The 70,015-nt window shown below is 46.9% G+C and overlaps 2 protein-coding genes and 1 non-coding gene across 11 annotated transcripts in view; all 3 read right to left on the bottom strand.

The window, feature by feature from the left end:
* Positions 1 to 16,141: 16,141 nt before the first annotated feature.
* LOC105234629 (zinc finger protein 3) lies at positions 16,142 to 44,539 on the bottom strand. 7 transcript variants are annotated; one of them, XM_019793209.2, is made up of 6 exons: positions 25,133 to 25,286; positions 23,809 to 23,929; positions 21,608 to 21,723; positions 20,482 to 20,573; positions 20,085 to 20,211; positions 16,142 to 18,430 (listed from the first exon to the last, which is right to left on the bottom strand). In XM_019793209.2, exons 3-6 carry the CDS (start codon positions 21,660 to 21,662, stop codon positions 17,361 to 17,363), a joined length of 1,344 nt encoding a protein of 447 aa, XP_019648768.1. In that variant the 5' UTR covers positions 21,663 to 21,723; positions 23,809 to 23,929; positions 25,133 to 25,286; the 3' UTR covers positions 16,142 to 17,360. The 7 variants fall into 7 exon arrangements, with proteins under 7 accessions (XP_019648768.1, XP_034525759.1, XP_034525760.1 ...); XM_034669868.1 differs by lacking the exon at positions 25,133 to 25,286 and adding an exon at positions 24,167 to 24,186; XM_034669869.1 differs by lacking the exons at positions 20,085 to 20,211; positions 20,482 to 20,573; positions 21,608 to 21,723; positions 23,809 to 23,929; positions 25,133 to 25,286 and adding exons at positions 31,515 to 32,323; positions 34,101 to 34,290; positions 34,920 to 35,348; positions 43,746 to 44,422 and having other exon boundaries at positions 16,142 to 18,194.
* Positions 44,540 to 53,956: 9,417 nt separating this feature from the next.
* Positions 53,957 to 70,015, bottom strand: part of ZKSCAN1 (zinc finger with KRAB and SCAN domains 1) — a 32,570-nt gene continuing 16,511 nt past the window's right edge. For 2 of the 3 annotated variants that reach the window (XM_034669866.1, XM_019793204.2), the window contains 5 exons: positions 65,882 to 66,397; positions 65,484 to 65,637; positions 63,406 to 63,497; positions 62,998 to 63,124; positions 53,957 to 60,860 (listed from right to left, as the gene is read on the bottom strand). In XM_034669866.1, the coding sequence (XP_034525757.1) occupies positions 59,968 to 60,860; positions 62,998 to 63,124; positions 63,406 to 63,497; positions 65,484 to 65,637; positions 65,882 to 66,307 (1,692 nt within the window). In that variant the 5' untranslated portion in view covers positions 66,308 to 66,397 and the 3' untranslated portion in view covers positions 53,957 to 59,967. The remainder of the gene's footprint in view (positions 60,861 to 62,997; positions 63,125 to 63,405; positions 63,498 to 65,483; positions 65,638 to 65,881; positions 66,398 to 70,015) is intronic. The other variant, XM_019793205.2, reaches the window with a different exon arrangement.
* Positions 69,310 to 69,416, bottom strand: LOC117804307. Its single transcript, XR_004628646.1, has one exon. It is a non-coding gene; the product is annotated as a U6 spliceosomal RNA (small nuclear RNA).

Here is a 70,015-nt window from a genome sequence, read left to right as displayed (position 1 = left end):
ATTTATTTATTTTAGAGACCAAGCAAGTGGGGGGGGGTGGGGGGGGCAGAGGGAGAGAGAGAATCTTAAGGAGGCACCATGCTGGTCTCAATCCACTACCCTGAGATCGTGACCTGAGTCAATAATCAAGAGTTGGCCGCTTAACCGATGGAGCCACCCAGGCGCCCCAAATTTTTCACCTTTGGATAAACAGTTACAGCCATGAGGGCTCTGCGCTGGAGCCCAGAGCCTCACTGCTTCTTTTTGGTGGAGGGAGTTGCCCTCCTTCTCCCACAGGTCGTCTCCCCGCAGCCATACCTGGCCCTGCCCCGGGCACTTGTCATCTCCCCAGGCCTGCCTGCAGCTGACTGGCCCCTGCAAGGTGTCCCCTGCAACCACAGGTAAGTTTCCTCCTCTACGACTGCAGATCAGGAGATGAGAGGGACATGCGTCCCTTGTGGGTTAGGTCAGAGGTCAGGAAGTTGAGGTAAATCAGATCAGAGAGCTTTGATTCTCTGTGAAGCAGCAGGCCCGGCGAGGGTCAGGGTCAGGGTTGGGGAGAACAGGCTTCTGGTCTCGGCACCCAAGGGCCTAGCGGGCTCCGCGGCTGCAAGGGAGAGGGGTGAGCAGTGGGAGCAGGAGGTTGGCATGGAGATCTCGCAGAGGTAGAAGCAAGAGCGCCCGGCAAGCGATGCAGTGCCCAGGACGAGGGGCACGGAGGATCCGAAGAGAGAATGATTTTTTGACTCTCAGGGCACTGGGATCGGCTCGGTCTGCTAGTTCCTGCAACGCCCGGACACTGCTCGCTCTCATGTTCTAGACTCTAATTCCTGGGGGGAGGCTCACAGAGCCTTAATCAGGTAGAAAATTAATGATAGCTACTTTATAGATTGTCCTCTTCTGACCACCTCTTGGCCTAAATGAAGAGGTAACACCTAATCCTCTCTCAGCCCATCCTCCCAGACGGTGAGCAGGGGTGTGTGTGTGTGTGTGTGTGTGTGTGTGTGTATGGGTTAGTGGTATTGGGGTATGCGTGTGTGATGGTGGTTGTGATGGTCTGGGTGGAGAATTTGTAATACCTACAAGACGGGGACTGCCCACGGATGACTAGGTTGTGTGTTATAGAAATAGACGGGAGGCCGGTGCCTGAGACAGGGCTTCGGCGACCTGCAGCTGACCTGACGGGGGCACTGCCGAAAGGTGGCCTGTCCGGTTCCAGCCGAGCAACAAGACCACTCATTTCCATTACTATGGGCCTGGAGGGGGCCGTCACAGACGGTGGCCGTAGGACAGACATTGCTCCTTTATGCCAGGCAGGGTGTCCAGACAGTCGCCTTTGGCCAGTGCCGCACAAGCCAGTGGCCTGAGTGTCCCCTCGGCTGCACTCAGCACCCAGCTGCAGCACCTGGTTCCTGCTCTGCCCCAGTGTGGCTGGCAGTGAGGGTGGGGAGCTGGGCACGGGGGTGGCCCAGCTGCCAGGGACCGCAAGGTGAAATGCAGCAACACGCAATTCAATGAATACACATAATAAAGTTGGGGAAACTGCAGAAACCAAAAATTAGTTTTTAGATTAAATGGATTTTCCTAATTAAACATGAGAGGGACACCTGGGTGACTTAGTCGTTAAGTGCTTGCCTTAGGCTTAGGTCGTGAACCCAGGGGTCTGGGGAGCCTGCTTCTCCCTCTGCCTGCCGCTCCCCCTGCTTGTGCTCACTTTCTCTCTCTGGCAAATAAGTGAAATCTTTTAAAAAATATGAGAATTGAGTTAAAAAAAATACTTCCTTTAAAGGTTTTTGAGGAATGTCAATACTATATGATGATGTCTCACACGGCTTGATCCAAGAGCAGGTCTCATCTTTTATTCGGAGTCCGTTTCAGTGGCAGGTGCGTGACCCATAGTAGCAGGGTTTGCCTCCTGGCCAGGCTGGCACCGCGCAGGGAAGCATGTGCTGTGAAGAGGGTTTGCTTGTGCTAAAGAGCCTCATTTAAGAGCCGAGAAGAACGTGACTCAGGTCTCGTTCCTCTTCAGAAGGCAATTCATTGGAAATTAACCAATTTTTCTGCAAACCTTAGTGGATTACCTTGATTTGTCTGAAGAATCACTTACAAATGTCAACAGGCCTAAGAGCTACTTCTGTGCTCTGTGGAATCCAGCAGAAGGTATTAAAGTACAAAGAGCAGACGCCAGAGCCTCGTTTTGCACATCAAAGGGCCACCTGCGTTGCGAGCTTTCATCCCCCTCACATCCCAGCAGCATCGTCCTCCCGCCAACCAGAATGTTAGTCTTGGGTAGATCCTCAGTCTTTACTGGACGCCCTTCCTGGTAAAGACTTTGTAATACTGAGGGGCGCCTGGGGGGCTCAGGGTCCTGGGATCGAGCCTGACGTCATCCGGCTCGCTGCTCAGCGGGAAGCCTGCTTCTCCCTCTCCCACTCCCCCTGCTTGTGCTCCCTCTCTCGCTGTGTCTCTGTCAAATAAATAAAAATCTTTAAAAAGAGGAATTTATAATACCTAAAAAACTGAGGGTTCTTTTTAGTTCTTTGATTTCTGTTCTTAGGGTGAAATAGAGACACGTGAGAGAGGTTCGGTGATTGGAGACGTCTGTCCCCGCTGAGCTCCTTCCAGTCACCGGGGATTCTCCTCCCGAGCTGACATGGCCAACAGTCCTCTGGGCCTTCATTTCTTCTATGAATATCTTCCTAGTTCGTGGGACAGAGAAGCGACACCTCAACGGGATCAAGCACAGGAGCTCTGGGTTCACTTTCCCCACAGCTAAAAACAGAAGGCTGATCTCATCTCAGATTCCTTAACTTAAGTAGCTCTATAAAGATCCTTCTTCCAAATAAAATGACATTTACAAGTTCCAGGGATTAGGGCTTGACACCTTTTGGTGGCCGTGTGTAACCTACTATGGGAGTACCTTGAGTAATGGCAGGATCTATTTTTGAGGTAGGAGATGAAGCTTACTCTCCAATTCTTCTTCCTCATCTATCAAATTGGGCCCTTCTCCACTTCTCCAAATGGTGACTGCTTCCAACGTGCTGATGGCATCCCTCTGTCACCCAGAGACCACAGGTAGTGACAAAACATGGTTTACCAGTTGGCTCTGGGGGCAGGGGTAAGTAAGACAGGCCATGGTTGGAGGTGAAATATCTTCCTGGGGGAGATGCCGCTGGCAGAGGATGGAAGCATGAAGAACATGGCAGTGACCCTGATTATGAGTGCGGGACCCAGGGCCATTCTTCTTAAACTCTCCTCTTCCTCTTCTTGGCAGCTGCCAGGAACCCACACTGACCTCTGTGTGAAGGAGAAGGTCCTTAGCAAGTGCTTCTTGTTGTTGTTGTTGTTATTTATTTATTTTTAAGTAATATCTCCACCCAACCGGAGCTCGAACTCACAACCCTGGGATCAAGAGTCGCCCACTCCACCGACTGAACCCGCCAGGCGCCCCATCCCAACGAGTGCTTCTGGGAGACGACACCAGCTACTGTTCACTGAATTAATACGGCGACTTAGGATGTCAGGTGCAGTGCTTGAGACTTTCACATACATTCTGTACCCAGAAGAATCTGTGAACTAGGGCGTCGTGTATATCCATATTTCCCACGTGAGGAAACAGATTCGGGGCCTCCGAGAAATTCAGTGGTGGAGCTAGAATTCTCCCTGAGGCTCTGTCTGCCTCCAGTGCCCAGGCTGCCTGCCCATTTATCTCAGAGTCGTGTAAACCATTCTAGACTTTTGGTGGAATGTTTCTTTCCTTTACCACAGAGATTAATGGCATCTGCCTTTTCTACTTCCTGTTATCTTAGACCAAAAACTGACAACCAGGAATCAGCTGAGTCCTCGGGAGGGGGTGACCGTGAAGCAGCAGATACGCACGGAAGACTTGGTAAGTAGTCTAAATCTCCGGGCTGTTTAGAAACAGCAGCAAAACTCCACGAGAGAGAGAGAGAGAGAGAGAGAGAGAGAGAGAGAGAAAAGTATCCCTTCCCCCAGGTCGTCTTCAAGCAGAGGGAGAGTCTGTCTCTCTCACCGAGCACGCACACACGCTCTCTCTGTAAAATAAATAAATCTTAAAAAGAAAAAAAGAAAAGACGGACCTTGCCAAGCACCTGAGAGTTCACCTAGGGCAATGCCTGAGAGAGCCTCCAGGCGCAGGGCGGATTCCCTCTCACACCCAGTGTAGCTGTCATACGAGTTAGGAGCCCTGCGCCAGGGCAGGCTGCAGCTGTCCAGAAACGGGAGGCGTGGTCAGTCACCTGAACTCGTACTTCAGGAAACCCGGCGAGTTTGGTGTGCCAAAAAGACTCCAACACCGTGAGTGTACTTCAGGACACTGAACTGTACACATAAAAATAGTAAAATTTATGTGAAGTATATTTTACCACAATTTTTAAAATTGCCCCAGGGGCGCCTGGGTGGCTCAGTCAGTTAACCTTCTGCCTACGACTCAGATCATGATCCCAGGTGCTTAACTGACTGAGCCACTCAGGTGCCCCAGATCCTTTTTTTTTTTCTTACAAAAAAGGGCTCACAGATGTTTGACATATTCTGCAACGGCAGAACCTACCTTTGGAGGAAATTTAGAGTGTGTTAAAGACAGACGATGCCTTATGGTGGCTCAAAAGTATCAAAACTGGGGATTCCTCTTCTAACAGCCTGAGATTAATCAGAAAGAGTCTATAAATGCTCTTTAAAAATGACGTGAGGCATGTCCGTTCTGTCTAGAAAGACACCACAGGACCTGTCTGGGGTCTCTCTAAGCCGTGAATTGCTCCTGGTAGAAGCTTCTATTGATATGAGTGGTTAGTAATGTGTCCTGAGCACGCACTCCCGGCAGCCTCTAGGCAAGCTCTTGGCCGCATGCTGGCTTGTAAGCCTCACAAAACTCTTATCAAATTACTCCTGTTCACAGAAGTGACAACTGAGGCTTAGAGAAGGTGAGTCAGCCAATGGGTCACTCACAGCAAGTCAAGGGACACAGCTAAGAATATCTGACTCTTGAACCCATTGTGTTGGCTCAATGCAGACACGGACCATCTCCGAACAACGAGTCTCTGTGGTGGTGAAGCTGCCCGTCAAAGAATCTGTCTAGGTTTGTGGTAAGATAGCATCTCAAGAACAGTCTGTGAAGCCAAGACAAGTAGGAAATGGCTTGATGGGCAATGGCCATGAGGTCAAGGATCTGATTGGATAAAAGTCTGTGTCAGTTCCAGGGTGCCTGGCTGGCTTGGTGGGTAGAGCATGTGACCCTTGATCTCAGGGTTGTGAGTTTGAGCCCCATGTTGGGTGTGGAGCTTACTTTAAAAAAAAAAAATGGTCTCAGTTCCACCAGGACTTGATCACATTTTGAGTTCATTATGCTATTCACTCAAAATAAATAACTCAATAAATATACCAAGTCTGTGTTGCCTTTCCAGTCACAACTAAGTAACAAAGGAACAGCTCCTGTTTAGGACACATCAATTTCATTCCTAATCCTGACTTTTCTTTGCTGCTCTCCACCACGACTCCTTGGCATCAGAGGGAGCCCTTGTCAATGGAGGTCAGACCACAGACCATGGCCACCCTGCTGAAGCCCTCCTGTGGCTCAGGTTCCCTCAGGGACCAGGTCGAACCCCCGACGGTGGCTGCCAGTGGGTACATGACACCCCCCCATGTCAGTCAGAGGAGAGACACAGCAAGAGCTTTCCTGCGATGGAGTGGCTCAGTGATCGCAGGGGGCTGGCTGGGCAAGTCTGAAATCCACACAGCAGGCCGTCAGGAAGGGCAGGCCCAACTCCGGCAAGCTAAAACCACTGCCCACAGGCGCAATTTCTTCTGGGAGAAGAGCTCTGCTCTGAGCCTTTCAATGGATTCATCAGTCCCACCCAGATCACCAAGGATGATCGCACTGAGAGCTCTGATCACAGGGACAAACTATACGTTGTGGCTACACCTCCATTAGTGTGACTGAATGTCTGGGGACTGTCATCTGGCCAGGCTGACACAGGAAGCCACCACATCCCCTAACCTCTTTAACCTGACTTTCTTCTGCTTCAGCCCCTGCTCTTTGCTGACCTGCTATTTCTGGCCCCATTTGAACAGAGGCTCCAGGACTGTTGGGTTCCCTGCTGCCCCGGGCAGGTGCTCAGTAAATATTAACTGAAATAATGAATGTGCAACCTTTCATGTGAGGCTTCAGCCTCTGTCTGAACATTCCTGCCCCTGGGGCTGGCAGCTCCCTCTCTGGTCAGGCCTTTACCTCCCGACAACCTGACCACAGGCCCAAACCTGTCCCTCAGCAGCCTCCCCTCCTGGCCGCTGACCCCATCCCTTCCCTGGCATAGCCCTTCCCCGTTTTCCATGCGCACCTGCCCGCCTCCGCTGCCTCCCAGCCCCCATGCCCTCCGAGTGTGTCGGCCAAACCAAGTGTGATTCTCCCCACTTGTCCCTCCTGGGGTGGAAGGGGGCTCCCACCTCCCACACTGCACCCGCACAGACTCACACCCCAGTGGCTTTGCTGTCGGGCCCGTTGCATGTTGGTGCTCAGTGACAGCCAAGCCCTCGTGCTTTTCACAAAATCAACTTGCTTATAAGCCTCCTTTGACTTCCTGCTACCCTGGGGGAAAGTGAGCCAGTCCTCAGCTTGCCATGAAAGGCCCTTCCCGATCTGACCCAAACCAGGGTCTCCTGGCATTCTCCTGGGGACGCCCTCTCCTCGGCCACCTGCCCTCCTTCCCCCTACACGGCTGGCCCGCAGACCCTCTCCGGGCCGGGGATCAGCACACCCTGCGCTTCTCCACCCTGCAACCTCATCTCCTGGGAGGGGACTCCGCGTTGGCCAGCAGAGCCATTCTTCCTGCTTTGGTGAGTTCACTTCAGTGGTTAGGGGACCGGAAAAACCTGCCGTTCTCCCCAGCGGGCCCGGTCAGCCTCCACCAGCCTCTCTTCTCAGCGGCGGTGAGCCCCCACCTGGCCCAGTGCCGGCACTGAAGCCAGCTTGTCTGGCCATAAGGTGACGGCCTTAGAGAGGGAGTCCCAGTCGGTGGGGGTCAGGAAACCTCTACAAAGGGGTGCATGTTCTAACGTGCCAGCGGCAGGGAAAGGACTGGATTAACAGACTGGGAAAGCGAGCACACTGTGGCTTTCCCACTTCCACAGGGGCATTGAAATCACCCTCGGATGGGGGTGAGGGTGTGTAAGGAACCTGAGCATTACAGGCCCCGCCCCCAACGGCCTGATCCTTCCTGAGCAGGATGGGAGGTGTCCTCAGACCCAGAAACCCGGCTGTGCCCCATGGGGTCGGAGGCACCTAGAGGCACGAGTCCCGCACTGCTAGGACAGGGGTTGCTGGGGAGGACCACACACCCCCACACACCACCCCCACCCCGCCCCATGGGTCTGGAGGCCGGTCTGGCAGGGGAGGGGCTGTCGCGGCTGTCCCTGCGCTCTCCTAGCGTGCAGTAGGTCTAATGGTCCCCGCCAAGCAGGGTTTGGGAGGCCCTCTCTGGGTCGGGCAGGACGCAGGTCCCCGTCACCAGCTCAGTACCCTTCTGATCAGCCCCTCCCAGGGCTTCCCAAGGCATCTTCCCTGCCTGCCAGCCCCCCCTTTCCCATAGGATGTGCTTCCTGTCTCACCAAACCAACCTGCCCGTGAACCTAGGGAGCATACCAAGTGCACTGTCCGCACTGGACATACACGACTTTGTCTACTCAACAATCCATGAGGTAGTTACTTTAAATTTTTAAATGTTTTAAAATGAGGACGCCTGGGTGGCTCAGTTGGTTAAGGGTCTGCCTCCAGCTCAGGTCATGATCCAGGGGCCCTGGGATCCAGGCCCCTGAGGCTCCCTGCTCAGCGGGGAGCCTGCTCTCCCTCTGCATCTGCCTCTCTCTCTCTCTGCCTGTCTCTCATGAATACATAAAATCTTTGAAGAACAAAAAATTTTAATGACTACGCAGTGAGTTTTTCTTCTGTTTTCCAGTTCTATGAATTTTAGCACATGTATAGATTCATGGAAACCCTACAGAGCGGCCAAACTTTCCCAGGATGGCCATACCATTTCCATTCCCAGCAGCAACAGTTCTTCAGATAGGACACCGGGATGGTGAATTTTACGTAGCAATGTGACTGGACTAAAGGATGCCCAGAGAACAGGTGAGACATTGTTTCTGGGTATGTCTGTGAGTGTGGTTACGGAGGGACTGGCATTCGAATAGACTCAGTAAAGAAGATCTGCCCTCACCAATGTGAGCTGGCATCATCTTGACGGCTGAGGGCCTCAACGGAACAAAAAGGCAGAGAACAGGTACATTCTCTCCCTCCCTCTCTCCCCTCACCCCCATCCAGCCTCTGCCCTCTGCCCTCTGCCATCGGGACTGTCCTTGCTTCTCAGGCCTTTAGACTCCGGGAATTACACCAGCTCTTTGGACCCGGACTGAATTATACCGTGAGCTTTCCTGGTTCTAGAGCCTGCAAGTGGAACATCACAGCAGAGCTTGGCCTCCGCAATTGCCTGAGCCAATTCCCATGACAAATCTCCCCTTCTGTATCTCTCTATATCCTATTTCTGGAGAATCCTAACTAATACACCCAGAGCATAAGGAACCGAAAGACAAGTGGACAAACTGGACATCACCAAAATAAAAAACTTCCAGCTTCAAAGGACACCATTAAGAGAGTAAAAGGAGAACCTGTAGAATGGTAGAAAATTGTTGTAAATCAGGCATGTTTGATAAGGCTTATACCTAGAACATATCCTATAACTCAATAATAAAAAGCCAACCAACTGAAAGATAGGCCAAGGGTCTGAATAGACATTTCACCAAAATGAAATACACAAATGGGGCCACCTGGATGGCTCAGTCGGTTAAGCATCTGCCTTTGGCTCAGGTCATGATCTCAGGGCCCTGGGATCGAGCCCCGAGTTGGGCTCCCCGCTAAGCAGGGAGTCTGCTCCTTCCTCTTCCTCTGCCCCTTACTCCCCCCGCTTATGCTTTCTCTTTCAAATAAATAAATAAAATCCTTAGGAAAAAAAAAGATATACAAATGGATGATAAGCAAGTGGAAAGAGGCTCACCATCATAGCCATCAGAGAAATGCAAACCAAACCACAATGAGACTTCGGACCCAGCAGAACTGCTATAATAAAAAGGATTTTGACAAGTGCCGTTGAGGATACAGAGAAATCAGAAGCCTGTAACTTCCTGCTGGTGAGCATGTAAATGGGACAACCACTTGGGAAGACTGTCTGGCATTCCCTCAAAAGGAAGCATTTGACCCAGAAATTCCTATCCTGAGTATATATACCCAAGAGAAATGAAAACATACGTCCGGAGAAAAAGTGGTACACAACGTTCACCGCATATTATTCCTAACAGCCCAAACGTGGCAACAACCCAAATGCCCCCCAACAGATGAAAGACTGAACAGACTGGGGAACGCATACAACGGAGCGCTATTCGGCTATTAAAAAGGATGAAGCACAGATTCAAGCGGCAACATACATGAACGAAGCCTGACGTCATCACGAGAAGTGAAAGAAGCTGGACACAATAGGCCACATACTGTGCCACGGCGATCCCATTCCCGTGAAATGTCCAGAATAGGCAAATCCAGAGACACAGACAGTAGACTGGTAGTTGCCAGGGGCTGAGGGAATTACAGGAGTGACTGCCAAAGGGTATGGGGTCTCTTTTTGGGGGTGACGAAAATGTTCTCAAAGTGATTATGGCGATGCTGCACGACTCTGAAGACTGAAACCCACTGAACTGTGCGCTTCAAATGGGTAAACTGTGTGGTGTATGGACTGTAATACAGTGGTATTTAAAAACACATGCACAGGGGCACCTGGGTGGCTCAGTGGGTTAAGCGGCTGCCTTCAGCTCAGGTCATGATCCCAGCGTCCTGGGATCGAGCCCCGCATCAGGCTCCCTGCTCAGTAGGGTGCCTGCTTCTCCTTCTGCCTGCCATCCCCCCTGCTTGTGCTGTCAAATAAATAATAAATCTTTAAAAAATAATAAAAATAAAAATAAATAAAAACACATGCACAAATAAACCCAAACAAACAAGCAATTAAGGGAGCATAAGGCATACAGAGCCTTTGTCAACGGGAGAGCCTTGGTGGAGCTGTGAGGGATTCATGCTGAGGAGAACCCTGGACCCTGGATGTCCACACAGGCTGCTTTTTTTTTTTTTTAAAACATCGTATTTATTTATCTGAGAGAGTGAGCTCAAGTGGGGGGCAGGGGGGAGGAGAGGGGCAGAGGGAGAGAATCTCAAGCACACTCCACACTGAGTGCAGAGCCCAATGCAGGGCTCGATCTCACGACCCTGAGATCATGAGCTGAGCCGAAGTCAAGAGCTGGTCACTTAAGCAGCTGAGCCACCCAGGTGCCCCACGTGCTGCTTTTTAGTAGAGCCTGCCTGTGGGGGTCAGGTGTGGCTTGACATGCAAAGATTCATACCACCAGTTACCCTTGTGGGTATTAAGGGTAGCCAAATTTTCTATCAGAATTTCAACTGGATTAAGGATCAAGGATTCTGTATGAGAAAACCCCCTCACATCTGATGATCTGACTTTCAGAATGCAGAGCCCTTCCTAGATTGTATTGCCCTCGCTGGTCCTGGAGTGTGACAAGCACATTGCTCTCCAGGAGCCCAGCCCAGCTGCTGTTCCTCCCACTTAGAATGCTTTCCCCCCATATTGACATGCTAGGATTGTAGCAATCAGAGAGGGAAGGAAGGACACTGCAAAAAGAGGGAACGGCATCAGCAAAGGCAGGATGGTGGAGAGTAAGTGACGCGCTCATGAGAGAAGACGCTGCATGGCAGGTCCTGGGGCGCTGGTGAGCTCACAGGCCCTTGATGCCCGCTCATGGGGTAGGTGATGGAAATCCATGACGGGGCACCATGACAGTTCCTGAACAGGTGAGAGGCATGACGAATCACGTGCTGCTGCAGTCAGGTTTTTCTGTGGTGTAATTAGAGCAGTTGAGTATTACTAAGAAATTATATTTTCAATTTCAATTTCAATTCAGGTACAAGACAGGTGATGTAAGTAGCTTGAAAAGCAGTTTTGGGGGGTCATTAGTTACTGTTTATGATCCTGATGGCACATCAGGTTCTCCCCACAGAAGAGATGATCTTAAGCTCCTTTTCACTGTACTTTTCATCCTGGTGTCCACACCGCGATGAAGCCGACAGCAAGGGGAGGGGTGGCAGGGGTCGTGCATGTTTCTGGCTCAACAGTTTTGTCTTCATGATTCCTACCTGCCCACAGTCTTAAGCATCGTACCACACAGAGGAATATGATAGAATCTTGAGGGAAAGAGGTCACATGTTTGGGATGAAAAGAGAAATGGTTCTATTTTACCTGTCCACGATTTCAATTTATTTTATTTTTTTTTAAAAAGATTTTATTTATTTATTTTACAGAGATAGAGACAGCCAGCGAGAGAGGGAACACAAGCAGGGGGAGTGGGAGAGGAAGAAGCAGGCTCACAGCAGAGGAGCCTGACGTGGGGCTCGATCCCACAACGCCGGGATCACGCCCTGAGCCGAAGGCAGACGCCTAACCGCTGTGCCACCCAGGCGCCCCCCACGATTTCAATTTAATGCCATTTCCTCAACGAAGCCTTTTGTGACCGCTATGGGCCTCGCATCTCCCCACGCAGAACACAAGCAAACTTTTTTTTGAGTTCCCCCACTTCACCTGTAGAGACACTGCCATGGTATCATTAAGAGCCCAGGCTCTAGGGCCAGGCTGACTGGGGCCAAATCTCTGCTCCACCACTTATTAACTCTGTGACATCAGGCAAGTTACTTAATCAGGGGGGAGGGGGACGGGCACGATTCCTGGAAAGGCGTCACAGAAAAGGTCCCGCTCACAGGGAGATTTGCAAAGGTGAACAGGAGTTAGGTGGACAAGGAGGGGAGGGCGTTCAGGAAGCAGGAACAGCATATGCAAAGGCACAGAGGCATGAAACAGCATGTGCGCCACATAACCCTAACTGTGGTTTTGTGTGTCTCCAGTGTCAAGTATGTGGGAGAGGCGGCAGTTTGGGGTAAGAGGTGTGCTAGTAGGCAGGGCAGGGAAGGAGAAAGGACTAGGGAATGAGAAGCCCTGCTTCCCCATAAAGAATTTGGTCACTGGCCTAAGGAATGAGAAGGGGCCACTGGAAGGTGGGCGGTGCTGTCACACACTTGGCATTTTAGAGGGAGAGCTCATGCAGAGGTATGAAGAATGAATTGAGGAGCAAGGCTTTGTAAGCAGAGAGACGTCTGTAAGGCTGGGGCCACAGTCCCAAAACGAGTTGAGGACAGCCCAGGCCAACGTGGGAGTCAAGGGTGCGCAAGAGGGGAGGGGCTAGATATTGCCTGACAACTGGAGGCTCGGGGGTGGGGGAGGAAGATGCAGAAAAACAACGCATCCAGAACAATTCCCAGGTTTCTGGGTTGGTTGACTGGGAAGTGGATGATGTCAGCAACCAAAGCAGGAAACACACACACAAAATAGGCTTGTGGAGAAGAAACCACTCCGGTGATGAGACTTATCTTTATGTAAAAAGTAGTCCATGTAATTTTTTTTTTTTAAAGTAAGCTCTACACCCAGGGTGGGGCTTGAACCTGTGACCCTGAGATCAAAAGTCGACTGCTCTACCAACTGAGCCAGCCAGGCACCCCTAGCCCATCTAATTTTTCATTCATTTAAAGATATTCAGTTCTTCATTACGGACGTATTTAAAATAATACACCTGGGGGCGCCTGGGTGGCACAGCGGTTAAGCGTCTGCCTTCGGCTCAGGGCGTGATCCCGGTGTTGTGGGATCGAGCCCCACATCAGGCTCTTCCTCTGTGAGCCTGCTTCTTCCTCTCCCACTCCCCCTGCTTGTGTTCCCTCTCTCGCTGGCTGTCTCTATCTCTGTCAAATAAAGAAATTAAAAAATCTTAAAATAAAAAAATAAAATAAAATAATACACCTGACTGGGGTTTCCTTTTTTTTTTTTTGAAGGAAATAAAAAATTTAAGCTCCATAAACAATTTATTTTTTAAAAAATCCTAGGATTTTCTTCCCCACCACCACTCCATGGTTATACTCCTCTCGGCTGACATGTTCAGGCAAAACCAAGGTTTTCCCTTAGGAAACTTATCACAAAATATGTGTTCTCAGAATTGAGCTGGATGTCAAGAAAGACAGACTCAGAATGCGTGAGGAGTTGGGAACGAAACTGCTTTTGTTACGACAGATAACGTCCTTGGAAGTCTTGCCCGTCCCTCTCATTTCACAGATGAGAGGTGAAACCGGAAGCTACCGGTGGGAGGCCAAGTTCAGCTCCGATGAACTTTCAGGCAGTGAGAACGCTCAACAGGGAACTGCCTGCCTTTCCACAGGGTCCAGCAAGGAGCCTCTCATCCTGAACAGTACAGGAGGACGGACGGACATCCGTGAGGGCCAGCACAGAGCTTCTGCATGGAACAGGAGGCTGCAGACGATTTCTAAGGCCCTCCTGAACTCTGGGTCTTATTGGCTGAGTGTGAGGAGCCCGAGGAGGACGTGGGGACACCAAGTGAACAAACTCGTGGGCATGGACGTAAGGTGTGGATGGACCCCATTATCATCTTGCTACTTGATAGGACAAAGCTTTTTTGTTTGAGCAAACCAAATTCAGGGTCCCGAAACTTCTCCCAGGCCCATCTGTGCATTTGCTCATAGAATCGAGTTTTAGCAAGAACGGTGACAAGTCAGTTTACCGACAGTCCCTCATCCTCCACTGTCACCCCAGGGTGGGATCTGCTCACCGGCCCATCTTCAGCAAGAATCCTGTTAGGTCAGTTTAACCAAAACCCTTCTTAACCCCAATGGTTTGTTTGGTTTTTTTTAAATTTTTTCCTCTTAGAAATTTTCCATCGCCTGACCCTTACCTTGCCCCTCGGCTGTAAATTCCCACTTGACCAGCTGTATTCAGACATGAGCCCAGTTCTACACAGAGGTCTCTTTTCCTCTATTGCAAACATACTGAATGAAATATATTTTTACCACCCTCACTACTGACCAGCACTGGTTTTTCACAAATCTTGTTCCTCTAAGTGTGAAGTGGAGCAGTCGGAGATACGGCTGTGCACATATGCAGAGACCAGCTCGAGGAAAGCCTTGACTATACGACTGACTTCAAATTTTATTCTTGTAAGAAGGGAGAAGCCACTGAAGGAGGGACAAGATGGGTGCAGTGCTTTGGGGAGATTGAGAGAAAATAGAAAGAACAATCCATGAAGAGACTATTCATACAACCCGGGGGAGTAGTAGTAAGGACCTGAACTCTAGGCTTAGCAGCGATGGAAGCAAAGAGGAACGACGAAGTTGTATAATCTAAGGGACAGGGCAAGGCGATCGCCTGGGCGAGGGTCACTCTTGACACATGCCTCCCCACCTCACATGGGAGCCGTCCAGGCCGTGAGGTCCAGCCTCCCACCAAGTAGAGCAACCCAGGGTCTTCCATTCTCTCATCTCATGGTCATGTCTCACCTGGCAAATTCAATGGCGTGGTCTGTCAGACGGGGTTAATACTGACACCCGCCTCACACACAGCTGGCTGTAAGGATTACATGATTTAAGATCTGAAAAACACTTGGAAGAGGGCCAGGCGGAGGACAGGCCATGTGTCAGCTACTATTACCGCCACATGGAAATCCCACCTCCCCCACGACCTCAACTCCAAAACCCTCCCCTCCGACAATAATCTCTCTTCACTCCGCGCCTACTGAACCAGCCCAGGACTTGACGCTGGTCAGATGTAGGATGAGAATTACCGAAGAAAACTCTGAAGGTCTGACCCTGAGTTTACAGAAATTTTGAGAGGCGGCAGTTTATGGGAAAGATGTATCTGGTTTGAAACACCTAACTTGAAACTTTTAGAGGTCCAAGTTCAAATGCCCAGCAGTCTGCCGGAGACCCAAGACTGGAACTTGGGAGAGACTAGTACCACAGGTGCAGATTTAAAACTTACTTGCATAGATACTAGTTGAGACCACAGGAGTAAGTGGTTCCAAGGATAATGGTAAAGAAAGAGACAAACTGGTATCATGACCCAACATTCAGGAATATGCAGGGACTGAGAAAAGAGGAATCATGATGAGAAATAGGAATAATCAGGAAAACCAGATGAATAAGACGCTATGGTAGTTCAAAGATATTTAAAAAATAAATATAACTTTCATGCAATGGTCCAGATCATTCCCAGGTCTCACGGAGATGCTCTGAAGGAGGGAGTCATGAGGTCTTTGTGGGGTGGGGGGAGTTCAGCTGCGGGTAGAGAAGTGGTTGATCCCTCCTGTGTAGTGACTATCCATCACCTACAAGTTTTCCCTGTTCAGGGGTCCTTCCCCAAGCTCCACACCTGACCTCCACATAAGTGGCCATGCTCAGGCCCCCCTCAAACGATCCTGCCTGGAAACTCTTCTCCTCTAAAACATACAATGCTTTACAAGACCTTGCTCATCTCCCTCCAGAAATATTCTCTATTCCATTACTAGTTCTTCCTTGTCAGTGTAAATTTTTAGGCTCTAACCTCAGAAATTATTTGATAGGTCTGATTTGGGGGTTCAGAAACCTGCATTACTAACAAGCAGCCTAGTGATTCTAACATGGATAGTTCATGGCCTACATTTTGAGACACAAAGTCAATCTGTAAGTATGTGGTGAATCTCAAAGAAGAGCCAGAAGAATGAGTTTCATTATAGCTTAAAGAAATCGAAAACATATTAGGTGGTCAATCACAACATATGCTCCGAGATTGTTCAGAGGCCAGTTCCAGACATTTCCCCCATCTTCTCCATGACTGGAACCTCCTCCCACCAAGGGCCCGAACAGGAAACCTCCATATGCCCATTGCGACCCAAAACCCAAGTACACGCTTGTCAGGGGCCCCACACACCCAGGAACACCTTTCTAGTTTGGGTTGCTGGTCTGAAGTATCGTACCACACACGCACGCCGCACATGCACTCCGATGCGTGGGTATGAGTGGGAGCAACCGTGTCCGTGACTGAGAGTTGGTGGCAGTATCTAGAGGACTATGACAGAGTCTTGACAACGAGAGGTCATACACATGTGAAAAAAAAAATAGTTCTCTGTAAAAAAAATCTTAAAGATTAAATTTTAAAGATTCCAGTTATAGTCACAGTTTCCTATTTTAATTGAAAGAAATTTGGCTCCTGCACAGAAACACACGCAATCTCTCCTTCTAAAAAACTACTCTGTTTAATAGTGCACGTCATTTATGCTACAGGAGCAGGGCTGGGAAATGTAACGCAGGACCGTCCCTTCAGCTGGGAAAACTCAGGAGCTCCACCCTAACCCAGCAGGAGCCCGGCGCCCAGGTCAAGCCAGAGACTCCCTTCTCTGGGCTTTGCTCTTTCTCTGCATTCATACTTGGCCGCTGAAGTCAGAGGTGGGGTCACAAGAGGTCTGGCTGCTGGGGCCAGAGATCACAGGTCATAGGTGACAGCAGGGCAAGCTGGCTGAATGGGCTCCTTAAAAGCATTCTATTCTTAGCAACTGGGGGTTTGGATTAAATCACTTTTCAACGCAGGAGTGGGGAGAGAACAGGGAGACAGGATAGGAAGCAGGCCAATGCTCAATGCTTTTGATCCTCTCCCTGTGAGACTTCCTGATTATCAGATGGATTTCCCAATCAGACCTATCACAATAGGGAAGGACAAGTTCTCCAACAAAACTGCCTCGCTGCTCTTGGAAACGGGCTTGCTGCTCCACGAGCCCCCCAAAATACAGTTATCACAGAAAACGTCGTGGGGTCCCCCCCAATAAAATAATAAATCCCTCAGCACCAAATTTCCATAATTAATGAAGTCATGGAACAACAACAACAACAACAAATAGCACATTCCTTATAAAAACTTAAAGCTGGATGAGGAACAGTGGCTTTGAAACACAGCCGCCATGTCCCCTTCTTAGCTAATAGCAGGACTCCCAACATTCCTTCCATTGCCTTCTGCGCGGACTATACCGACTCCAGCTAGAGGAATCCTTGGAATTTTATTCCTACTGTGCTTCCATTCCCCACCTTGGAAAGAAAGGCTCCTCTGGTGTGAGAGAAATGGTCTAGTGCAAACTCCCTTCCAAAATGGAAGGTGACTGGTCCCAGAGCTTCCCTCGTATTCCCAGCACTTAACCTGCCGCCGGCCTCCTGGGTCATTCCTGGGGAAACTGACCGGGTGGCTTGCCACGAGGGTGTGCCAGCATGACTTCCCCAATTTGCCCCGTCCTCTAAAGTGAAGGGTTTAAGTCGGAAGGGACACGGTCTAAGATGTTCGTACTTATACAGTAAGGCAGGAGCGCTTTAGACTCAGAGGAAGCGAGGGAAACAGGCGTGTGGCTCTCCCTCAGGTAGACTCTCTGAGATTTAGTTCAGCAGGGACTCTGAGCGAACTTTTGCTCATTCCCATTACATTCAAAGGCTTCTCTCCAGTGTGAATTCTCTGATGGCGAACAAGAGCTGAGCTATACCTAAAGGCTTTCCCACACTCGCTACATTCATAGGGATTCTCCCCCGTGTGGATTCTTTGATGCTGAATAAGGCCTGAACTGTAGGTAAACTTTCCTCCACATTCCATACATTCATAGGGCTTCTCTCCAGTGTGGATTCTCTGGTGCTGATAGAGGTGGGAGCTCTGGCTGAAGGCCTTCCCACACTCGTTACATTCATAGGGCTTCTCTCCAGTGTGGATTCTCTGGTGATGGATGAGGGTGGAGCTCCTACTGAAGGCCTTCCCACATTCGTTACAAGCATACGGTTTCTCTCCAGTGTGGATTCTCTGGTGATGAGTCAGGGTAGAGCTCCAGCTAAAGGTTTTCCCACATTCGTTACATTCATAGGGCTTCTCCCCGGTGTGGATCCTCCGATGCAGAATGAGGGCAGAGCTGCAGCTGAACGTCTTCCCACAATCGTTACATTCATAAGGTTTCTCTCCAGTGTGGATCCTCTGGTGCTGAATAAGATGGGAGCTCTGGCTGAAGGCCTTCCCACACTCGCTACACTCATAGGGCTTCTCCCCAGTGTGGATTCTCTGATGCTGAATAAGGTCTGAAGTTCGATTAAAGCTCTTGCTACATTCATCACACTTATGGGGTCTGTCTCCCACAGGAAGTCTCTGGTGTGAAATAAGGTTAGAACTCACAGTGAAGCTGTTCCCAAAATCACTGTATTTCTTACTTCTCTCTCGCACAGGGGTTAGCTTTTCCTCATCTGTCACTTGACCAAAATCTTGTATCTTCCCACTCAATCTTTCTCCAGAGGAGTTCCCCAGCTGCCGCTTTAGACCGACTTCTTGTTCATAGGTATCTTCAAATTTAAGACCCTGAGAAATATCCTTTTGGAATCTTCCCAACAGCACCCCATGTGATCCTGTATCTTCGGAAATTTCTTGACCATGCTCAGGTCTGGTCTCACCATCTGGCACAATACAAAATACAAACATCACTTGTTCCTTGTGGAAGAAAGGATCAAAACCAGAGGACAGGATAATTACAAGAAGGTTGTTCACGGGGCTAAAAGCACATGCCTCTCGTCTGCGTGCAGTCCTGCCCGGGCTGGGGGCAGCTGAAGCACGCTGAGGGAGCTGCGTCAAGAAAATAAAGAAGAAGAAAGGCAGGAAGCAAAATCAAAGCGAAAAGAGCTGGAAGTATAGAGAAGGCTGGAGATGAGAGCAGAGGAAGACAGACCGGGCAGGGGTGGGGAACCAAAACCAGGAGAAAGAACATGCTGTTTAATGAAATGACAAAATCCTTACAGAGGTCAGAGACTGGAAATGCAAGTGGGGAGATGGTGGCTTCCAGAAGACAAGGGAGAAAAAACATAAGCAAGCAACCACAGAAGGTGACGGGAACGGTCGCGGAGCAGGAACACGTGATACGGGGAGGCCACAGTGACCGCCACAGCCCCAGGTGAAAAGAACAATCCTACCCATAGGCCACACATGCCAAACCCATGGAAACAGGCAAAAGACGGAGCTCAGTCCGCCTCTGGGCCCGAGTCCTCAAAGGCTGAGCTAAGATGTGAGGATACATAAATCATCTTCTTGTCTGACTTCCTTATTTTCACTGCTTTGGGGTTTTCAAAGGGAGCTTTGGGCAGAGAGGATGAGTGGAAAGGGTCTAGACAGTTAGCATTTTTAGTTTGTCAGTATTTTAAGAAGACAAGGCAATGAGTGTTAGAGACACAAACAGCTGTTTCTCCCTCACCTGAACAGGCACCTCTCAGGAACTTTCTGTTCTCAGGTCCCTTCAAACCCAGGGCCCTCAGCTCTTCCTCTCAATGCAGCCCAAAGATCGCGTCCGAATTCAGAAATGGAAACCGTGCCCATGGGACAAGGTTTATCCTGCTCATACCGAGTGGTCCCAGAGCTCAATTCTGCACCCAGGATTTGCAGGGCCAGCAAGGAGATGTGCAGAGAGTCTCCAGTGGGAGTGAGGGAGCCATCCCTGACTGCCCAGATAATGTTCTCACTGACACTGCATGACAGACAAGGAATTAACAGTCCACAGACTAAAGGTTAAAGACGCCAGTTGCTCCCTGAAACAAGCGGAAATTTCTGTAGGCGCCGCAGCTGCACAAGCCCTGAACAAAACAACAGTTCCCTCAAGGAGGGAGGTGGTACAACAGAGAAGGGAAGGAGGAGTTCCAGAATGCGCACATGGGCACAGAGCAGTTGGAAAAGGCTCTAAATTATACATTAGGAATCACATGGAAAAAAGCAGAAGATCTGGAGCTGAGAGACCAGGGCTCGAGTCTCGCTACTCGCTGGCTGCAGGACCACCCGTGAAGCACCGAAGACCTCTGACTTCTCTTTCCTCACCGAGAACACAAGAAGAATACCAGCGACCTCTATTACTGTGTTACTGGGAGGTTCCCACGAGAGAACGTACAGGAAGGCTCTTTATAAACTGCCAATTACTGCACAAGCAGGAGTTACTATTATTATTGTTGTTAGAATTTTCTGAGACTACGTCAATCCTTAGCTGATCATTTTGTGACTCAAGTGTCACTAGCCAACAAGGAAACAAAGAAACGCCAAGGGAGTTTCACTGAGAAAGCGTTAACTCCTTACCCAGCGAGAACACATTCCCGTAATTCTCCAGCATCACATCCCTATAGAGGTCCCTCTGAGCAGGTTCCAAACGCTTCCACTCCTTCCGGATGAAGTACACAGCCACATCCTCAAACGTCACCAACTCCTGAAACAACACGGTCTTGCATGCAATTTCAGGGTGAGGGATGGGACCGGCAGCACCAAAAGTAATAACTGGGGATGAGGATGAATAAGGAGTATCTAAGAGGTGGGGGGAAAGGAGGTTATGGGGAGGAAGAGAGGGGTCTGCTATTCAGCAGGAAAGGACCACATTCCTGGTGGAGGGAATCATGGCTCGGGGCACTGATGGAAGTCACAGCACAAACGTTTCTGTGAAATGGGAAGCGAGAGAAGGATAAAGGGAACCACAGCTCACCTGGGACTTGGCCTTTAGGAGCGCAGCTGCCAACATCTCATCCCCCAGGCTGTCCTTGTTGGAAAATGCAGGAACTTTCGAGGAAGGAAGAGCTGGAGGACAATAAAAGGGTCCATGAGTGAACCCATCTGCTCTCTGGCCTCCCAACCCACAGAAAACTCACCGGGTCCTGGAACAACCTAGGACCCACTCCCTCTTGAGGTGAGCCGTCCAAAGCCCTGCTGATCCTGCTCTCCACCTGCCCCAGGTCCCTTCCCGTGCAGTCACTGCACTCTCCGGGAACCTGGCTCAGGTCCCTGTTAGTGATCAGCACCTTCTGGTCCTTTCTCCCAAGCTTGGCGAGCAACGCAGACATTCCTGCTCACATCCCTTCCACCCTCTCCACATCTCTGAACTTAAACTCATGCACAAAGGTCTCTTAGACCAGAGGAAACCAGCAGCCTCACCCACCCCCAGCAGAACAACACAATGCCCACTCTTCTCTTCACCCCCGCGTCAAATCTAAACACTAGAAATGATTCCTGTTTCTGTGCTTGATCACATCTCTTCTTCTGTCATTCTTAAGTGAACGTATCTGTCCCTTAGAGACTCTAAATCCCTAGAGACACGAGACTGTGTGCAATCACAGGGACAAAGAGATCTTTAAATGCTCTTTCCTGATAAGCATACCCTTTCAACTGCCACTGGCGTCAAAGTCAGTGGCGCAGTCGATGACAGCAAAATACAAATACTTCAGTGGCTTCTACTCATTTCATCCTTTCGCCTGCGACCTACAAAGTGATTTCCCAAGGGCCTCCCCTAAGTGCACGCTCCTGAAGAACACAAAGTAGCACTATGAGGTCGGCTGCTACCAAGCGCCTGGAATTCTGTGATTGTCGCGGTTTTCTTAATCCTGCACGAGGTCCCAATGGCCCTTCACAGACGCCTCAGCTATAAAGGCTACCAAGCTGTACGTTCATTATTGGCTTCAGTCAGCTTTTCCACTAGGCTGTAAGCCACTGAGTGGGAAGGACTGTGTCTTAGCCACATCTGGATTCCAGTGGTTAGCCTGGTTCCCGGTGAATGAGACATGCAGCACGACTGCTGAATGCCTGAATGAAAGAATAAACGAATTCCTATTTCTTACCACTCTCAAGCAGGGCCTGAGGTTCCTGAGATACGCAATCAGCCTGAGTTTCCATGGGCGGGGCTAGAAGCTCTGGGTCTCTAGTCTACTAGGGCAGACTCAGCAGGGAGCAGGTTCTGAATGAGAATGAGCAAGCACGGCAGAAACAAAGTTCAAGGTTCAATGATTTATTAAAAAAACAACAACAGCAAAACACACACAAAAAACCCAACCCCCTGAGAGGAGCATTTTCAGTTAGTAACCAGGACAGGTCTTCTAGATCCTGTTAAACACGTACCCTGTGATGAGATTCCATGAGCACCACAGAAAGGGCCCCTGTTCCTAGACAATATCCCCCCTTTGGCTCCCACAACAGACTGAGTGATATTTATAACAACAAAAGACATGGAACACTGGTGCCAAATAATGATACTACCAGAATGAAATACTAAGCAACAACTGAAAGTAAAATTCAATAAAACGAAAAAGCGTCTACACACAGATTTGCAAAATGTGTATGTATTTTATCAACTTTTAAGAATGCTTGGAATAGTGCATAAAGCTGTTTACAGATTTTTTATTTACTTATTTACGTCAAAGTAGGCTCCATGCTGGGCTCCAATATGGGGCGTGAACTCACAACCCTTAGATCAAGACCTGAGCTGAGACTGAGAGTCAGAAGCTTAACTGACTGAGTCGCCCAGGTGCTCCTGTTTACAGGTCTTCTTTTAAAAAGCCTCATGAACATCAGAACTAGTAAAAGAAAAAAAATTTACTTTATTAGGTTTCTAGCTGCTATATTTAATTTAGGTGCTATCCTTTAAGGAAAAGAGGTCACAAAACAGCACCCAACAGCAGAGATCAAGAGAAACTTTCCATGAGTTCTCAGTCTCTCATTTAAAAAACCCTGGGGAAATAAGAGCTGACACCCAGAACTAGGGCAAATAGCTCAGACCTAGTAATTAAATTAGATAAATCCTCCCTCCCCTTTCTAAGACAACTGTCTGCTTCCAGGCTCAGCCAAAAGCAGGATGTTACGGAGGGACGGGGGCCCCTTCCGTGGTCCTCGTTCAGTGTCACCGCAGGGCGTGGGTGAATGGCCTCACCAGATCTAGAGGCGTGGCCCGTCACTGAGAAGGTAGCAGCCAGCCTTCTTTCTACTTCCCTTTTCTCCTAATACATTTCCTTGGATCAGAATATAAGTCCCTGACGCAGGGACCAACATTTTTTTTTAAAAACGTAAGATTACGTATTACTCCATTTTTATCCCTACTGATATCCCCATTCCCCAGTTGCTGTGACAATCCAGAGAGGTCTGTTCTCTGTGGGTCTAGTGAAAAAAACAGAACGTGAGTATCTAGACTAAGGTTTGGATTTCAAGTAGAAGTTTCTACTTCACACTTGCACGCTGTGACAGGGATCAACAGACCAAGAACAGACGAAGCAGCCGCCAGAGCTTTCTTACACTTAGGCAAGAGCAAAGAAAAAAACCCCTGGACTTTGTCTACCCCCTCTTTATTTATTTGCTCATGTGACAAACTGTTGAGTGTCACTACATTGCAAGGCACTACTGAAAAGAACGTGAAAGATATTTAAGTTCATCATTATAGACCGTTGCATTCACATAAAGCATAAAAAGGGGAGGGGCCCTGAGAGTCAGAGTTCACAGAACTCTAGTGTTTGGCCAACAAGGGGGTACAGAAGGCCCACCACCAATGCCTTTACACAGAGAAAGGCACTGCATGAGGCGTGAGCCAGGCCCAGTGGCAATCAAGGTGACACACCCTATTGCCACCAGTGCCCTCCTCGCTGGGTCCCTCCAACTCTGTCTCAGAGCCAACCATCCTTTGTTCCTATCAACCAATGTGACGATTCCAGAACTGTTTAGAAGCAGACACCGCCAACAAATCAGCTCTTGGTCCAAACTCTCTTTGGAAAGGAAACTCAGAGGTTCTGACTCCAGAGGAGAAAAAGCAAGCCTCCCTCCTCACAGCTGGGTTAACCGAAGCTAGAACTCAAAGGCATATTGTTGAGAACAAGTCCCCAGTGTCTGCATCAGTACACAATGTTTCTCATAGAAAGAAAAATCTCCATTGTGCCCCCACAGCTTCAGGTCCAGGCAGGGCCCTTCCCTGCTCCCCTGACAACGCCTCTCCCTGAAGCTGCTCCCGGGGACTGACAAGGATGACCTGGCAGTGAGAACGGGTCAGGGAAAGCTTTACCTGCCAGAATCTTTCCTTCCTTCTTTGGAGTGAGGTCCTAGAAGACCAGAGTAGCAATTATCAGGAATTTGGAAGCCTCTGTGCAAGTTCCTGGGAATTCTAACTTAAGGTGCTGCCAGCGCTGTATGATTAAGGAGGGAAAAAAAAGGAATTAAAAATATTCACGTCAACTTCATTTCTACTCAGATAGAGATAAGGGGAAAAAAAGAAAACATACACTAATCAACACAATTAAGACACAACTGGTATCTGTGTTGCACCCCTGGAGAGCTGAAAGGCAACTGAAGGTTCTCCGGGTCAACCTCCCACCCATGTGGAAGAAATGCCTTCTCAAGTTCCCAGCAGTCTGACAGCTCACTTGCAAGAAACTCTCAACTTCAGCATGGAGACGGTCTGTTGCTGCAGATCTTCACCATCAGAGGTCTTCGGTTGCTAAGGCAAAAATTTTTCTATCTATCCCCTTGGACCTTCACCTTACAGAGGCCTCGCGCCCTGCCCTATGGAGCTTCAAGAATAGAATCTTCCCCTTCCACACAATTGTTCCTCAAACACTTGTAAACCAAATGACGCCCACTGTTCACAAACTTCTCTTCTTGAGGATAAATACCTCTAGCTCCTCTCATTATTTCATATATTTCGGGTTCATCAGCCCGCTTATCCTCTCCTGGAGTTTACGAATGCCATTTAGCCCGTAAACATCCATCTGCGTTCAATCCCACTTCAAAAGCGGATCAAATCAGGGATCTAACACAATTGAAAGCGGGAGCCGACACAGCTGTACCATTCCCCGTAAGAGACTCGATTTACTGAGCGCCAGCAGGCTTATTCCCGGGATCTAAGTTTGCGCACACCCCCCACCCCCGACCTAGTTCTAACTGCGAACACTTCGTTGAACTCCCCCTCCTCAGATCTCAGGCCCGGCAAAGTACAAAGAGACCTCTCCGGCCACTGGCGCGAATAACTGTGTTAACACCAAATAAAAGCGTCTGGGAGAATTACGAAGTTAGGGGAGCTGTCATCAGCTGTTCTAAAGAGAGGGACCCGTTTACAGCCATATTGGAACTTTTAAGTGCTCGAGCTGGGCCAAGTCACAAGCCCAGAACCGGAGCCCCTTCCTCCCCTCCTGGCAGGGCCCCATTTGGAAGAGGAAGGTCCCGGGGAAGCGGAGTCGGGGACCGGCTTCGGGGGAGGGAGCGGCGCCTCCCAGCACCCTGCTCCGGGCGGGCCTGGGGACCCCGCGGGCCGCAGCGGCGCGGACACCACCCCTTTCCCCGGCGGCCATAGCCTCCGTCTCACCGCGAGCCCCGGGGACGGCCGGACTCACCCTAGGGGCAGGGACGGGAGACTTGGGGGGCCGGACACGGACCAGGCCCCGTTGGACCCTGTCACAGACCCACACACCCGGACAGAACAAAGAACGGAAGTCCTCTCCATTTCGCTTCCGGGTCGGTCCTTTTCACTACCCCGTCCATCCCCGTAGCCCCCACGCCCACTTGTTCTCTCTAGGAACATTGGAGGTTTTCACCTCTCGGTGATTCGCTGACTCGGGGCCTAGGCCGCGCGGCTCCCGCGTCAACGCCAACGCCGGCCCTGGCGCTCCCGCCCGCCGCCGCGCCCCCTGATGGCCGGGCCGGGCGAAGCGCCGCGTCCTTTGGCCTCAGAGCGCATGCTCGGGCGCCGCAGACCGGGTGGCTGGGCGCGGGGCTTCCTCGCGGGTCGTCGAGGGCATAGGAGAGCGCACCTTGCCAGAGCGACTCGGGTCCCGAGCTGACCCGCAGCAAAAAGGGAGACTTTTGAAGGGTTCATCAATTGAAAAAATTCGCCTTTATTTGAAATTTCCAAATAAGCCAAGTTTTTGTTTGTTTCATGTAAAAATGCCCCCTTTAAGTTAAAATCCGAAGAGAACATTCCAGCCCACCAGAGAGCTCACGTGAGGACAAAACCTGTACAAGCATGAGAGAGGAAAGTCGGGGAAGTTACCGATGCACCCGAAGAAAACGGGCAGCGCCCCCCCCCCCCCCCCCCCCCGGGGTGAANCTCGGAGCTGAATGTGTGAAGTGCTTGAGGGGAGGAGGGGGAGGCTTCCGTGGTTCGCTCACAGGAGGAACCCTGTAAGTGCCGGAATCAGATCCTTCCAGGTCTCATACAGAATGAAATCTCGTGATATCCTGAGTAACGGGGGCCCTCCTAGCTCCCCTTCCAGCCCTGCCTCCCATTTGATCCCAGTTTCCACTGTATCCCATATTTACGGCGCCCACAGTCAGCTGTGAGAATGCAACAGACCTCACTGTCCGGTGACGGCAGGCTAAGCACAGTAATTTAAATGACCAATTCCAGTAAAATATGGTAAGTGCTAGGAAAGGAGACTTCCCAGAAGTGTTGCAGGCCCTGGAGGGAATAGGCAGGACAAAGACCTGGAGGCAGGACAGAACAATGCACAAGTCACTAATATACCTTGAGGGTGGCCTGAGATGGTGGGTGCCTGACCCATCTCCAGTCCTTCCAGACCACAGTGAGAATTTGAGCAAATACGTGGCATAGTCAAGCCACTCAGGAAACTCAATACCCACCCCCCCACCAAAACAAAACACACACACACAAAATAATAAGAATGAAAAAAAAGCCTTACCAAAAGTCAATAGAAGCGAGGGCACTGGGGGCCTCACTGCGGTCTTATGTCAGACTATAGCAGTCATCAGACAAAGCTATGAGCAACCTGTCAGGTAGGGATGGGGGATGGAGAACACAAATATTCTCAGAGTGTCTGTGTAGACAGCTAGTTTTCAGAGAATCAGTTGCCCAGAGCCTTATATTTTCTATCTGTACACCTTTAAAATTGCTCCCTTGGCCAGGGTGCCCTCCTTCACGGCCGTCTTCCCTCCTGATGGAAGATAGGTTTCTCAAACCCAAATCTTATGGCAGTGTATTGCCCCAGGATGTCAAAACTTTTGGGGTACCAAACAAAAGGACTCATTTGAAATATTGCTACCAATAAGGATTAGGTGAACAAATCCTTTGTGATTCCAGTGGTTTCCTAATACTTCCCTCCAGTAAAGGCAGAGGAGGACAAAACCATTTCTGTTGATAGATCACAGTGTGATTTGCTATATAAAATCAACATTGCTATCACTATACTCATTTACGTGAGCAGGATTTTTCAACATTTACGTCTATAAAAGCAAAAGTAGAGGGGTGCCTGGCTGGTTCAGTCGCTAGAGCATGCAACTCTTGATCTCAGGGTTCTGAACGTAAGCCCTACATTGGGCATAAAGCTTACTTTAAAATCTTTTTTTTTTTAAAGGAAGAAAAATTTAAAAAGCAAAAGCAGTGATAGATTTAATACCTTAGTAATAAGTAATACCCATCTATTGAGAAAAGCCTCTCAAATCAGCACCCAGAAAACACTTGAAAATATTATTTTCTAACCTTTTAAAAAATATTCCAAAATTGTGGGCATCTCGTCGGCTCGGTCAGTTCAGCATCAGCTCTTGGTGTTAGCTCAGTCATGATGCCAATGGTGAGACTGAGCCCCACGTTGGGCTCCATGCTCTGTGGGGAGTTGCTTGGGATTCTCCCTCTCCTCGCTGTCTGCCCCTCCCCCCACTCTCTCTCTCTCTCTCAAATAAATAAAAATAAATCTTAAAAAAAAGAAAATATTTATACTTTTTAAAAAATTCCAATATTAGTGGCTGGAATTATTTTGTGTATCTGTCTACTTCTCATTGTCAATATTCCCTCTCCTCCAGCCCCCACTAGTCTCTGAAAGCAGGGACACTGTCTTATATAGCAATGGAATCCTCCAGAATCTAGAACACTGCCTGATAATAACAACTGTGCGATGACTGATAAATACGCAAGTAAACATTTATGGAATTCTTTGTTTACCCCCAGTATGTCCTCAATTATATACAAACTATGCCCCCAGATACTGCATGAGACATTTTATTAAAAATTATTCATTGTTGGGGCGCCTGGGTAGTGCAGTCGTTAAGCGTCTGCCTTCGGCTCAGGGCGTGATCCCGGCATTGTGGGATCAAGCCCCACATCAGGCTTCTCTGCTAGGAGCCTGCTTCTTCCTCTTCCACTCCCCCTGCTTGTGTTCCCTCTCTCGCTGGCTCTCTGTCAAATAAATAAATAAAATCTTTTAAAAAATTATTCATTATTCACCTGAGATTAAAATTTAACAGGTCATCCTGCATTTAATCTGGCAACCCTATCTCCACTGAAACTGTCCTTGTTGAAATTAAGGGGAATGATATTTTAGCTCACTTCCCTCATTTCAAGCCATACATGTGTTCAAATTTTTCTTTCTGCTGATAGAATTCTGCAGCTCCCACCTGCGGTGATAAGTTTTATGTTAGGTACACTTCTCCTGTTAATTCTTTGATTTGACAGGATCCTAAGAAATGTAACTTTAGTGACTTTGGGGCCTTATGGGATCTTCTATTCTTTCATATTAGTGAAACCATAAAGTTCTAAGGAGACTTAAATTTGTATTTGGGTATTTTACACACCTTTGTCTAACTCAAAATCAAAACTTAGCATCTTTTTACTATTTCCTTTGAATCAGAAAATCCTTCCTCGTCAATGTATTTAAATTATTAATTTCTGTCCTCATCAATATTGTAAAGTAGTCCATAATACCAATGTGTTTGAATAACAAGACTCAACAGAATTACTTCTCATTCTTAAAGAGCTTCCAATGGCCATTCTCTTAGAATACTCTATACCAACTTCTCTTTGTTAATCATTGTAGACTCTGCCTTTTCGACTAAATATATGACAATCAACCTCAGCCAATATTCTCTTTTATGTTCAAATTTTCACAACTCTGGCTGTGAGCTCATTTATTTATCTATTAGATTTTATTTATTTATTCGACAGAGATAGAGACAGCCAGCGAGAGAGGGAACACAACCAGTGGGAGTGGGAGAGGAAGAAGCAGGCTCATAGTGGAGGAGCCTGATGTGGGGCTCGATCCCATAACGCTGGTATCACTCCCTGAGCCAAAGGCAGCCGCTTAACCGCTGTGCCACCCAGGCGCCCCTCATTTATTTTTTAATTTTATTTCTTTCGTTCCATTTTTAAAAAGATTTTATTTTTGTCAGGGAGAAAGCGAGCACAAGCAGGGGGAGCAGCAGGCAGAGGGAGAAGCAGGCTCCCCACTGAGCAAGGAGCCCGATGCGGGACTTGATCCCAGAACCCTGGCATCATGACCCGAGCTGAAGGCAGACACCCAACCGACTGAACCACCCAGGTGCCCCCAAAATGAGATATTTTCTATTAGCTTGGTATACATCTTTAATAAATTATATATATTTTAAGGTGTATAACATGCTAAATTTTGTTGTATATTTTGTAATTTAAAAAGTTGAAAAAAAATGAAGTGTGAACATATATTGGCTCTGATATTACTACAAATGTAGTAATTCTGTCCACCAGACAGAATTCTGGAGGTGGGCTGCCAGGGAACAGCTGCGGCCCTAATTTCCAGGCAAACACTTAGAGGTTATTCCAGAATTTATCAAGTCACAACATATTTCCTGGGATGCACAAACTGCCAACTCATCCACAAATATACAAGTTACTAGTGTGAGTCCCCTCAATTCATCAGATTGCCACATTTGGGGAGACCAAGGGGTGGAAGCAGTCCTGCCCCCAAGGGCCAGGGGTAGGACTGCAGGATACAGGATGCCCAGTTACATTTGAATTTCAGACAAACACTGAATAATTTTTTTAGTGTAAGTATGCCCCAAAGGTTATCTAGAATCCAAATTTAAGTCCTGTACGTTTGTTTCCATGTGTGCAAACATGTGTATATGGGTGATATGGGGGGAAGGGTGCCCACAAGCATCTTCAGACCAAGACAGCCTCAAAGCCCCCTGGGGAGTTTCTTCCCAGTCTACCAGCGGTTCTCAACCGCTCTCCTGGAGTTAAGGAGGCACTGCCTCCTAACCACAGGTGGGCACTGGGACTGGAGCAGAGCTCAGGTATACCAGTTTCTCCCATTCATTATGATGCTCTGTGAAGGTCCCCAGATTCGAGTACCAGCTGTCTACAGAAGCCACCAGCTCAACAGTGCACCCATTACTGGCTTTTTTCCTCTCTTCCTTTCCTGCTCCCTCACACCTGGCTTCCTGGAGTCATCTCCCTAAATAAATTATCTGCCCTCAAGCCCTTGTCGCAGGCTGTCTTAGGGGAAATCCAAACTGCAACAGTTGGTACTGGAAGTGGCCCTAGAAACTGAGCCCTCAGGATGGGATTCTGGAACAGGTCACCGGCTGGTCAGATGGTTAATGAGAGGAGCCCGGTAATGAACGCGGTAGTGGTAACTTCTGGCATGCTCTACCACGGCCATTATGAAGATCCCCACCAGTTACGGCAGATGTGGTTCAGGTAGAAGGGCAAGCATTAGCTTCTGTAGTAGTCCTAGAACTTGAAACATTATTGGGATAGTGGCAATTACAAGGACTGCAGTTTCTCTCTCAAGCTTTGAAGAAAGAAAATTATAGGCTTAGTTCAGCCAACTCTCATTTCAGGGCATGTTGTGAAAGCCAAAGTCACCCACAGACGGGATTAAAGAGATCCCCATCTTCTGCAGCAAGAGCAGGCTGGCCTGAAAACCAGGACAGGTTTATTCTGAGCGTGGCAGAACCGCAGAGACAGCTAAATGCAAAGTCTTGCCAAGCCATTTATCTCCAAATTCTGGGCCCTGATTGGGAAAGACTGGGATCCTGATGCATGGGACATCTGGGGAGGTATGCTCGAGTACCTCGAGCCCCAAATTCTCCAAAACCCTCTGGCCTAACAAACGCATTTCCCTCCCCCCTTGCTGTAGGACAGTAAACTTTTCTTGCTTGGAGACCATGCAAAGATCTCACCTGACTACAGTCAGGGAACAGACAGGACGGTCTTAAAGGAATCATGTTGGGTATGACTAAGTTGTGGAGTTTAAAAGGAAATTTCAGAGTCAGATTTTCACAGTGTGGCAGAGACAGGATATACACAACCAAAATGCACACGAGGCCAACGAATGTTCTCCATGATGTGTTCTGTATGCAGAAAGGAAAAAAAAAAGCACTACGTAGACCAAGAGGCAGTTACGCCATACGCTCTACCCCAAATCCCCGAGACACACCTCACAAGCACGGGAAGCTCTAATCACCCCAAATCCAAACCTCCCCAAAGCTAAAACCAGTAGGAACAGTTTACTCTCTTGAGAAGAGTGTTCAATAACCAACATACCATTTAACAGTCCTGAAGCATCATTCCAAGATGTTCTAAGTTTATTCTGAATCAGATGAAATTGTCCCAATGTGGCTCAATTCTTTACAAATCGTGCTTCTTGAATATGTGTTAAAACAGTTAAACAGTTTCAGTGTTTCTTTCTTAATTACACAGGATATACTCGGTTTAACTATACAAAACGCAGTGCCGGCCTGGCTTATGGGACCCAACGCGTGATGAGGGGACCGCACCCCAGGGGAGGGGCTGGCCGGTGAGGAGCGCTCCGCCACCCCCCAGCACCTCCTTGCCACTGTGTCACCACTGAGCACCCACTCCTCAGGCACCCCTTGATGTCGAGTGAAACAAAATCTACGACTAGAGTTTATATTGCGATTACTGGGCTTCTCCCTAGCATCCATGGGCTACAGTTTAATAGAAACAAAGCCACCAAGAGAGCATCACTTGACGGGTTAAAGCACTTCTCCCTCCCCAGTGTGGACTCTCTGATGTTTGGAAAGATTTGACTTACTACAGAAGGTTTTTCCACAGTGATTACACCAATAGGGCTTCTCCCCCGTATGGATTCTATGGTGTTTATTAAAGTTTGAGCTGTGGTTGAAAGCTTTCCCACACTCCTTACATTTATATGGCTTCTCTCCAGTGTGGAGCCTCTGGTGAGAACTAAGACCCGCGTGCTGACTAAAGCTCTTCCCACACTCATTACACTGGTAAGGTTTCTCCCCAGTGTGTATCCGATAGTGTCGGATGAGGCTGCCTTTCCCGCTGAAAGCTTTTCCGCAATCTTTACACTGGTACGGCGCCTCTTCGGTGTGCATTCGCTGATGTTTAAGGAGGTCTGAGCTCTGACCAAAGGCTTTCCCACACTTACAGTCGTAGGGTCGGTCCACCAAGTGTGTTCTGTAATGAAGGGTGAGGTTTGAACTGTGGCTGAAAGCCTTCCCACATTTGGTGCAGACATAGGGTTTCTCCCCAGTGTGTGTTCGCCGGTGTTTGGTAAGATTTGAGCTATTGCTAAAGGCTTTTCCACACTCGGCACATATGTAACGCCTCTCCCCTGGGGCAGGTTTAGCGGGAATCAATTCTCTGCCTTTCTTGGAACCTTTGTCTAGGACAGGAGTTTTTGCTCCTCTTTCCTTTTCAAGGTTTACCCATTGCCTTTCTAACCTGGCCTCACATTTACTGGCAGTAATCATGGGAATAACATCCCTTTTGAGTTCCTGAGATTCTTCAGAACTTTTCTGCTCATTCTGGGTGTTCGAGTTATGATCTGAAACGAGAAGCAGAATAAGCGCAGGTCAGTTGTTTTGTGTTCTAAGGAGAAGCTGTTGAAGGAGAGACAGAAACGTCAGCTGACATGGATGGTGACCAGGTATCGCTCAGAGGTCACAACATCACACTGACACAAGCAGATCTAGTTTACAGTACGAGGCCTTCACCAGCCCCCAGCAGCAGCTGTGACGACAGGAAGAGTACACAGCTTTCTCTGCCAGGAGAAGAACTTCACATAAGGAGGGCAGGAAGGCAAAACCAAGCCTCCCAGGACAGCAGCAAAGGAGCTGGGTGACGCTCAGGCAGAAGGAAACAAGGAAGAAATATTACCGAACAGTCAAAGTTGATTAAGGAAAATAAAAGGGTAATTAAGGGAGACCAGGCTAGTGGCAAACTCACGAAATCCACATTCTCTCAGAAGTGGAATATAAAAGTAACCAAAGAGGACATTCAGTCCACGTGTGACCAGGCTAGTCCCAGATCGTTATTAATTTAAATCAAAGTGCTCACCTCCCAGGAGGGTTTGATTCCCAGCATGTAACCTACAATGACCTTCTCACCATTCTTTTAGTTCTAAATACTGCTAAAACCAGACTGAAGCCATCTATCTTTTCTAGAGCACTGCACTAAGCAGCCACACTTACAAGTCCATCTAACCCGTCCACATACATGGCAAGGGGAATCGGAGAAATCCACACTGAACTAGGGGCTCCCCCCCCCATGAGTACAGAAGCCTCCGTCAACAAGGTACTTTCCTCTCAGCCCCTTCCCTGGTCCCTGGCGCTCTCTCCCCTCAACCATCTCTTTCTTCCTGCTGCCGCCGGCAGCAACAGATAAAAGTCCCTTTCACTCTCAGTGATGAGCAATCACTTGGCTATCTGTACAGACTTTCCTTCAAGTTGCCGTGAACTATGTGTGGGAAAGAAGTAACTCAATTAAGAAGCGAAAAAATTTAAATAACCTTATGAGGCAGAAGCTGAAAAGAATTTACCTGGGACCATTTCTGCATAATCCAATGCTGATTTTCACAGGTTCTTCGCTCAGTCATTAACAAATGAACAAGCATCATCGTTCACTGGTTCGTTCAACCTGTCACACCTCTGTGAACAGTTCCCCCACCATTTTTTTTTTTTTTAAAGATTTTGTCAGGGGGAGAGAGAGAGAGAGAGAGAGAGAGAGAGAGCACAAGCAGGGGGAGCAGCACGCAAAGGGAGAAGCAGGCTCTCCACTGAGCAGGGAGCCCGATGCGGGGCTCGATCCCACCACCCTGGGATCATGACCCGAGACGCTTAAATGACTGAGTCACCCAGGTATCCCTGAACAGTCCCTTTTTTTTTTTTTTTTAAAGATTTTATTTATTTATTTGACAGAGATAGAGACAGCCAGCGAGAGAGGGAACACAAGCAGGGGGAGTGGGAGAGGAAGAAGCAGGCTCATAGCAGAAGAGCCTGATGTGGGGCTCAATCCCACAATGCCGGGGTCACGCCCTGAGCCGAAGGCAGACGCTTAACCGCTGTGCCACCCAGCCGCCCCAACAGTCCCTTTTTTAAACTCACTCTGACCAACCTGTTAAGAGTATGTCATGTCCCCATGCTAGGACGCTGGCTGAGACACACTTGGGAGGAAAGGCACTCAGGCACTCATCCTGCCTAGGCAGCCAGACCAGGCAAGTCGGTCTAGGGGGACAGCCTCACAACCAGTAATTAGAATTACTCTGTTTCTTCCACCACAAAGGCCTGGGGCACCAAGCACACAGCATGACAGACAGTCCCTACCTTGACTCTTTCTCAGCTCTGGAGTGAAATCCTGCTCTTCCCCAGTCTCCTGGATGTATAAGGGCTCCCAACCTTCACATTTGTGACTGGTGTCCACAGACTGGGGCTGCGTGCTGCTTGGAAACTTTGCTGTTTCTGAAGAGGACCTCTTCTCCCACACCTGCTGCTGTTCATTTGGAGGAGATGAGACCTAGAGACAATCAGGAATGGTGGGGTTTGTGCTCACCTCAGGACTACAGGTGACCCCTGAACATGGGTCTGAACTACACAGGTCCACTTATACACATATTTTTTAAAGCTGCATACAATACAGTATATGTATTTTCTCTTCTTTATGGCTTTCTTAATGTTTTCCTTTGTCTAGCTTACTTTATTATAAGAACATGGTACATAACATACAGAACATACAAAATAAGTGTTAATTGACTATGTTACTGGTAAGGCTTCTGGTCAACAGTAGGCCACTGAGAAGTCAAGCTCTGGGGGAGTCAAAAGTTATATTGGGATTTTCAAATGCACATGTGCTGGGGGGAGGGGGCTGACAACCCTAGCCCTGTGCTGTTCACGGGGCAACTGCGGAATGAAAGAAAGCCTCAGGAGAGCTAATGCACTACCGCCAGGGAAAAGAACAGAAACACATCCATCTCACTGAATTCCCACAGCTAAAGATCGATACTGGACAGGAGAAGAAAAACAGGAGGAAACATGATCTAAGTCTGCAGAAACTTCCATTCAGCCCCTTGCATTGATGGATAAACCTGGTCTTGCCCAGAGTGCTCTACTCCCAGCCTCACAGCATAGAAGGTCTTCCCAGCCTACCTGCTGTCCTGGCTCGTCCAGTTCTTGCTCCAGATCTTCTAGGAGAGTGACGGCCTCTTCAGCGCTCTGTGGGCAGTGCTCCTGCACCCAGGCCTGGAGCTCCTGGGGCAGGATGGTCAGGAACTGCTCCAGCACCAGCAGCTCCAGGATCTGCTCCTTGGTGTGGATCTCGGGCCTCAGCCACTCGCAGCAGAGCACCCGGAGCTGGCTCAGGGCCTCCCGGGGACCCGGTGTGTCATGGTAGCCAAACTGCCGGAAGCGCTGGCGGAACACCTCCAGGTCGGGCAAGCTCTGCCCTTCCTCTTCGTCCTCATCTTTAACCACCACACGCCCCCTCTCCCGTGGAGGCCGAGAGCCCTGAACTGCAGCCATGCCCAAAACCTTGGTCATCACACAGATTCCAGAAACAGCCTCACTAGAGATGGGACTCTGTGGAGCAGAAATATTGGTTCCTTTGGGTTTCTCGTTCTTTAGGGCTACACGTTAAACCTGAGAAAATATGGTTACCATAAATTACAAAAAGGAAGAAAGGATGCTTTTTAGGTCTTGACTGCCACACCTTTAGCACAAGAAATTGTGGAAATTACGGCCACCATAAAACTATCATATAAATATTACTGTTCAAAATCATTCAGGAGTCAGCTCAGGATATCCTACTTAATCTTACTTTGTGTCCACTCGAATAAAAAGTGCACAATGGCATACTTTTAAAATTAAATTTAAATTAACTTTGCTCCAAAAACTGTTTCAGAATCTTACAACTCCTGAGATTTCAACAGGATATCATCAGGCCAAATGCAGCCTGTCTAAATCCTATTAAAAATTTGCTAGCCAAGGGTGCATGGCTGGCTCAGTCAGTAGAGCACGTGACTCTTGATCTCAGGGGTCACGAGTTCAACAAGCCCCACAACAAATTCCCTACTTTACAAAAAAATTAAAAAAAAAAAAAAAAGCTAAACAATGGGGCTAGTCAGCATAACCAGGAACCATGTTAGAAAGTTGGAATTAACTAGAATATTTTAAAATAATTGAGTATAATTAATGATGTAATTTTAAAAATCTATTTTTCAAAGATCCTATTTATTTATTTGAGGGACAGACTGCGAGCATGTGGGGGGCGGGGGGGAGACCAGCAGACTCTGCATTGAGCTCAGAGCCCCACGCAGGCTGATTCCATGACCCTGAGATCATAAACTGAGCTGAAACCAAGAGCTGGACATTTAACTGACTGAGCCACCCAGGTGCCCCAATGATGTAATTTTGAGCTTCACCTGACCCACTTTTAAGTAGGGCACACGCAAGTTTTTAACTGTCCTTTACCTTTAGGTTTCACAGAAAGACAAGTGGAATGACAGCGATTAGACTAACAGTCACCTATATTCTTACAGAGGTATTTATTTTGATGAGATATTTATTGCTGAGAAGAAACTGAGGGGGGAAAAATTAAACCACAGTAGACGATACAAATGCAAAATGCTTAAAAGTATTTTTCTTTTAAATATTAAATATTCTAAATATTTCGGTCAGTTGATACATGAGAACACCAAAAACATCTGTAGTAAATATAAACTACTTCTATTTTCTTCATTTGCCAAAAAAGTGAAGTCCATTCACTCAACATTTACTTGAATACCTGTCATGGGCTTCGAACTGGGAGTGCAGTGATGAGCAAGCCAGATGCACTCCCGCCCCCACAGAGGTTTCAAGTTTGTGGGAGATGGAAAATAAACGAGTAAAGAGACGTCAGAATCAGACTATAATTATTGGCATTCGTTAAATCACTCTGAAAGAAACCTGCATAAATTAACCTTCCATGCTTGTGAGTGGCCTTCCCCAGCATGTTTCCAAACTATAAGCAACACCTCTCATGTCACATAGATGTCCCACTCTGGGTGTGGATAACTGAGAGCAGGAAAACTCCGGCGGAAGTCTCAACAAAGAGCCAAACAGATAAAAACCTATGCAGGTTTACGTTACCTGAACCTATGTTGATAACAAGGGTAGAGACCATAAAAAGGAGGCACAAACGGCTTATGGAAGATGAGAAAATAGGAGTCACAGATAATCTAAATCTAAGGCATTTAAAAACTTGAGTATGAAAAAAATAAAAATGAAAAAAAACCTTGAGAATGCTCATGTGGTTTTCACAGATCTGGCTTGCATCACCTGAATATCAAGTCTCACATCTGGCCCCATAATCACAGCAAAGGAAAAAGGATAAAACACAAACAGTGATACTGCTGGGTTATAGAGGACTGCAGTTTTTTAAATTCTTTTTTTCATTTCCCAAATTTTCTATAATGGGTATTGTTGCTTTTGTATCAGAAAATCAGAATATCTTCAAAGACAAACCGAATAGGTTTACCACTAATGCCCAAACTTCATGGTCTTCAAAAATAAAACAGAACAACCCCAAGAAAACAGAAAAGACCATGCAGAGCCCCCCGCCACAAATGTACATGTTACAGCGTTTGTATTATTTAGTTTCACACATTTAGTAAACACACATTAAAAACATCTATTTTATATGAATGTTCTCCTTCACTTATTTTTGTGGCCAATTCTGGTAATTTAAGAAAATAACTGAAATGGGATTCTAGGACTAGAACCTCAATATGTAATCTTTAATGAGAAATGCAGTAATTACCAGCTGCTAATTAGTTCAGAATTCTAGGTATGCCAGTACTTGGGACGCCCCTCCAGCTCGCCCCCACTCTGAAGCATCCCATGAGATGTCAACAGGTGTCCTGACAGGGTGGACCCGAATCAGCACTGCCCACTCCCTCAGGCTGCCCTGCACACCAAACCCGCTGCCGCCGGAGCACCCAAGTTCACGATAACTTGAAAACTGAGCCGGGACAGGAGCACACCATCTCGTTTCCTAAAATAAAGGCACTAGCACTCAAGGCTAAAATAACTTCAAAATAACAGATGTAGTGGTGCCGAGGGCATCCAGTTGAAATGCTCTGAAGTAGGTCTCCCCAGTACTGGAATACTTTTTCGTAACTGGTTACAAAATTTCACACTCCACCCAGAGAAGGGCATCCCTGCAACAGGAAAGACACTGGAATCCGTCTGCGCTGCTCAGTTTCTGGGACCAAGTCTGGGAAAGTCAGCAAGACACGAGGAGTTATGTAACACAGGTGGCATTCAACAGGGAGTGACCTGTCATTCATGTGGACCTGCTCCCAGAAGGGCATATCCGAACCCACAGATCACATAACTGCCTGTGCAAAACATGTACCCAGGGACAGTTACAGAAAAAGTTGGGGAGCTTGGCCGGCTCAGTTGGTAGAGTGTGTGACTCTTGATCTCTAGGTTTGAGCTCCACGTTGGTGTAAAGCTTACTCGAAAAAAAAAATCTTAAGAAGAAAAAGTTTCCCTTACATGCTGCCCACGATTCATATTCATGTGTTTCCAAAACCACAAATGAGTGCAGGGCTAAGTGCGGGCACCCTTCATCCTTGCTGCATCCGTTCTCCGTGGAGATTCATCCAGTCACATGGCTTGAATTACCATCTCTATACTCCCAACCGCCAACTTATCTCCAGCCCGGACTTCTCTTCTGAACTCTAGACTCATACGACCAACTACCTGATGTCGCCACCAGTGCGTCCCATGGCACCTCAAGGTTAACATGCCCCAAACTGCAGTCCCCATCGTTCCCCCCGCAGCTATTCACCTCAGTTAACAGCAACTCCATCATTCCGTTTTCTTGGACCCAAAAACCGAGCTATCCCAGACTCCTCCTTCACATTCTACATGTTAATTTGTAAGCAAATCCTGTGAGCTCTACAGCCAAAAAAACCAATGTTCGACCACTTCTCACCACCTCCAACACGGCCACCCCAGCCCCTCACCTTCCGGCCTGTGTACTGCAAGAGCCTTCTGAGCGCTTCCTTGGCTCATGGTCTATCACCGACCGCAGCCAGAGTGATCTGGTTAAAATACAAGTTAGATCACAGCATTCCTCTCCTCATGCCTTTGAAGGCGGTGTCTCAGAGGAAAAGGCAGGGTCATCACAATGGTGGACGAGGTCTCACAAAGTCTCAGCCCTGCTGTCTCTCATTTCATCTCCCACCTCTCTCTTGTTCATTCCACCCCAAGCTCACTGTTCCCTGCTATCCCTCTGCCTAATGCTTCCTCCAGACTATACATGGCCGGTCTGCACTCTGTGCTCTTGCTGAGGCAGCCCCAGCCGCCGTCTTTTAAACCACACAACACTCCCTCACCCCAGAACGCTTTATGCTCCTCATCTACTCTTTTCTCCACATCACTTATCTCTATATATTTTACCTTTCTTTCTCATTAAAAAATTTTTAACATTTTATTACTATTTTTTTAAAAGATTATTTATTTATTTATTTGACAGAGATAGAGACAGCCAGTGAGAGAGGGAACACAAGCAGGGGGAGTGGGAGAGGAAGAAGCAGGCTCACAGCGGAGGAGCCTGATGTGGGGCTCGATCCCAGGACTCTGGGATCACGCCCTGAGCCAAAGGCAGAAGCTTAACCGCTGTGCCACCCAGGCGCCCCAGCACTTATTATTTTTTTTTAAGTAATCTCTACACCTAACATGAGCTTGAAGCCACAGATCCAAGATCAAGAGTCCCAAAGTCTTCTGACTGAGCCAGCCATGTGCCCTTTCCTTTAAAAAACAAAACCAACCAAACAAAAAAAACCCAAACAAACAAGCAAAAAACCCCAACTGTGTCTTTCCTGTACATCAACTCTTGAGGGCAGGGGCTTTCATCTGTTTTCTTCACTGCTATTTCCAAGTATCTACAATATGCCTGGTATTTTGCAGGGACTCAAATATCTGTGGAAAGAATGAATGTGATATATGGACCTTTGGGGCTCCTTATGAAGCAAAAACTGTAAAATCAGGCTTTAAAAAAATATCAGAACAAATTTAAGCTAAAAAAATATGGCAGCATAAACTCATGCTTATTTTACTCTAGACGCAGGTGGATACAGAATTAGCTAAGTGTGTGCACATGAATTAGTGTACAGACATTTATTTCCTAGCTGTCTGCTGTGAAGGTTTAGAAGCAATGACATCCCACCATCAGCACACCCAGAGCCCAGATCTTGGTTTCTAAATATCATTCTCCTATAAAAATTACTAGAAAATGGAGAAATGGTTGATTCTTGGTTGGGGAGCATACAAAATGAGCCCGGAGCATCCTGCAGTGACAAACAGTTCAATGATCACAGCTGAAACAATGTGAGCTACAAATTAATACAGTACTGGGTTATAACCCGAAAGGTAAAATAAATATTTCTGAGTCCACACCATGTGAAAAAAAAAAGGTGGGGGAGGGACACTGAATAAACAGAGAAGAGACAAATCTCCCATCCAGAATTATGTCAACTTATTTATGTAGATACCCCTCTGGCAAGAAGGTGGACTTCACTCCCTACCTCAGGCGTGTGGGCCGCACTTAGGGACTCACTTCCACAAGGAGAGTAGGGAAAAGGGTTGAAGGGAAGCACTACGGTGCGGAAACCTGACAAACACTAGCTCAGCCGGGTCACCAAGGTTAACATTACCGGTGGTTAATGATAATGATGACAAAGGCACATTACCTCTGTGGCCTTCCTCCTCCACACCCAGATTGAGGGACGTTCTAGAGAATACCTAACCTGTACTTCTCAAAACTATCAAGGTCATTAAAAACAAGGAAAACCTGGGGCGCCTGGGTGGCACAGAGGTTAAGCTTCTGCCTTCGGCTCAGGGCGTGATCCCGGCGTTATGGGATCGAGCCCCACGTCAGCCTATTCCGCTGTAAGCCTGCTTCTTCTTCTCCCACTCCCCCTGCTTGTGTTCCCTCTCTCGCTGGCTGTCTCTATCTCTGTCAAATAAATAAATAAAATCTTTAAAAAAAAAAAAAAAACAAGGAAAACCTGAGAAATTGTTACTGACCAGGGAACACTAAGTGGACTTGAAGACGAATATAATGTGGTACCCTAGATGGGATCCTGGAAGGGAAAAAGGATATTAGGGAAAAACTAGTGAAATTCAAATAAATTGTGGAGCTTATTTAATAATGACGTACCAGTGTTGCTTCCTTGGTTGTGACAAATGTACACAGTAATGTAACCAGTTAACAGTAACTGGAGAAGAGGTATATGGGAATTCTGCACTATCTTTGAGCTTTCTTAGAAATCTATTCTAAACTAAAACATTTAAGGGGCGCCTGGCTGGTTCAGTCAGCAGTGCATGCAACTCTTGATTTCAGGGTTGAGAGTTCGAGGACCACATTGTGTACAGAGATTACTTAAAAAAAAAAAATCTTTGGGGGCACCTGGGTGGCTCACTCAGTTAAGCAGCCAACTCTTGATCTTGGCCTAGGTCATGATCTCAGGGTTGTGCAGTCGAGCTCCAGGTCAGGTTCTGCACTCAGCAGGGAGTCTGCTTGAGATTCTCTCCCTCCCCCTCTGCCCCTCCCCGTGTGTGCTCTCTCTAAAATAAATAATTAAATCTTAAAAAAATAAAATAAAATCTTTAAAAAATAATAAAGTATAATAAAACATTTAAATTAAAACATATGGGGAAGTGGGGGGCAAACCAGCTTTGATAAATGCTATTATGGAGTGGTAGTAAAGAGAAATACATTAGCTGTTAACTTCAATACTTATGATGTGGAAGCAGACCATTCTTAGAGTTCATCACATATTTTTAAAAAGTTATGAAGCCTTTTTCTTTTATGATTATTTTTTTAAAAAGGTGCCTGCTTTGTCTCTAGGAACAGTAATTCCTGACTCTCACCCAACAGTTATCAGAATATTGGCTTAATGAAATAAAGTTTCTAAAAGATCTATTGCAAACATAACACAACACTTACTTTTACTTTAATCAAACATTTTCAACTAGTTGACAATGTTATGACAATCTGGTCCTCCTTTGAAGTCACACAAACCATTTTCCAGTTTGGCAACTCCAAGGCTCAAAGGCTACCAGCAGAAGTTCATTGATTTAGTTTTTTATTTAAAAAAGGGGGGGGGTGCCTGGGTGGCTCAGTCGTTAAGCATCTGCCTTCGGATCCCGGTGTTCTGGGATAGAGCCCCGCATCAGGCTCCTCCACTGGGAGCCTGCTTCCTTCTTCCTCTCCCACTTCCCCTGCTTGTGTTCCCTCTCTCGCTGGCTGTCTCTGTCAAATAAATTTAAAAAATCTTAAAAAAAAAAAAAAAGATGGGGGGGCACCTGGGTGGCTCAGTCAGAAGAGCATGTAACTCTTAATCTTGGGGTTCTGAGCCCCACATTCGGCATACAGCTTACCTTAAAAAAAAATCAAGAGGAGAAAATCAAATTTAGCTTTGTATGTACAGGGAACCACAAAGATGTGAAATTCTGAAGGCAGTGAGGCAACAGGGAGGCTTATATAACAACCTGAGCTAAGGAGAGGGGTCTGAGGATATAAGATCAGGAAGATCACTAGCAGGAAGGTGAGAGGAGATGTTTGCAAAACAAAGGGTGCCCGATTATGCAGGTTTTTTAGGTAAAGAGGAATCTCCTGAATAGCTCTCTTTCTGGTACAGGCAGGCACTTAAGGGGAACCGTAAAGAGCCTTTCCTGAATCTGCTGGGTTTCAACGGGGTTTAACTCAAAATACTTCTCATGCTGAAATGCGGGCCTGCCCTTAGCTCCTGAAGTTCCCTCCTCTGAAAAATCAGTTTCACACATTATAAGTATAGCATCAGCAGAGGTTTAGCATACAAATCTGCACATAACACCCAGCTGTTTATAAGCATTTTATTAATTTCTCTGGTACACAAAAGTCACAATCAGGCCTCTGCCTCCTCATACCATCTCATCACTCTCCTGCTCATTCCCCATGCCCCATCAATGCTCAGTTCTCAGCACAGGTTTCTATTTGTCTGCCAAATCTCAGCTTAATAATAAATACACAAAAAGACACTTAACCTTATTTATAATAAAAGATATGAGAAAGCTACAATGAAATGTTTCCACCTATCAGACTGGCAAAGATTTCTTAAAAATCCGATAATGCTCTGTCTTGATTTTTCCCTGCTGAGCAAAGCCAGTTACTTCACATTTGGTCATGCTGAGTTTGCCTAACGGTTCACTTAGGGATGGCCTCCAGGTCTTGGCTTCCCATTCCTTTCCTTCCCTTCCCTTCCCTCCCTTCCCGTTCCCCTTCCTTCCCTTTCCTTTCCCTCCCTCCCTCCCTTCTTCCTTTCCTTCCTTTCTTTTCTTCCTTTCCTTTCTTTTCTTCCTTTCTTTTCTTTCTTTCCCTTCTTTTCTTTCTTAAAATTTATGGATTGACTAATTGATTGTAAGCTCAATGCCCAATGTGGGGCTTGAATGCATGATCTTGAGATCAAGAGTTGCATGTTTTATCAACTAAACCAGCCAGGCGCCCAGGCTTCTGAAGTTTTCTTAATAAAGTATTTATAAAATCAAAGCACGTGGATAGAAAACAAGAGGCTTCATTACTAAGTACCATTGTCTTCAACCACAGTGAACTACCTTCTTTAGGTTACCTAGAATGTTTAGCACAAGAGGCTTAAAAGTTCACAGTCTACTATAACCAGAAGAGAATCGTTCCTGTTTCCAAAGTCTTTTTTTCCCCTTCCCTCTTTTAAGCCCATTTCCCAAAATGTATACTTTTATAAAAGTGCCCCAAATCCATTACGGAACAAGATGAGGTATAAATAAGGCAAATTATCACAGATTCTAACAACTGAATGGTACTTACCAACTAACGCTAGAACGTCTTTAACACATTCATTGTGTACCCGAAAACTCCTAGGCAGGCAAATCTGGTAACTGAGGCACAGAATTCTACTGTAGGGTACTTACTTTCTTCATAGCAGCCTTCCAATCCCTGAAAACAATTGCTTTTTGCTTCTCAACTCTCTTCTTCACAGTTTTTTCAACTGTTCCTATTATAATATAGGTTTCCAAGGATCTCACCCACCAGATCACCTTTCTCTCAACAAATTATTTATAAATGGTAAGATAAAAATGCGTTTCCAAACTCGAGCAGATGCCTGTTGTGTGCATGCTTTCCAACCTGAACAAAGCCCAACGGTACTATTCCCTCCCTTGGATCAGCCGCGACCCGGGACTTCTAATGAGGCTCGGTTTCCCAGAGCAGATCCCCAAGCCCCTCAGGCGTGTTCTCATCAATTAGCTCTCATCAATTAGCCCTGAGTTCGGACTTTCTGTTGACAGCCGGGGAAATAGAGAGGGCAACCCGGGTCCGACTGACAGACGGCTCGGCTCAGGGACAGCACAGAAAAACTGCTCTGAAACAAGAACGAGGCAGTTTCGTTTGTGAAACCCCCCGGGGCGGGGAGGAAAAGGCTTTCCCGGGAGCAAGCACCCCCACTACCTGGGGGTGGGCAGAAGCACGGGGCTCCTCCCTGAAGACCTCCCGGGACCTGTCTGCGGGGGTTCTCCAGGGGCTGCTCAACCTACTCTTCCCTCCCCGAACCCTTTTGGCCAAGGCTCCCTCTCTCGCCCGCCACGCGAACCAGAAATCGAGAGACTCACCAGATTTGAAGCCGCTCGAAGCGCTCGGACACCTCGATGCACCCCGCGGCCGGCGCAGCCGGAAGTGCGTCAGAGCCCCGCCCCCCCGGGGAGTCTAACGGGGCCATAGCGGTCCTTCTAGGAACTGGGAAAGTGGTCTCGGCATCTCGGTGTCTAGGGTTCGTCGGGGGTCGAGGAGGTTTGGGGACTGGCGGAGTCGCTTCACTACGGGAACAGGGACCTAGTTCACCCCCCCTTTTTTTAGCCAAGGAAGTGCCAACTAGGTGAAGTCTTGGGTGGTTCTCCCACCCGATCCCCGATGTCCCGGTCCAGGGAGAGGGTCCCCTCGTGGACTAAAGAGCCCGGTTCGCCCGTGACCTGGGCCCGTCACTTCGTGAGAACTTGATCCACGTTTATGGACACGGAGCCCCACGTTTGGCCCACGAAGTCAGAGATTGAGTGATCACTGTAAGACTTGAGTCACGGGGGCATAAATCTGAACAGAATTCTGGGCAGAAGTCTCAGAGGCTGCCTTCTAAGGTGCTCCTGATGCTGGGGGGCTTTTTAGAGAAGTCTCAGCCTGCCTTTTTCTCCCTCTGCTTCTGCTCAGCTGCAGGTTTCAGGCTAGATTCTCAGTGTTTCTTTCTCCATTGAGTTTACTTTTGCCTGATCCTGATCCCTCAAAAGGCACGTGAAATTCCCCACCTAAATGCACCATAACTTTATAGAAACATGCTATCATTTCCCCCTCTCTCTTTTTTTGGGGGGGGGGTCATTGAAATTTTTTTAATTTTTAATTTTAATTTTCAAAGACAAATGTAGGGAGGATGTCAGCTTCCATGTATCACCTGGCCAGTTTGGACAGTCATCACATGGTCAGTCTTCTTTCATTCATTCATTCCCCCAGTGCATGGTCAGACGTCTAAGATGGGTGGATTCTGGCTGCCACCTGTTAAGAGGCACCAAAAGCAAACTGGAAGGTTTGAGGTCTGAACACCATACCACCCACCAGAGAGAATCTCGAGAATTTTTCCTTTAGGTAGGAGAAGAGGAGGGGAGAATGAAGGACAAAGTCGTCATAGTTTTCAAATATGTAAAGAGTTGTCATTTCCAAAAGAAATTTGTTTTATAGGACCCCAGAATTCAGAACTAAGACCAATGAATGGAAATGCTAGAAAAGTTCAATATAAGGAAGGACTTCCTAATGGAGTTACTCAAAATGGCCACTTCCTATATCAGCTGGTGCTGTCTTGAAGAAGTGGGAGAGCCCTGGGGATGGGGAGCTCAGGAGGATTGCAGAGCACATTTTTGGGCTAGAGGACCTTTAAAATCTTCATACAGCTTGCCCCATACCCGTTAGTTTTTCCTTGACCTCTAACCCTTTCACAACACTCCTTCACCGTTACCGTTCCCTCCATATACCTCCTTACAGCACTTACTATGGGCAAGGTACTGTTAAGCACTTGGTTTCCCTTCCTTATCGATGCATTAAAAACCTCAAAACTAGCAACTTAACACAATAATCATCATTTCTCATACGATCTCACAAATCTGTGGCTTGGCTGGGTTCTCCTGCTTCCTGTGGTGTCAACTAAGGAGCTGGGATGGCTGGCAGTTGATGCTGGCCCACAGATTGGAAGTTCAGCTGGGATGTGGGCCTAGGGGTTCATCACTCCTCCATGTGAGGGTCTCTCCGTGGCTGCTTGGGCTTCCTCATGATACACTGGCTTCCTTAAGAGGTCAGGGTAGAACTTGCAGATGTTTAGGGCCCAGCCTTGGAAGTTACAGAGCATCATTTCCACCATATGAGATTGTTAAAACAGGCCATTGGGCCAGATTCAAAAGGAAGACAAGACAGACTCTATTTCTTGGTCACGTTGCAAAAGAGTATGTGGGATGGGAGATAATGTTGTGACTATCTTTGGAAACAATCTACTACACACATGTATCTTTGTGATATCAATCCTATGAAATACTATAGTCCCGAGAATACTTACCGTGTGAAATATTAAAATCTCTGTTTTACAGATCAGGAAACTAAGTACCAGCGCAGAAAAGTAAGGACCTTGACCAGGGTCATACAAGTGATCTGTGGGAAAGGCAAGATTCAGGCTTGGCTCTTTCTCCAAAGCCTATGCTTTTAGGCACTCTGCTGCCTCTGAGCTAGACTGGAGGAAGAGATGGTTGAAGGGAACAGAATCACTGGGGAAAACCAGGAAACCCACACAATTCCATGAGCCACATGTGTGTTGATGCCTTGGTAGTGCTCTATCCAGCCTCTTTGTCAAAAGGACCTTGCCTAGCCAGGCAACCAGTGAGCTGTGATGTTGGGGCTTGGAGGGAATCCTTCCAATTCCAAGCTTGTTGCTCTTTCTAAAGCAAAGGAGGGGTGTCTGGGTGGTTCAGTCGGTTAAGCGTCCAACTCCTGATTTCAGCTCAGGTCATGATCTCAGGGTCATGAGATGGAGTCCCACATCGGGCTTTGCACTCAGCCGGGGGTCTGCTTGAGATTCTCTCTCTCCTTTTCCCTCTACCCCTCCCCCTGCTTGTGTGCACGCTCTCTCTATCTCAAATAAATAAAGAAATAATGAAAATCTTTAAAAAAAAAAAAAAAAGCAAAGAGGCCCAGAGTTGGAAAATATTAATGCCAACATAGACCTTATGGATGATCTGGTTAAGCTCTTATTTTCAGATGAAGAAACCAGTGCCTGGAGAAGTCTGATCCAAGGCACATTAGTGAGCTAGTTAGAAGCAGAGCTGAGAGTAGGATCAAGATTCTCTAATTCAGGGGCGCCTGGGTGGCACAGCGGTTAAGCATCTGCCTTCTGCTCAGGGAGTGATCCCGGTGTTATGGGATCAAGCCCCACATCAGGCTCTTCCGCTATGAGCCTGCTGCTTCCTCTCCCACTCCCCCTGCTTGTGTTCTCTCTCTCACTGGCTGTCTCTATCTCTGTCGAATAAATAAATAAAATCTTTAAAAGAAAAAAAGATTCTCTAATTCAATCCTGTGTCCTTACTATATCTCAACAGTTTTTTAAAAATAGCATTAGGAAGATCAATATGCTATCCATCCAAATCATCGTATATTACAGCAAGTTAACTTAGGATGAGTTATTATTTTCTTCCGTTAACAAGACTATGACCATATGGCACAACCACAGGAGAGCAAAGGAAGTCAGCTACCTTGTCTGGTGGCTGACCGTGATCTGCCACCTGCATTTCCTCTTCAGAGCAGTTTTGATTTCCAAGAACGTCATACTTTTCCCAGTGAATTCATTCAACAAACACCAAGAATGTGTCAGGCATTGTGTTAAAAGCACAGGAAAGGGGGCACCTGGGTGGCTTAGATGGCTGAGCGTCCAACTCTCGATTTCAGCTCAGGTCATGATCTCAGGGTGGTGAGATGGAGCCCCATGTCGGGCTCCATGCTGAGCGTGCAGTCTGTGTAACATTCTCTCCCTCTGCCCCTCCCCCCTGCTTGAGCTCTCTCAAAATAAATAAGTAAATAAAAGCACAAGGAAAAAATGAAAAATACACACAGTTCTTGGCAGATATGTAAACAAATAATTGCAGATGTGGTCACTGAGAAGAGAGCAGAGACCAGTAAACGGTGACTGAATGTGTCATCTTGGGCGACCACAGTCTAACCTCTTGTGACATGGAAACATTCCTTCTTTGACAGCCCTCTGGTTCTAACCATTTACATGGCAGGGAGCTTACTAATTTAGAGAACAGTTCCCTCCTTTCAGAGAGTTCTAATTCTGAAAGTTCTTTCAATTAAAACAAAAATCTGGGGCAGCTGGCTGGCTCAGTGGGTGGAGCATGTAACGCTTTTTCTCAAAGTTGTAGATTCGAGCCCCATGTTGGGTGTAGAGATGACTTAAAAGTAACAGGGACCCCTGGGTGGTGCAGTCGGTTAAGAGTCCCAATCTTGGCTTCGCCTCAATTCATGATTTCAGGGTGGTGAGATCCGCACTGTGTGGGCTCCGTGCTCGGTGCAGAGTCTACTAAAGTTTCTCTCTCTCCCTCTGCCCCTCCCCTTGCTCACTTGGTTTCTCTCTAAAATAAACAAATCTTAAAATAATAATAATAATAAATTAAAACAAAAATCTGTGTTCCTGCAATTTCAACTCATTGACCTGGTCTTAATTGGTCCTTTTCTCTCACAAAATGCAGTTGTTGTTCTTGTCAGCCCTTTAAAATATTTGAACAGTATCATGTCCCAGCGATCACCTACACAGTTCGATGATCTTATTTGAAGGTTGCTGCTGAATCTTGGACTGTAAGCGCTCGCTTGGGCGGCACATTCACTGAATCTTGGACTGTAAAATGTTTGAGGGCCCTTGGAGGGTCCACGGTTCCTAAATGACCTCCATACTCTCCCATCTTTCTTTCTCTGCACTACCCAGTTGTCTTTTGTCCTGAAAAAGTGTTTGCCTCTCCTTCGTGGCAGAAATCTGGAAGCGGAAAAGCTACCAGTGGTTACTGTAGGCTCTGGCTTCCTCCTGACCCTTCCAGCAGCATGGGTCATGTTTCTCCCTCAAACGTGCCTTTCTAGATCTTGCTTGCTCATTCTCACGTTGCTTTTTTTTGCTGCTGTCACTATGCTTGGCCAGTAGAGGGTGATCATACCTTGATCTCTCCTAGAACAGGGCTGGGCGAACTTCTCACCCATTACAGCTGTGAAAACTTACCTTTTTATTTCCCAGAAGGAGTCTGCATGTACAGCATGTTGGGGAGCTGCAAAGACATTCATTCAGCTAAAAGAAATGAAAGGAGGGGTGCCCAGCTGGCTCAGTTGGAAGAGCATGCAATGCTCGATCTCAGGGTTGTGAGTTCAAGCCCCACGTTGAATGTAGAGATTACTTTTAGAAAATATTTAAAAATGAAAGAAAAGAAAGAAAATGAAAGGCCAAGAAGATACAAGCAGAGTGATGTAGTTAGACAACCCGTAGCTTACAGCTGGGGCTCTGCAGCTAATGAGCCCTGCGAGATTTAGATCTGCAACTTGATGATCTGGAAAATGGGCAAAACACTACCTTCTCGGACAACTTTAAGAAATCTCTGCACCCAGGGACGCCTGCGTGGCTCAGTTGGCTTTGGCTCAGGTCATGATACCAGGGTCCTGGGATTGAGCCCCACATCCAGCTCCCTGCTCAGCGGGGAGTCTGCTTTTCCCTCTCTCTCTGCCTGACGCTCCCCCTTCTTGTGCCCTCTCTCTGTTAAGCAAACAAACAAATCTTAAAAAAATGTCTACACCCAGTGTGGGGCTCAAATTCACAACCCTGAGATCAAGAGTTGCATGCTTTACCGACTGAGCCAGCCAGGCGCCCCACCTTCTCTGACAACTTTAAAGCATTTGGATCACATGAAAGTCAACTAGCAACTGACTACAACAGTAAGAGATCCGTAATCTTCAACATTCTTGGCTACAATATTATTTCTTTTTTTTTTTTTTTTAAAGATTTTATTTATTTATTGGACAGAGATAGAGACAGCCAGCGAGAGAGGGAACACAAGCAGGGGGAGTGGGAGAGGAAGAAGCAGGCTCATAGCAGAGGAAGCCTGATGTGGGGCTCGATCCCATAACGCCGGGATCACGCCCTGAGCCGAAGGCAGACGCTTAACCGCAGTGCCACCCAGGCGCCCCTACAATATTATTTCTGATCTCCTCTCTGGTTTAATGTTATCTACCCCCTTCCATGTCCCCTTCCCCACAGATAGATGTGGCTGCACGTATCACAGAGCCTTATTTTTCAATTCTGCCTTCTCTGGAGAGCCACCTGCCTTCTCCTTAATGAGAGAGGGTAGGGGCGCCTGGGGGGCTTGGTCAGGTAAGCATCTGACTCTTGACTTCGGCTCACGTCATGATCTCAGGGTGGTGAGATTGTGCCCCACCTGGAGCCCCTAGTCTGGGTCGTGCTCAGCAGGGAGTCTGCTTGAGATTCGTTCTCCCATTCCCTCTGCCCCTCTCCCCTGCTCGAGTGTGTGTGGTCTCAAATAAATAAATATGAATGAATGAATGAATAAATAAATAAATAAATAAGAGAGGGTAAAGCTTCCTGCCAAGACTTTCACAAGAGCAGGTTGCAAGCTGTTCCCCTAGTTTCTGGAAGAAGCTGGACGATTTTGCATACTCTCAGAATAGGCGACCACGAAGGGCATGTGGCCCGGCCCTCCTTCACACAAACTCCCTTCCAGTGCAGGGCCCGAGGTCCCGCAGCCAGACCTGAGTGAACTGATGCGGCTCTGGCCAGCTCCGCACAAGGTTCTTTCTTCTGCCCATGGCTTCCACAGAGACTACTCCCGCTTGTGCAGCCGGTGCCCCGCACTCCCCCAGGGACCACTGTTCACCTTCTTATCAGGGAGTGATCAGTGAACTGTGTGGTTGTCACAACTCACCAACAGAAGGCAGTTGAGTAAGCGTCTGGAGGAAGGGATGCCTTTTCCTATTTGTCTAAGTCGCGAGTCCCGGTAGCGGCGAGGCTGAGCCACTTCGCTTATCTGCCTCACTCACTGCTGTATCGCTTTCCTTTCCTTATTCCTAGCGCGTGGCCTGACAATGTTTGTTGAAAACGACTTTTGTTTCTATGTCTTGGAATCATGCAGAACAAATTGAATCCCTCTTGCATCCCTCTTTAGATACTTGATGGCAGAGACCAAGTTCCCAGTGGGTTTTCTCTTCGTCAAGGACGTATGAGGTGGTTTTGCTTTTGTTATCCTGAACTTGGACCGTTTCTCTTCTAACATGTGGAATCCAGAACCAAATTTAGGGCACACAATAAAGATGACCCAGGTAGGGTCGAGTCAGACTACCACCTCCTAAGCTCAAGAATCCGGAGTGGAGGCCATGCTTTAGACCTGGGGGCAGTGGTGACTACTGGCACAGGGACATGGGTAGTTTGGGACAAGCAAGGCCCCTTAAGCCTGTGTTTCCATTATTCCAGGGGTCATCCGGCCCCTTGGAGGATCTGGGGTTGCAAAGGGACGTGCATCAGCTGAGGGAAGGGGGCAACTTGAGAGAATCTCTGAGGCCGTGTGAAATTTTGTACCTAACATTTGGGACTGAAATGGGCCCAGAGCCAGGGTCCCCAATTTCACAAAGACCTGATTTCAAGGTTATGTGTGTTTTAGGGATTTGTGGGTTGGAGGACACCCCAGCATGTTTCACTTAAAAAAGTGAGACTTTTGTGAGGAGTAAATAAACATTCGGGAGAGAAGATCGAGAGGACCCTAGAGGAAGTACAAGGTAATATTTTTGGCACACTTACATCAGGCACTGAGGTACGTGCCTTACATGTAACGACTCATTTAATGCCTATGGTAACTCTATGCAGATGAGGTCACTAAGACACAGCAAGTTAAGTGGTGGATGGATTCGATCCTAGGCAAAGACTCCACTCGATGCCTGTGGACAGTTAACCGTTGCGCTAGGCTGCTCCATACACTTAGCTGTGGGATCACAGAAGTGACTCGTGAAGGGAGACTTGAGCTCATAAAGGAGAACAAGGGACAACAAAGTAGTGGAAAGAAGCTGGCTGTTTGAGTCACACACTTGGTCTGAAAACCAGCTCTGGGGTCGCCTGGCTGACTTAGTAAAGCACGCGACTCTTGATCTCGGGGTTGTGAGTTCAAGCCCTGAGTTGGGTGCAGAGATTACTTAAAAATAAATAAGTAAACTTACAAAAAAATACAATAAAATCCAGCTCTGCCATTTCTTTGGTAAGCCGCTTCACTTCCTGGGCCTGTTTCTGCACTTGTACGACGAGGCAACCATCTTTGCAAAGCTGACGTGTGGATTAGAGAAAATTCATTGTTATTATTCATGAGTGAAGGAGAGAGAGGGACTGAAGGACAGCCTAATACAAGCCACTGACGACAGTTTCAAGAAAATGGCCAAACATTCTAGAAAGGGAGAATGAAGGCGAGAGAAAATGCTATCAAGTACGCCGGTGATCTTCTGTGGCTTGGTTTAAGTGGCTGGGGAAGAGCTGAATTGCAGGAGCTTTAAGAGCGAGACTGGCAGCAGAGATGAGAAGTGGTCATGGTCCACTTGGTAGAGGAATTTGGTAGCCAAAAAGAAAGGACAAGGTCAGACAAAAGATTGCCTCGCTCCTTAAAGCTACAGGTGTGTGCTTAGTGAAATGCAGAATGGGTGTTTCAGGGTGAGGAGGAGCAGAGAGGCACCAGAGAGCAAGGCCAGGGGCTCCAGGGAGCAAGACGGACCAGATGGTGAGGCACGTCCCAGTGGCCTCAGGCTGCTGGGAAGGAACTGCTGAGAGTGACGTGAAGCCATGATCAGCCCGGGGGTTTGGAGAGCAGGAGACACCTGCAGCGGGAACCCAAGACTACGGCAGCGAAGATCTTCCAGCGGGGCAAGGGTAGAAGGCAGGTGGCCACGTCTGCATGTTTCCCTTGGGCAGCTGCAACGAAGGCTCAGGAAGAGAGGCAGGGGAAGCAGCCGTCAGGTTTGACCGGCACTGCAGACTGAAAAGGTGAGGAGGGAAGCTCCTGGAAGGAACCCTGACCCTCGACTCCTGTGGCTCTTGTGCGCCCTGCGGACTGCTGTAAGGTTCTAGTCCTCTCCATGCCCCAGGCGGGTTTTATCAGCTCAGGGCCAGAATCTGCCACAGGGCCCATCCTCCACAGCAGTAACCAAGCTCAAGGACATACTGGATCTCTCCCCGTTTCTGCCTGCTCTGTCCCTCACTTTGGTTCTCTGGAATCACTTCCTAAAATAATCACCTGTCCACAAGCCCTCACTTCAGGTTCTGCTGTCCGGGGTGGGCCCAGGCTAGGACAGTGGCCCAGGAAGAGGTGAACTTCCCCTGAACTGGGATTGCACTGCGAAGATCAATGCAGAAAAATACATTTTTTCCCCACATGTGCCACCTTTTACTTACTTCAAGTTAAAAAAAACCTGTGTATTCCACTAAAAATTGTTTATTCCACTGCTGCCCTGGAAAGCAAGCAGAGCACGAGTTAGTGTTCCTTAAGGACCCTGAAACCAAAGCAGATAGAACATTCTGTGCCTCGATTCTGGTTTCTAAATAGGGCGAATAAATCAATTATTTAAATGAGACAAAGTAAAAAAAAAAAAATCAAATGGAGTTTGTTTCACTCTATTACGTAATCACAAAACCAGGTTATCGGGTGAGAGGTCACCGTGTGAAGGTCTGAGCTATCAGATCACATGCCAACCATTAGGATGTTCAGTGTTCTCTGAGTTTCATAAATGGTCAAAGGTTGTACTTTTTTCTGAGTTTCTTAAATCGGTCAAAGGTTGTACTTTAATAGTTCCATCTTCTGAGAAAATCATGTTTGGGGGGGGGGATCACTGAAAGCCACTTTACTCCACGGTTTTTCATCTGGTTGGCCTCCTTCTGAGAAGCTACCTAGGATTCGAAGCTCCCGTGATGGAGGAGGGCCTGCGGGTCGTGGGTCCAGTGTTTACCTCTGAAAATATGCTTTTTTGCCTCATCCGGAGTGTGTGGATTTATGCAACCAAGAGTGAGAAAAAACGCATGCCGCCAACATTGCCACCTAGAGGTGATAATTTATTGTTTTACCATGACCCAGAAGAGAAACGACATAGAGATTTATTACAATTCCCCACAATTTCCTTCCCCATCTGCTCTAACATTTGTCAGACACCACCGGCCTCCTAAAATGGACCACTGACTATAAATGCATGTAAATGGTACTTTGCTGCCATTTCTCATGATGGAAACTTTAGTCCTCCATCAAGTTTTCAAATTATTTCCAATAAAGGAGTTCCTTAGCTTCTTAAAAAACCAACCACTTGCCCTCTAAGATTCCATTATTTATTCAAAGAAGCCTTCCTAGAAAGGTTAATGAGGATTTTAAATGAACAAATTCAATTTAAAAATCACTTACTGAACATCTACCAAGCATCTGGACTCTTCTAAGACTAGCGAAATGAAAGGCCAGGTTTCAACAGCAATAACTTAATTCTGCGGGTATACAAAGACAAGTTTCTTCTTTTGGTCTAATTTATTCTAAACTAAGAAACTAGGGACTGACAAAACAGGAAAGGTTTGTCTTCTCCAGTCTACAGATAAACAAGACAATGCCTGAGTTAGCTCCCTATATAGATTTAGGCTTATCGTGTTGACCTGGTTGTAATAATCTATATTTAACTACAAGTTAATAAAAATACATATGTTCATTTTAAAATAATTGCTGATTTTGCTTGCAACACCCCCCCCTTACCCTTAAACTCGTATTATTTTTAGACCAAGATTTTCTTGCACAATCACTGTCCGCTGCCCCCCTCCCCCCATCTATTTGTTCTCACGGAAGAAGCCCTGCTACGAGCAGAAGCAGCTCTAAGCCTAACATGCTTTGTCCTTGCTAGGGCGGAAAGAAACCTTACCTAAACTGTTCAGAGGCTGAGGTGAGGGGGAAGGCAAGCGAGCAACACACCTGAGTCGGGGCGACTGCAGCTGCCTCATCCCTTCCCTGGACCCAAGGAACTTAAAACCCAAATCTGAAACTGGAATGACATCCGAGTTTTAATGCCACCTTTCAATCACTCACAGGTCTCATTTTCTTTCTTCGTCTCCTAAAACACTTAGCCTCACTGCTTAATGAGTGCTTGCGGAAGGGAGAAAGTTTAACTTGAAGACCGATTCGCTTTGCTGACTCCTGTGTAACTCTTAAGTGAGCCACGATCCTTTACGTAAATGGAGGGGAGAAATCTTAAAAGACTTAAACAAGAAAAAAAAAAGCTGTTAAAATAATATTGTTCAGAAGTCAACCTAATGCCTCTCCTTACCTCCCACTGTTGCAAGATAAAGAGAAAAACACGAGGTTTGCGGTATCCGCTGCTAAAAAGAACCAGACAATACGAAACTCAGTTCTCATGTTAAGACATTCTGTCGAATGAGATGTCCAAAGTATTTCTCCAACTTTTGTGTGACCTGTCGAATTGGAGATGGCTTAGCCTCCCTATAACTTCAAGTTTGTTTTACAAAGCTTTGAAAAGTAAAACAGATAATTTCATCTTCAATTAGAATAAAAAATTTGAGTAGCAAAATAAGTAACTGCTTTTAAATGTACAGTAGTGTGTCCATTCTAAAAACAAAACCTAAACCTATGTTAGGAAAACTTTTCAAATAATGCTTTTTATTGAATTCTCCAGTAGTAGTTGAAATAAAAATCTACTCTAACATCTACGAAACGATCTATTTATACCACTTAATTTCCTCTTCTCTGATTCTACGTTTCACTTCGCAACCTGCAGACCTTCATTTGGTTTCCCAGATGGGGAACCCAGCCCCCTCATAAATATTTCGGAGAAGTTGCTCAGAGTGGGACACACAAAAATATGGCTCCTCTGGCCTAGTATTGGTGTCACCGTTTGACTATGTTTTAATACTGTTACTCCAATTCGCATAACGAATCTTCCACGAGGATGGTAGGGTGAACCTGGTTAGCTAGCTTCCCATGAGGACTTCAGGGTGACCAGACCCTGGAATAAAAGGTGATCAACTCCAGGATAAAAAGGAGGAAAAAATTCTTTCACAGCTATGAATCTTCAGAAGCCTTTCAATAGTCTCGGGGAAGGAACAATCGGGGAAGGGAGTGGGGGGCAGGGAAGGTACACAGGAGCACAGCCAAAGGGAATACTACAAAATGCTTCTCCACCCTTGTCAGAAAAACTTCCTGCCATGCCAGGAACTGGATGCATCCGTGCCTATTTTCCAGGAAAGAGCCCATCTTGGTGCTTTGCTACCCCAAATCTCCTAAGCACTAAGATTAGTTAGGGGGGGAAGCAGGACTATGGTTTCCACAATCTGGTCAGGTTAAGTGGTCCCACTGGCCTTGCCAGGGCACTCCGCACTCTCAATTCATAGAGAAGCCCCCCACCCCCCCACCCCCGCCCAAGCTCCTAGAACCCATTTTCTTTGCCTGGAATGGTGAGCAGGCAGCTAAGGGGTCCACTTCCTGGCTTTGAAGAGAAAATGCTCAGGAAGCTGCAGACGTTTCTAGGAACTTAGAGCCCTATTAACCTGTCTCCCCTAAGGAATCTCCCAATTTCCTCTCCTGATTTGGTTAAGCACCAAACTATGAAGGTTTTCTCCCATTTTCCCCCTCCTCAGGTCTGTAAACTGACTTTTTGTCTATACCCACATCACCTCCTTCACTACTCCAAAACTTTGCCCTTTTGGAGTAATGTGTTCTGTCAAATAGATTAAAATAAAATACATTATCTGCTTACAGGGAATATACAGAATAACCACCGGGGTCAGAGGTACAAAACACGGACACTGACACTGTGGTCATACAAAATATATAGAAGTCCCCAGCATGAACAATTTTGCCTTCTGTTTAGCATTTCCCCACATTTTTTTTTTCTTCTGCGGATCCTCTGGAGTTAAGATCGAGCTTCCTCTGCAGTGTTTCTTAAATTCATTACATGATTGGAACATACTGATGGAATTCGTTTTCTGTCCAAAGCAATGAGTGGTACACATGAAAGTTTTCCTCACATACAATATTAATAAAGTTTATTTACAGTGTAAGCTTTCTGATGCTAAGGGCTGAGATGGGACGGAAGGCTTTGCCATACGTATCGCATTCATGAAGTTCTTCTCTGGAATGAATTCTCTGATGTATGTGAGATGTCAACTGTCACGCACGTCAAACACGGCAAATTCTCTGTACAAAAATTTAGCACAGTCTCACTTTTATGCCTTTAATAAAATACTAAGTGTCTCACCTATAAAGATGCCTCACAGAGCTATATTCTCAGGCTGTAGCTTTGCCTGCCGGGAACAGAACAAATTCCCCACGATCTGAAGAATTTCACTTCTCTTCCTGGTAGGTTTATTTAAGGTATATTCTTAAAAACCCTTCAAAAACTTCCATTAGGTCAACTAGCATGCTAATGGTTAACTACGGAGTACTGCAGCTGTTAACAGACTTCAGCCGGTCAAGAACTTCCGAATGTCCCGACGCTAATGAGCTGTGTAAGCCTTTTGGACCGTGACCCAGTTACACTTCGCACTGGGCAGCAGATAAATGGACGCGATGTGAATGGTTTTAATCAACAGCCGGAGCCTGGCTTCTTCAAAAAACACATTTTCAAATGGCTGCTTGAAGGAGTGTGTCTGACTGAATTTGCAAAACACAAACGATGGCTGCATGATGTCAGCTCGTAGCCGTGGCTAAAGAAAGGCCATGTGGAACCAACTGAAGTTTGCTACCTCTCCAGAACAGTTGGCGCTCTGGCGGGTGCCCAAGCGGAAGCACCTCTGTGCTCTCAGGGCTTCCCAGGGGCAAGTCTCTGCCGCCGAGCACGAGCGGTTTTGTGTGAAGCTTCCGCCGTGGCTCACTTTTGGAAGAAAACCGTGAAAGCACTTCTTCCACCTTCATTTACTATAAAAAGCCAGTTAGGTTTACTGTTCTGGAGCATCTCCTCTGTCTCTCTGAAACCGGATGGATGGAATTCTCCTGGTCACCAGCGGGCTTCCCTGAAGTCTCCGCAGGCAACACTGATGGAACTGCTTAGAAGCTCCAGGACAGTCGTGGTTGGTCCCAGTTGTAAAGACGGGCCAAAGAACCACTGCTGCGCAGAACTGTAGTTTGGTTGGAGCGGAGGCCACGGTTGCCCCCACCTCTCTGGCTCCCCAGGACGCCATGCCGTCTGGTGGGCTCGAGTTGTCGGTCAGCGGACAACTGGGGAAGGATGACAGTTTTAGTTGCCTCTTGAGGGAAAAACTCGAATGCTATGTGGGGTTCTCCTGGTAGGGGAGAGTCTTCAGGTCTGCTCTTGGTCTGTTTCTAAGTTCCTGCAGGGCTGTCCGCCATCATTTGCACACTCTCCTGAGCAGAGACCTCTCTACCCAAGTCCCCGGGGACTGCCTGTGTTGTCCGTGATACCTGGGTCTCCCATGTGTGTATCCGAGAACCGTCTGTCATTAGCTTCTAGGCAGCCGAGTGCTTCCCCCTGCACAGACGATGGAAAAGATCAGTTTCATAGCCTCCCCTCAATCTTCAGGGACGAGAAACAGGAAAGACCCTGTGCAGTTCGACTGTGATACAACCAACCGCACCTCAGCTTGTTGATGAACTTCCCAGAGCAACAAACACGTTGGGTAATTGCCAGCTAATGGTATCAAATGCCTTGCAAAGCTTCTGCAAAGTGTGGGGGAAAAATCCACTCTACACCTCTCCTTGTTCTGAAAAGCAACAAAAAATCACATCTTCTGCACTGTATCATTTAGTTACAAATGATTCAGAAAGTGCCTAAATGATCATGTTCTTCGCCAGCTGACTTAAGAGAATTCTGGCTAAGATCTTTCACCACAGAAAGAGGTCAAGACACGGCCTTAGTCAAAGTTCCTATTTTTCTTAAGGTGATGACGAGAGAGTCGTTTCTGACATTCCGTGGTATTTACTCATAGATCTGTGTTTAGAAGAGTCTATGCAGGCAGCTAGCCAGCGGCTTTCTTTTATATTCAGGATAAAACGAGCGTCAGACCCTGGAGCTGTAGCATGCTCGGGCTCTGAAGGTCCTCTTCAAAAGCTGGGCCAGGCTACCCTACTTCGGGTGCTCATGATCCGCACAGGACTTTACCGTAAGCACAGAAGTCCTGGTTCAAGTTAGGTATACCGAGTGCCTCTTTCGTGTTCAGCACTGTGTCCAGTGCTGTCAGGGATACCGAGAGATCCCCTGATGATCGAAGCAGCTCTTTGGGGAGTGGGCGTGATGAAAACTTTCATACAACGAAACGACGGAGGATTAAAAGACAGTCTACAATCAATCAAGTGCTAACTTGTGGAGAAATGCATTTCGGAGTGCGATAGTGCTAAGGGAGAGAAGGGTCTGGAATCATTGTTGCTATTTCAGTAGAATTTATCTCAGCGATGAGGATAGAACCATCTACATTTGTTGCGATCCTTTGGAACTGTAGACTGGTGCACATACCCTCTTTCAGGAAGAGCTAGAAATCTTTGGTTTGATACCGATCAGCACAGTCCTAGATTTCTATAACTTTGGCAGGCTACCAGTAATCATATATATAACTTATTGTATATATAACTAGTTTGAGCAGCATGTCCCAATGCAGTTTGTTTTAACGGTTCCTCATTTTTGAAAAATAAGGTTGGCCAAGTAGCGCTTGTTTGCAGCAAGCAGCTTTAAAACCCCGGTATCGCTTTCACAGAGCCAATCTTAATCTTTCAATTCTACATGGTGGTTGCTGAGTCCGAGCGCACCTTGAAGATATCCTCATTACTGAAAGCTTGACATTTGACTATATGTGTGCTTTTATCTTGCATGGAAATATCGTGTGGATTCTCCATAGGACTAGCTTTTCCCTGCAGGGGCCGTGTGAAGGATTACGTGCCCACAGACGACACAAAGGCGGAACACTGCTGATGGAACTACAAGGATCCTGAAGTGTGATTTTTTTCCTTTTAATCTGTTGAGGCCCTCTTTTTTCCCCTCCATGGGCACACATCTCTGAAGTAATTTTGGAAACAAAAGGGGGAAATGGCTTGTTGACGAATCCTCGCTTTACACACAGCTTTTCAGGAATGCGCCGAACGCATCGAGGGAGGCGGGGCTGTACTCGGAAGCTCGCTCTCTGGTGTGGATCCTGTGATGCAGAGTGAGGGTCGAGCTCCGGGTGAAGGCCTTGCCACACTTAGTGCACTTATAGGGCTTTTCTCGGGTGTGAATTCTCCGATGCAAAATAAGGTATGAGTTTCGGTTGAAAGCTTTTCCGCATTCACTACATTCATAGGGTTTCTCCCCCGTGTGGATCCTCTGATGTTTAGTAAGGTCTGAGCTCTGGCTGAAGGCCTTCCCACACTCGTTACATTCATAGGGTTTCTCTCCAGAGTGGATTCGCTGATGGAGAATGAGATTCGAACTGTGACTGAAGGCCTTGCCACACTCGTTACATTCATGAGGTTTCTCTCCTGTGTGAATTCTCTGATGCAGGACCAGGTTTGAGTTAAGACTGAAGGCTTTCCCACACTCACTACATTCATAGGGCTTTTCTCCAGTGTGGATTATTTTATGGCGAATAAGGCTTGAACTCCTCGTGAAGCATTTACCACATTCATCACATCTGTGAGACTTTGCTCCCGTCGGCGCTTCCTCAGGGGCGTTAAAGTTTGAACTCAGACTGAAGCTTCTTCCCAAACCTTTACCCTTCTCCCTTGGACCTCTCTCTCCCGCGGTGGTTTTTTTTTCCTTGACTGTAGCTGGCCCCGGATCTCTTTTTTCTCTTCCAGTTTTTTCCTCATGGTTTCTCTGCTGCCTTTCTCCTGTTCTGCCCTGCTGTTCACGTTTTTCTCCAAAATCTTTCTGGAATCTTCCTGTTGTCTCCCCACGTGATGCTGAGTCTTCTGCAATTTCAGCCTTTGAGGTTGACTCCTCATTTTCATTCCTGTTTTCACAACCTGACACAATAGAAAATACAAATGGCACCATTTTCTTTTGAATATGTGGGTTAATCAACTGACACTGTTTTCCTGGAAGCTTCTACATGCCTGCAAAACGACCTCATAGTATTAATCGGGGATAAAATTGGAGAAAAACAGGGAAAGAATCAGGACAACAGGGAGTAGAGCTGGGGAAGGAGAGGGCGGGCTGAGTGGGAGGACAGCAGAGGGAGCATGGGGTGAGGGGGCGGGGAAGAGAAGAGGGAACAGAACCAGTTAGGGAAGGAATGGATAAGGAAAGAAGGAACGTAAGAGATCACATTCACAGTTCTAGGATTTGGTCACCCAAAAATTAATATGAAGGAATATACGTTAAAAAAAAAAATCATGTTCTGTTTCTAAAATATTAAGTGTGAGTTTGAACAAAGAGAATGGACAGGTCCCTCCTAGAAACAGTAAGCGTTACTAGCCCACAAAGGAAGGCATATACATAGTTAACAAAGGAAAAATGAATACTCTGGTTCTGTGAGGTTTTTAACAAGTCCACGGTTAAGGGACAGCACAGGAGCTCTGGACTTGGCAGGTTACATGGGTCTTCAGACACAGGAATTTCTCTCCTCCAGCAAGAGCAGCACAGAGCTGACAGTGCTCAAGTATTAGAGACGAGGGTGAGGAAGTTGGTTGGGGCATCAGTAAACGTAATTAAAACCTTTACTGACAGACCACTGAGAATACCTGAGAACAGAAAAGAAACTGAAAACAATTCTGCATATGGGCCATGAAGGAGATGATGTAAAAAACTAAAATTTCACAAATGCAAAGCTGATCCTATCATTTGGCAACCAGCACATTAAGACACTGGAATGCATCTTTACTGTAGTCTGCCAGATTCCGTGTGTCGTTATTTTCAAATTGAGAGTGAAAATTGTTCAATGAACATGCACTATTTTATAGTTGTTTACACTTATCTAGGAAATAGATAAATTTCCCAAGATAAAATCCCCACCAAGTTACTGCGACTCTATTCTTTATTTAGTTGGCTTTAAGAGCCCTTTCCAAGTTGGTCTGCATTATCCCAAAGAGGCCCCCGAATGCAACCATGGAAAGCTGAATAGTATCTAAGCCCCGACTTTAGTGATGAAAGCACCATAAATACTGAACCAATCGTAAGAAGAGGAAATTGGTCCACTTCTTTTGAATTCCAAGCCAAAGTCCTTGGTTATTGGGATAATTCCCAGACTGTCCCCAAGTTTTGTTTGCTTTTTGGAGTTATCTCGGGGTAGGTAATACCCAGCTCAGAAACACAGATCAGTTCTGCTTTAGTAACACTCTTTCTTCAGTTCCTTTCACTCACCCTCCCTCTGCCCTCCCCAGGCAGAAGCTGCACTGTGGAAGTCTCACCGTCCCACGACACAACTTACTTGAGAGCTGCTTTGCGGTACTGTCTGCCAGGCATTGAGGGAAGGGCACAAATGGGAATGTTTGTCAATCGTGTTACCTTGTCTTATCTGGCTGATGCCTCTGAGGGCTTGTTCTTGTTCTTACTACACGTCCGGGAGCAGACCTCTCCACAGAAGATCACCGTTAGGTTTGGACACGGGGAATCCTAATCATGAGGGAGGTCACAGGCCCAAGTCATGAGTAATTACACAAAGCTGCTGTGGAGCCACGCTCACAGGATGGAAGAAGACAGAAAGCCCACGCAAAGATGCCTGTGAAGTCCAGGAATGCGGTCCTAGGTTAGGATTAGACTGATGATCAGGTCTCGCCCGGACCTCTACCACCGGAAATACAGATTCCATCCCCTCGACAGAGGCACCTCCATTACAAACGACGGGGACTGGAGAAGAATCCTAGGTATCAGAGTGGTTGAAGAGGTGAGAACTCAGAACATTAGGGTATTTTAGGGTATTTTTGACTTCAAACAGCAAAAACTACCTAAAAGTGAAAAATCCACTTGAAACTGGGGACTCACAGTATCAGGCTTTGGGGGTTAAATGAACACAAACGCGCTCCTTCTCTATCTGGCCTGAAGAAAAGGGGCTCGGTAGTCTCTCAATCCTTGTCAACTCTCAACTGAACACATCAGAGATCACACAACTAATAAAAAAAAGACGCAAAACAATCTTAGACAATAATCCTGCATCAGTCTTACCCTGGGAAAACACGTTCCCATAATTCTCCTGCCTGTTGTCCCTATTGAGATTCCTCCGAGCCAGGTTCTGACATCCCCATTCCTCCAGGATGAGGGACACGGCCATGTCCTCGATCTTCACCATTGCCTGAAATAATATGAGATCCCCACACTCAGTTCTCCCAAAGCTCAGGGACAATCCCATCACCCAAACAAGCTTGGAGTCAGGGACAGAGTTGACTGCAACCTAGGGGATACTGGGAAAGAAAAGGTGGTCATGCCAGACTGTGGTGGATGGGGAGGGTGGGAGTGGGGTTACTCTGTGGGAAGGGGCATCAAGATTGTGTCCTGGGTGGAGAGAGCTGAAAGAGCTCCAGGAAGAGATGCAGACACGAGGGTCTCAGGAAGGCAGAGGGGCCCACTGCTCACCTGGGAATCTGCTGTGAATAGTGCAGATGCCATCGCCTGGTCTCTGGGACCCCCCTCGTGAGGAGGGGCAGGAACGTGGGTGGCAGGGAGAGCTGAGGGAGGAGAAAGGAGCTGTGAGTAAAACCAGCTCTACTCTGGGCCTCCCCTCCAAGAAGGGCCCAGGGCACTCGCTTTCCTGACCCAGCATGTTTGATGTTCAGTGTTCAACGACAGAATAGTAAGTACAGAGACTCTAATGAAGAAAAAGCATGACCTCTGCTTCCCCAGACTTTTAGGCAGGGGTCACAAGGAGTCATAAAAGGGTCCTTAAAATCACCTGGTCCAATCCCTTTAGTTTAAAGAGGAGGAAACCAAATGCCAAGGGAGTAAATGACTTGCCTAATGTCGCACAGCTAAGAATGGCAGACCCAGAATTACAACCCGGCTTCCTGTCCTCCCTTACCAATGGGAGTGGGTAACTTTAGGTTCATGATTCAAGTTTGGCTCACAATTTAATTTTCTCCAGTCCAAGGAACAGTACCAGAGCGTCACAATCTCATTCAGGTGCGGAAAATACAACACAAGCATTAACAATCTTTAGGAGTAGTATCTTGAAACACAGGGCATGAAGGGGGTCTTTTCTGGTCATTTTTTGTCCTCCTACTTTTCTCCCTCACTTAGCCCCAGTTTTTTGATTAAACACATACAAGGTTCAAACGTCGATGAGACATTTAGTAGTACGCAGAAGTGTGGCTCGGCACTGATCTAATTAATGCAAGACGTCTATCAGACGATCACTCAAACGGCAATGTGTAAGAACAACTATACCCATTTTCAAACCACAAAATTAAAATCTTCCCTTGCCAAGTAGTATTAGATTTGGAAACATTACTGGATAAACAGATGAGGTTACTGAACTGCAAAGACGTAAGAGAAATGAATTTGAAACTGAATTACTAAACCTTGTAACTATTTCAGACCATATCGTTGTAAGACAAGTTAAAGCAAAATGTGCAGAAAGACCAAGTATCTAGCATTTCAACCTTCCGAGAACTAGGAAAGACGCTGGAAGAGGAGGACTGCTGGGAGGGAATTAAGGATAAATGCGTAAGGCGGAATTCCCTGGAGAACTATTTACTATCAACTCCACGAGCCAGGGTCTCTAAAACTGCTACTCTGGTGACAGGAAGCTTTAATCTGGCACTGAAAACTACAAATGACCTCTTCAATTTTCTGATTTCCCCCTTGTGGAGTGTGGGGAGACCTCGCAAGCCCTGTCCCGGACACGAGTGGGACCGGATGGACACTGGTGGACCAATCATGTCAACGTGCTGATTTGCAGATTCCTCCAGAACACATAGAAGAGAAATGTTTTCCGAAGCTCTAATATTCCCGCCTTAAGTGTCAGCACAAATGAACACACTGGTTAAGGAACGTGCCTTCTTGAACAACTGGACTTTTAATATTTTGTTTTTACTGATATTCTATGCACCTGCTTTGATTTTTAAATTGGATAAAGATATTGCTAATACTTCCCTCAAAGAAAAAAAAATTTAAACTGGTTTTTATATATGACCTTGAAGTGATTTTTTCCCTCATGTTCCTCAAACAAAAACAAGATATTTTTTCCATCCTTTCCCCACTGTTTGAAATTTCTGAAAGCTCGAAAAAGAGGCTCTACAGCATTTCTATACATTTTAAATAAAATGAATTTAAAAAATGATCCTTTTCAAGGTAGCTTATGACATTAACCAGAGTGTTTCACAACCCAGGCTGGAAATATACTACCTCTCTTCCCAGCAATTTCCTATTAAAAAAAAAAAAAAAATCTGCTGGACATTCAAAATGCTAACAATTCCAAGAATAATGTAATGTCCACCCAAGTTCATGACATACATTTCATTTACCTTCTCAGTAACATTAACTCCTGAGGTTGGTCTGTAAATTAGATATCCCCCAATATTTTAATGACAATAATGTATAATGATAAAAAATGATCATGCTTTTTTTTTTTTTAAATTATAAGCCCTCAACAACACAGAGAGGGCATCCCCACCCCAAATAGTTTGCTTTTCCCCACACAAAACCTTGCTTCTTACCGTGTGACTGTAAGAGGCGAGGTTTCCGAGATGAATGCTTGAAATGGGACTGGGCGGCCTCATGATGAACGTCAAAGCTCGAGGACTCCTGCACTGGATCCAGAGGCACCATTCCCCTTGCGAGCATCTCAGGTCCATGAACTTGACCTGGAACCTGAGGACAAACAGGGTGGGCTTGTGGGTAAATCACTTTTTAAACAGGAATTTACACAAAAAGAGGGTAAGTGGGCCAGTGGATGCAGGAGAAGGCGGCCAGCACAGCTTTCCGCACCCAAGCAGAGCAGAAAGAGTAACCACCACAAGGACGACTCGTGCCAGCTCTCAACTGTAACCTGCTCTTGGCTCCAGGCTTAAAGCCCATGCGCTGTGTGCACACAGTCGGTTTCACCCCTTCTTACCTGCTGTCCTGATAAATCAAGCTCCAGATCTTCCAGAAGGGTCACGGCCTCCTCCCCACTATCGGGACGGTATTCCTGCAGCCAGACTTGGAGCTCCTTGGGCAGGATGGAAAGGAACTGCTCCAGCACCAGCAGCTCCAGGATCTGCTCCTTGGTGTTGATCTCGGGTCGTAGCCACTGATGACAAAGTTCCTTCAGTCGACTCAGAGCCTCTCGGGGCCCAAATGTGTTCTGGTAACAGAAGTGTCTGAACCGTTGGCGGAAAATCTCTGGGTCGGGAGGAGGCGTCTCCTGCAGGCTGGAATCCTGCCCCCACATGTGGTCTTCTTCATCTTCCTCTTCCACCTTCACTATTACGATCCCATCCTTCTCCTGGGCGGCCTGGGGGGACAGACCCGTGGCTTCCCTGGACTCTGCAGTCATCATTCAGGCTCAGGGGGCGGACTTGATCCAAACAGGGTCTGTGCTCTCCTTCCTGGCTTAGGAGATGTTTGCTGATATGTTTCGGTGCTGTTCCTGACATAGTGAACAAAATTATTAGTACCTTCATTTCTGAAAAGTGACTTGTGTTAGCACCTCACAAAAGGCACCGAAAACACCTCTGAACAGCAAAAAAAAAAAAAGCCTCCAGAGGCACACTGTTTTCACTGTCACTTTATATATTAACATTTGCAGAGGGGTTCCTGGCTGCCTCAGTCGGTAGAGCAAGTGACACTCTTGATCTTGGGGTTGTGAGTTCGAGCTCCACATTGGGTGTAGAGAGTACTTACAAATAAAATCTTAAAGGGGTGCCTGGGTGGCTCAGTCAGTTAAGCACCTGACTTAGGCTCAGGTCATGATCCCTGGGTCCTGGGAATCCCCGCTCAGCAGGGAGTCGGCTTCTCCCTTTCCCTCTGCCCCTCCCCCCACCTGTGCTGTCTTTCTCTCTGGTAAGTAAAATCTTTAAAAAAAAAAAAAAAAAGAGTTTGGAAAGAGAAACCTCCAACAGGCCAATTCCACCGTTGGGGTGTCTGGCTGAGTCCTAATACCTAACCTCCGGGGGGCGGCAGGTTATGCCACCATGTTTTACAGCACTCAGCCCAGCGAGAGCTGAGTGTTAGCAGGGTGCCAGGCACCAGGCTTCACGAAGTACATCCATCATCTTACTTCCTCCCACAATGGCCCTAGCAAGGAGGCACAACCGCTAGTGCCATTTATAGACGGCGGGTCGTGACTGCCATCAACACCCTCCCTTGGTTCAATGCCGAACTGTCCCATGTCACCGAGTGTGTCCCAAGGAAAAAGTGGGAGCCTCCCTCCCCCACGCAGAGCTGCCAAAGTGCCCTCATTTCACTAGCTCACTTTTAGGTATTGTGATATTTTCCAGTTTATCTGAGACCAGTTATGTGGAATAATGGATTCTTCTATCTGGCTTGAATGAATCCTGCCTTCATAAAAGAGACAAATATGGGGGCCGGGCAAACTGGGTGAAGGGGGTCAAATGATAGACTTCCAGGTCTAAAATAAGTAAGCCATAGGAATATAATGTACAATGTGGTGACCAGAGATAATGATACTGTGTTGCATATTTGAATTTGCTAAGCGATCTTAAAAATTCTCATCACAAGAAAAAACATTTTGGGTACCTGGGTGGCTCCGTTGGTTTAGCGTCTGCCTTCCATTCAGGTCAAGATTCTGGAATCCCAGGATCCAGCCCTGCAACAGGCTCCCCGCTCAGCGGGGAGTCTGTTTCTCCCTCTGACCCTCTCCTGTCTTGTGCGCTCGCTCTCACTCACTCACTCTCTCAAATAAATAATTTTAATTTAAAAAAAAAGCAAAAAAAAAATTTGTAACTATGGTGACAGAAGTTAACTAGATTTACTGTGATCATTTTGCCCAAATATCAAATCATGACATTGTATATCTGCAACTAATATATTGTTATATGTCAATTATAGCTCAAAAGACAAGAAAAAAGACAAGCAGCTTCAAGACTCTGGCAGAGAAACTACAATTTGAAGAAATACTAATGGTGCAAACACACGTGAAGAAACAAATGGCACAGATGAAGCTTCTATCTACAGGAAGGTTTTACTCACCCAGATTAGGAAGGAAAAACCAATGTCAAGCTAAATCAAACAAGATGTCAACCAATAAGTGACCAAGCAGCCGCTTTAGGAAAAAAAAAAGGTGCTAGAAAAGACTATTCTGAGAAGAGCTGTATGCTGGGAAACAGTCTCCACTGTTAGGTGATTTTAACTGCCAAAAATGATACTAAGTATCCCAGAAAAACCTCATCATCTATACGTCTGTAAAACTTGTAAATATTTTCTACTATTTAAATAAAATCTTCCAAACGAAGACTTTTACGGATCTTAAAATCTGTTTTTGAAAAACATAAAACACCTTTTGATTAGCTTTTTTAAAAGTAGGCTCTATGGCCAGTGTGGGACTTGAACTCATGACCTGCAAGATCATGCCCTACCAACTGAGCCAGCCGGGCACCCCAGCTTTTGATTAGTTTTTAATAACAGGTGATTTAAAGGTATGGAAAATGGAAATGTACTAGCCGAATTTCCACAACCAAAATTTAGCATGCTGCACAGGACCAATCATGAGTTACTACGCAGAGCTGACAATGTGTTTCTTCCACCTGAACTGACAAATCTTTGGGAGGTATCTTTTTCAATTCAACAGCACCAAATTCAAGCTTTAGAAACACAGCATCCACGTGCTGTACCATCCAAAGCTAGAAATTTTATTTATTTATTTTTTAAGATTTTGTTTATTTATTTGAGAGAGAGAGAGAGCCCACACAGGCAGGGGGAGTGAGAGGGAGAAGCAGGCTCGTCACTGAGCAGGGAGCCAGACATGGGGCTCCATCCCAAGACCCTGAGATCACAACCTGAGCGGAAGGCAGACCCTTAGCTGAGGGAGCTACCCAGGCGCCCCTAAAGTCAGGAATTTTAAACTAGCAAAGCATTTTTTTAAAATAAAGATTTTTATTTATTTATTCGACAGAGAGAGACAGCCAGTGAGAGAGGGAACACAAGCAGGGGGAGTGGGAGAGGAAGAAGGAGGCTTCCAGCAGAGGAGCCTGATGTGGGGCTCGATCCCATAACACCGGGATCACGCCCTGAGCCGAAGGCAGACGCCCAACGACTGAGCCACCCAGGCGCCCCAAGCAAAGCATTTTTAATTAGATGGCTCTCATTAAAAAATTAGTAATTTTGGTGGAAAAGGGATCACGTGCATTTAAAGCACAAAACTTATTTTTCAATAGCACAATTTAACGTATTTTTTGTTTGATTATATAAAATGCTGGGATACATGTATCAATTTTGTACACGTACAAATTTTGTACGTGTATACAATTTTGAGAAATAATTTTTACAGGAAGGAATGTGTGTCCAAAAAAAGATTTGGAGATAACTCTCTGGTTTGTTTTGTTCTGAGCGGAACGCTTCATGAATTTGCACGTCATCCCTGCGCAGAGGCCGTGCTAATCTTCTCCGCATCGTTCCAATTTTAGTGTACATGCTGCCGAAGTGAGCACGAGAGGACTGTTTTAGTGCCAAAAACTATGATTTTAATCTGACATTTATCACAGGATTGGTTTTTCTATCTTACTTTTTTTGTCCTTAAAAAAATTAAAATCCTTATTAAAGTAGCAGACTATGAGAACAGCGAAGAACGTTAACATTCAAAAAGGCTTTCTATATAAACTGAAAGAACGTGGGAGTTCAGTCATTTTTCTCAACGATTTTAAGTTGGCAAAGCCCGTGCAAACCATCTTCCAGCCCTTCCCACTGACCTCCTTCAGACCCGTTTTGCGCCCACCCTCCTCGATGCACTAAATGTATGTTTTTCAACTTCAGAGCAGCTTTCCTAAAGTCCTTCAGTTACAATCATTCAATTTCCTAAACATCTCTCCAGATCTACAATATGCAAAGCGTCCTCCTAGACTGAGGGGAAGCCTTATTCCTATTTTTACACAAATAATTATAGTACAAAGCAGAATGTGCGAACCGTTCTAAGGAGCTTTCAACACCAGCCCTAGAGGAGCCAGAGAAGTAACGATGTGTCAACAAGGCAGCTTCTAGCAAGAGCCAGCCTGGAGCTGGGGAATCAGAATAGCTAAGACCCCCACAGCAA

The sequence above is a fragment of the Ailuropoda melanoleuca genome, chromosome 10 (assembly GCF_002007445.2).
Source record: "Ailuropoda melanoleuca isolate Jingjing chromosome 10, ASM200744v2, whole genome shotgun sequence".
Lineage (NCBI taxonomy): Eukaryota > Metazoa > Chordata > Mammalia > Carnivora > Ursidae > Ailuropoda > Ailuropoda melanoleuca.
This window is presented reverse-complemented; position numbering and strand designations above follow the sequence as displayed.

Excerpts from the sequence above, each read along its gene's own strand:
- LOC105234629 (XM_034669869.1), bottom strand. Across the intron at positions 32,324-34,100 it reads AGAGCTGAGAAAGAGTCAAG|ATCATAACTCGAACACCCAG; the intron begins GTAGGGACTGTC and ends TTCTCGTTTCAG. Across the intron at positions 18,195-31,514 it reads TCCACACTGGGGAGGGAGAA|AGAAGTAAGAAATACAGTGA; the intron begins GTGCTTTAACCC and ends CCTGTGCGAGAG.